This window comes from Thalia democratica, chromosome 4 (genome assembly GCF_965202585.1).
Source record: "Thalia democratica chromosome 4, ktThaDemo2.hap1.1, whole genome shotgun sequence".
In the NCBI taxonomy this organism is placed as follows: domain Eukaryota; kingdom Metazoa; phylum Chordata; class Thaliacea; order Salpida; family Salpidae; genus Thalia; species Thalia democratica.
Genome location: NC_139168.1, coordinates 71,587,249 through 71,659,337, shown reverse-complemented (window position 1 = coordinate 71,659,337; position 72,089 = coordinate 71,587,249). Strand labels below are relative to the sequence as shown.

Below are 72,089 nucleotides of genomic sequence, written 5' to 3'. Positions count from 1 at the left end.
ATATTAATCTGATTTTTTAAAAGCATTACATTTGACAAAAGTTTATTAAAATGATTTTTATAATCTCATTGTTATACTAAAAAAAATATACGTTGTATAAATCACTCAAATAATAAAATAGAAAAAGAAATACCTTTATTTTAGTTTTAAATAAAAGTTATTTTAAAAATTACCTTACGATGCATTTGAAAAATTAAATAAATCTTGAAATGTAAAGCTCTCAGCTTTTTAAAACAAAAACGTCTTTAAGGCAACATCGTAAAATCATAAACCTTTTGTATTAGGAATTTTCTCAAATTAAATCTTATATCTAATTACAATTTAACAGTAATAGTTTTTAATAAACAATAAAAAGAAGAAAGAATAAAGAATTAAGAAGCAACAACAAAAGAAATCCTTATATGATTTATATTTAAATGATGAAGTTGTAAGCATTTTTTTGGAAAATATTTTCCTTTTTGAATTTTCTTTTGAAAGTTTTTTGAATAACAGATATTTTTGTTTTTTTATGCATACTTGTGGTCCATTTTAACAACTTGTGTTGAAACCAGTGAGTATATTTTTTACTGAGAACATACTTAACAATGAAAAACTCTAATAAATAGTTAATTCAAGCGAAAAAAATTAACTGTTTTTAAGCAAACTTTAATCATGTTATAATATAATATTAAGAAAAACTTTACAGAACTACTGTATAATTTTACGTGGTCTCAAGCAGTGTACAAACTAGAAGTTTATAAATATTTAGCGCTGTTTATTAGCAAACTAAATTTTTAGAAGTTTCAGTAGTAAATTTGCATATAAAACGTCAACTTCAAGCTACTTTAAGCGTTTTAAAAAAACTATTTGTATCAAAAGTACAATCTTTAGAGTTACGTTGTGACGACTTTCGTACAGTTAAAGTTATTGTTTGTAATTCAACTCACGAAGTTTTTTACATAAATATCACGGATTTTTTTATGAATTTCGAAGCAGATTATGGAAATAGTAGAGTAGAAGCTTAAGCAATTCAGTAAAAGAAGTTCGAAATTGCAGGTTTATAAAACTATTTAAACTTTTTGATAAATATTTTAGTCTGTATCTTACACTTTTTGTTTAGAACGTTTTTTTAACTTTAGGAATAACAAGAAGTTTTTTATATACCGAAAATTTGTATTACTTATAGCCACTTGTTAGTTAACATTTGTTTTAACTTTACATACTGTTAGAGTTTACTTCGTTGTTATTCCAATAAGTTAGTAATATTAAGTAATTGAGCTCTACCATTCAAGTCACGTACGACATATTAATTTTTATTCACTAAAAATAAAAACAAAACGTAATACATAAGTTGTTGGTTGTTTTAAAGAGAAAAAAGAGAAAAAATCATATAAATAAAATATTTTTAAAAATCAAAACTTACAATTATAATTAAAAAAAAACATTTAACAATTTCAATCATAATACGGTATTATTAAACGTTGTTTAAAAGCAGTATTCAAGAGTTCTTAGCAAAGTATAAACGTAGTTTTAAGAATAAAACTAAAATATTTACTTTTTTTTTTGTTTTGTTGGTGTCATTGTAGCACGTATAAGTTAAAACTTTATTAAGCGAAATTTACGATCTAAACTTTATGTTTAAAGTATATTTCATATAGGGTGTTACAAATTTTTATTTTTTTAAGATTAATAAAACTCTGTAAAGCTAGATAAATAAAAGAGCAATAATAAAATTTAAAAAAAATAATATTTAGTACTGTTCATTTACATGCAAATTTTTGAAAAGTTTAAGTAGCAATTACTTTTAAGTACCGTTTTAATTTGCATAAGACACTGTTAAATAAGAAATTCTTTAAGTGTTTTATGCAAACTAGGTCATTTAAAGCAGTTTGTAAAGCAGTTTTTTTAAGAATTGTGTTATGATAGGTTTCATATAATAAGATTTATTATTCGAAATTCAACTCACGATTTTTTACACCTAATTGAAAACAGCACGACTTTTTATGAATCGTGAAACGGTTTATATGTATAAATACAGTGGAAAGAAATTTAAGCAGTGCACAAAAAGTAATTTGCAGCTTACGAATTAGAAAAGTATATGTTTTAGAGTTTTTGTACTTGTTTAACATTGAACAACTCATTTAGATACAAAACTCAAGTTTCTATTGATGTTAGTTTTAGCGCTTATTTTAAGTAAAAATTTATATGTAATAATGACGATTTTCATATTTTAAAGATGGTTTTGCCAAATTGCAGCTTGTAGTTTTAAAAATTTATGTTTTGAATTTTTTTACTAATTTAACATTGAGCAACCTACTTACTATGAATAAAAAATAAGGTTTTTATTGTTATTTGAAATTGTTATTTTAATTATATGTGTTTTTTAGTATGACAGAAAAGTATATAGTAGGTGTATAGTACTAGAAATAGTAGGAACTATTTTAATTTGAACACTACTTTATGTTTTTGTTTTTAAATGACAAAACTAGTTATAGTTGAAAAAAGATTTTTAAAAAATCTAATGTTAAATCAACGACTTGTTTAATTAGGAAAAAATAAATAAAAAAATTGAAATTAGAAAAACTATTTAATTGCGTTATGCTTTTAAACATAGTTAACGAAGGCGTTTTTATTTTTTTATGTTTAACACGAACAAAAATAATAAACAAACAACCTAAAATTAAGAAATACTAATCTTTTTAAGGCTTTAATTATTAAAAAAAAAAACGTATTTGTAGTAAAAACTATAAAACATATTAGTAATAAAATATGATAAACAGCGTTATAGTACAAACATGTTATTCATTAAAAAGTTAAAATAAGTAGAATAGTTTTTATCTTCTATAAACTTTATTCTACGTTGAAAAACAGCTACATTATTTAAACATAAGTAATTTTTAAACTATCAGTATAGACCTGATGTTTTAAACAAGATGTTTATTTAAACCTTTTCAAGTTAACAAAAATTTGTTTTGGTAGCTATGTACACCACAGAAACAATCAAACTAGAACTTGAATTAAATTAAAATTGTAGTATATTAATAATAAAATTGATTAAACATTTCAAAATTGAAATGTATAAAGTTATATTGAGCAAAAGAAAACTCTTTTTAAAAAAGTATGTAATTTTTTTCAATTAATGTTAGCTAAGTAGTAGCAACTTAAAGTAGCATATGGAAATGTAAACATCATGTTAAAGTAACTTTCTCAAGTAAAATGCTGTATATTTATCTTCTACAGCTGTTTTGTTCTATAAAAATGACCTTAAGTTGTAAAAACATTATAACAAAGAAAGTTCACTAATTAAGTAAACTAAACTTTATCTTAAGGTGTTTTATTTTTGAGTCAGTTCAATAACAACATTCAAACAGTTTGTTGAGTTTTTTAAAAAGCTGTTTGAAAAATTTTTATAAATATAAAAGAAAAAAAGTTTGTTCTAAACTCATTAATATGTTGGTTTAACTAAAAGAGGCGAAAAAAGTAATCTAATAAAATTTTTATTAAAAGTTTTACTTGAACTATATCTTATAGTGTATATCAAGTAGAAGGGTAGTTTTTCAAATTTTTTAACAGTTTAGCTTTTTTTGAACATATATACAATGGTAATAATTTTTTTCTGAAGTCTAAGCTTTGTACGAACTAGATTTTAAATAAACATACTATATTGGTGAGCGTTATATTCTTTAAAGCTATTTGTTTATACAAATAACCTATAAACTTTTTAGCAAAAAAAAAATGTAAGGTTTTATTAGATAAGTTTTTATTGTGGTTCTTTAACCTGAACAAACTCTAACACAGCATATTTTCGTAAATACTCAAAAAAATAAATATTTTAAAAAGATATTTTAAAAAAGGTACTTTTATAAGTACCGAGATAAAAAAGTTTAGTTAAAAAACATGTGTTGTAAACATTCTATGTTTTAAATACTCTGTTTAAGATTTTTTTTATTGGTTACCTTTATTACAATGTTGTACAGAAATTTAAAAAAAGTACCAAAGTTTTTGTTTTTCAAAGTCAAAACGTTTTTTTTTTCGGGCAACGCTTACACTGTGCGCCTCAGAGCACGATTTTTTTACACCTACTTTAAAAAGGGCACGACCGGGCACACGAGCATAACGAATTCGAGTAAAAATTCGAAAAACAAAGCTTCTAACTTCTAAATCGTGAAATTATTTTAGATTGGACTGACGAAGCGAATTATCAATCAGTCGAGCCTTTGTCACGACCTCGTTTTTCAAATGAAAATAAATCTAATATAACTCGGCAAACAAAAACAGTGGTAATTTGTTTTAAACATTATTTTGAGTGTTATCTCGCTCTGTTTCGTGAAGCGATTTGACATGGTGGAGGCTTAAATCGTTGGCAATTTGCTCGAAATCGTTATTCTATTTAATTGTTGCCAGGTCAAGTAGAAAGCACTGCCTATTACCAAATATTACGAGTGAGTTGACTTGAGTTGTATAAATTAACTTACACAACCGTAGTCAATATCATTTTAAGTAAGGCACGATGTGGTAAAGTTTCCGAGCTAGTGCAGTTTTTTGGTTATTTAAAAATCTTGAGTCTTTGTAAAAAGTCATTTTTTGCTAACTGATGCGCACTGGTTTTATTTCGTTTTGATTTTAGACTTCAAGCTGCAATAAAAACTATACTAGCTTAATTTGAATTAGAAGATAATGTATCAAAATCAACAAGTAAGTTACAAAGTTAGCTAAACCTTTGTTTTAGATTTTTTATAGTTTAGAGTTGTTTATTTCACGATGTAAAACTTCGAAATTTTTTATAGTTTATTTTCAGATACATTAAAGTTTTAAGAGATAGCTAAAGCTATTTGCCTAATTAAGTAGTTTTAAAGTTTCGTTGATTATCTCAATTCAAATTAAAATCTACTAAGAGCAGTTTTTTTGCTAGAAAATAGAGTATTTAAAATGGTAACGTCATGGTTTTGAAAAATTGCTTTTCAACATTGAATTTTCCATACTAAATTTCATTATTTAAACATTTTTGAGTACTAAATGTTATAAATACAAAAAAAAAATGTAACCTGTAATAAAACATAAGATGATTTTCAGTGTTTAAAAAGTCCAACAAATTTTAAAGTTGGGATTCACCCAAAAGATTTTCAAGTAATAAGTTATTTTTAAAACTAATTATTAAAAATTTTAGTACAAAAATATATCTTTTAAATCAAAAAGACAAAACAAAGCCGTAAACATTGATATAAATAGTCAAACAGGCGAGGACTTGAAAAATTAAAAACGATTATATGTCACATAAATCTCTATAATCAAACTATTTAGTTACCATTTGATAAAAATTATTCAAATTTTTTTTCGAAAAATTTCAAGGTTGAAAAACAAAATAAAAGGATTTTAGTGAGTTAAGTTTTAATCACGAATTTTTTATCTTGAAAAATTTCAAAATAACTTTATCGTGACATGATTTCTACAAGTTTATTTATATTTTGCAAATTTTATATAAATTATTAAAGGTAAATTGGTAAAGCAACCATTCAAATTTAATCCTATAAAAATTTTTTTTAGTAAAAAAAGTTTTATTTTTTCATAAGTTTACAAAGTCGTGACGTTAAGTTTGTTTTGGTGTTAACTCCTTTTTTCTTTTTTGATTTTATGCAAATGCTAAACTTATACTGCAAAGTCGATTATTCAAATTCAATCCTGTGAAAAGTTTGAGCAAAATAAAACTTTTTTTTTTCGTGAAATTCGTGACATTAGTTATTTTATCGGTGGTGTTAATTTGTCACTAGTCATTGCATGTTTAGTCGTTATCGCCACTTTAAAATAAACCGTTGCGGTGTTCAGATGTCATTTCAACAGTGGTACTGTATTAGGTTGTTAAAAAGTTGACCGAATAAAACATTACTTTTGATTTTTTTTTAGTTCGTGACATTATTTTTCTCTTGTTGGTCGTTTTACTTTCACTATCATACATAAAACGGTTGATTCATTCCACGGTAGTTTGGTGTCTTGACACTTTTAAGTAAACATTGTTTGGTTATTAACTTACGTTTAAGTAGTTGACTGGATTTAGTTGTTCAAATTTAAAGCATTTGATTGTTTACTTGAATGTTAACCTTGAAAAAAGTACTGTTTCAAAAGTCCAAGCCATTATGTATTTGCTATGTAAAGTATATGTTGTAAAATATTGATTTTTAATAAATCAATCGTGACTTAGTTATTATTATTCATGCTAGGCAGTTATACTTTATTAAAATCTTCACGTAGCACAAAGTTATTTACTTACTTTAACCTTGAAGTGTACCTTGTTACCGTGGTTATGAACAATTTTTATTTTAAAACTTCGACCCTGTGTGTAGTTACAAAGTTATTTGTAGTGGTGAAATAGAGGATATTTCAACAGTTAGTTTGTTTTACAGTAGCAATTTATCTATATATAGCTTCCAAAACTTAGTTTTTCATGACCAACTTTTATGATAATATCATTTATCACAATGTTAAGCTGAAAGCCTTAGTGAGAACATTTTAGTAGCTGTAGTTAAAATTTGATTTACTAATTTTATTTTTATAAGACAGCATTATTCTAAAATGTTTTTTTAATATAGTTTAAATAAGCACTTATTTTGTAATCTTTATTCAAAATGTTAGTCTGAATCTACATTGGAAGTAAAAAAACCATTCAAAAGTTATTATTATTTTTTCTTTGTTTAATAAATATTTTGTGTATCTAAGTCTTAAAAGCTTTTAAAAATTGTTATTTATTTAATGTTGTTAAGCTAGCTATAAGTTAAAAGAAAGAAAATTTGATTGTAACTTTTATTTTTTACTAAAATGTTTTAAAGTAGTATAAATCTTGTTTTAAGAAATAGCGAAAGTATTTAAAAAAAAGTTTCAAGCTTGTGTGTGGTAGAAGTTAAAACAACAATATATTGATTGCTATCTAAAAAAAGAGCTAATAAGTCTATTAACGATTCAAAAATAAAGTTAGTTTTGTCACATATTTTAAAATATTAAAGACTGGTTTACTTGAACTTAAAATAAATGGCACAAGAAATAGTACTTAAGCTTAAAAAATATTTTTCATGAGTCAGATTTGCATATTGTAACTAAAAGTAAAAATACATTTTTTTGTCACGTATATCACAAAATTGTTCACATTAAACTCACTAATCATAACCACATAATTTTTATCAACAGATTTACTTCGTAAATTACAATTCATTTTAAAATGGACTTGTTCAACCTTATAATCTTTTCCTTGATGCACATTTCAACCGGTTTAGTGCAAAAATGCCCGATCGGATGCACATGCAACGTTGAAAGCACGGTAAAATGCACTTTTAAAGGCTTCAATTCTCTGAAAAACGCAAATGTTCTACAAAAAGAGGAAAATGTAGATATTCATGTGGGTTGCACAACTTTCGAGGAAAAATCTATAGACCTCTGGTATCTCAGAAGTTTCAGATCTATATCGTTGCAGGTGTGGCCTTGTCAAATAAAAAAACTGACAGGTTTAAGTGACGGGCCTGTCCAATTAAACCGGCTCGACCTTCGATACAACAGTTTCGGCCCTGCATTGAACTGCAACAGCCTTCCCACAATGCCTACGTTGAAGCATTTAAACCTCAAAAGCAACGGAATAAAAACGATTTCTCCAGAAGTTTTTACGAGCCGAAATTTTCCTGAGCTTGAGACTTTAGACTTGAGCTGGAATGCGTTAAACAGGGTTGGAACTGAGTTTGGCTTGCCAAGTTTAAAGGAAGTTTACTTGCAACACAACTCAATCAAAGCTGTTTACAACCAAGCGTTTATAAACAGCCCTTACTTATCTGTAGTCGACTTGCACAACAACAAATTGGACCGTTTTGAGTTCAACCACTTCATCAGCAACGTAGCTGTCGACCTGAGCGAAAATAAAGTTCTTAATGCAGTTTGCAGATGCAGAAAAGATGAAAATGTTGGAGTTAGAAAATCGCTGATGGCAACTTTGTTGGGTAGGTCCATGCCGTCTTGTAACAACCAGAACGGGTGTCTTTGGTGCAAAACGACTGAAAACAACCATATATTGGTGGCGCTGGTTGAACCGAACAGCCTCTACCCCATGAAGTTTGAGAGCATGGGCTATTGTCAGTCTGATGAGGTCAAGCTTGGAAGAATTACGAAGGAAACGAAGCAACTCAAGTTTGCAGACTACAGCAATTTTTTCAGTGATAGTTTCAACACCCTTATTGCTCATTGACTTTTCATAAGCAACCTTTCTTAAGTTTTTTCAAGAGTTTTTACTGATTTTGTTAGAGTAGAAGTTGCTAAACATGTTTTAGACTAGCTTGACGCCTCGAACAAGTATTGAGAACTAACAACAGAGTAAACTAAATATATTAAAATAAACTGCATCAAAATTTAGTTTTTAAGTTTCATAATACTGTAAAACTGCTTGTATTATTTCTAAAATGATTTAATCAAAAAAGCTAATGACAGTTAAAAAATACTATTTATTTTAAAATTTGGTAAAAGATTTTGTATACACTGATGTAAAGTAAGTTTTTACATTTGAAGCGCTTCTATTTAGTTTTAAAAGATTTTATATATACTGGTGTTAAATAAGTCAATACTTTTATAGCACTTCTTCTAGCTCTTAATTTGTATTTTATTAGCTGCAAAGTACAATACCTCAAAGATGTATAAACTTACTTTATTAAAAGTTAATCAGATAAATACTTTGCAAAGAAAACGGTTGTTTATTTATTTTAATTGTTGTTATTAAAAAAAATGTTTTCAAATTTAAACTTAAAGTACTTTATGTTCTATTAAACGATATCATTGATGCCTGTTTGGTTGTAAAGAGTAACAATTTTTTTTTGTGCATATACGTTTTTTTTGCTATATTTTTTACATGATTGAAACTAGCTAGGTAAGTTTAAATCGTGTCTGTATCGGATAGCTTAACTTTTTGATATTGTTTTACGTTTTAAACTATTTAAGTTTTAAGTTTTCCATTTTAGTGTCATTTAGTATAAAATTTTAAAAATCATACAATATGATTTCCTTGAACTTAACAAAATTATACGGGATAAAATTATTTTATTTATTTAAGTTATGTTAATTGTTTAAGTTTAAAACTTTTGAAATTTTTGATAACATTTTTAAACATAATGATATAGTATTAAACTTTTGATGCTAAAACAAAAGTTTCAGTATTTGAAGCTTTTACTTTAAAACTTAAGTTAATGTTGTGTAAATATTTATTAGTGTCTTGTTACTTTCATAATAAAAAAATAACTCAATAAATTATTAAGTAGTGTTATTTCTACTAGAACAATTGTTATATTACGAAATGACTATAATGTTAACTGAGCTTTCATAAAAGTGTTTTTATAAACTTAAGTAACAAAAAGTGTTTTATTTTCATAACTTAAAAGCCTAATTTTATTTCAAAAGAAAGTAAAAATAAATCTAGTCAAATAAACCCCTAGCTATAATTGCTTAATGTAAGACAATCATCTAGTAAAAACTAAAAGTTAGATAGTTATGTTAGATAAAATTTTAACATTAATTATATTAACATACATAAGTTTAAATTATTAATGAATTAAAAGAATTTATATAATCACTTTGTTATTATTAAGTAGTAGCTTAAACAATCGCTTAAAAGCGTTAATAATTTAATTTTTAAATTTTAATTGTATTTTCACACAAAACGTCAAAAAACAAGGAATTAAATACAGTTTAAATGTACACATATTAGCTTTTATTAAGTGTTGTTACAAAACACCAAACAATAGTTTTAATTTTGACTTTTTCTAAGTCTCAAGCCAAAACTTTAAAGCGATCACTCAAAAGTGTTAATTTATTTTTCGGCACGACACCATGCTCTTGTGACGTCACAATGAAATCGAAATCGTGACAAAAGAAAGTCGCCGCTCGTTTGATTGCTTCCGACGGTAAACAAAGTCGTGTGGGTGGCACAAAATATTGTACCGGGTAATTAGGTTTTTCTGTACAAAAATAACTTTTTGCTGAACTTTATTTTCATTTCACTTTATAGCTGCTTAATAGTTACATCAATAAATGTGTAAGGCAAGATTCTTTCAAAAATAATTTAAATATCAAAGTTTTATTTTTTTTTATGAGTTTTTTTAAGAAAATTACCCCTTGGCAAACAAAGTGGGTCGCACAAAAAATATTTAAGAAATTTTTTCATTATTCTTAAATTATGACTTATTGATTCTTAAATTTAAAACATTATGTACACAGTTGAAATTTTTACAACAGAATTTGGTAAACAAAAATATGTCTATTGCACAATATTATTTTAACAGTTAAGTATTTTTTGTATATACTTAAAATTGATACATATTGAAAAAATTGTGTTTACAGATGGAAATTATCTAAAAAAGTTAAGTGTTTTTAAACGAAAGTTATATGTGTGGTACAAAAAACTTTAAAAGAATTAAGTTTTTTCTGTATAGATTATTAATAAACTAATTAATACTGAAATATGAAAATTTTTTGTACAGAGTTGAAGTATATAAAACAAAAATTGTTAAATAAAAATATGTGTACAGCATAATTTATTTTTTATAGCTCTTAATGTTTTTATTTTAGATTAAATTGATACTCGAGCTAATCAAAGTTCGCTTATTTAATGTTTTTTTTTAATTTTAGAAACTATTTGAAATTATTATCTTAGACTTCTGTACAGCAGTTATATTTTTCTGAACTTAAATGTGAAAACATTTTTATAGCTTTGCTTTAAAATAAATTCTTTTGGTATAACAACAACAGAAAGCTTTATTTTAGTTGTTCATAAAAAGCTTCAAACTAATTCTAACAGCTAAAAAATTAATTTCAGATTTAATGCACTTACGGGTTTAAAAGTTTATTAAAGGAAAATAGTGCAACAAAAAAAAAAAAAGTAATCGTAAAAAATTTAGCTTTCATTACTTATAACAATTATTCCTTTAAAATTAACTACAAACGAAATAAAATGAACCTAACTGAACTAAAACATTAAAATAGTTTTAATTGAAGATTAAAACTAATTTTGAAAGTCACTGTTAAACTTTTAAATCCGGCCTAAAAGTTTTTAATTTCACACAAACCAAAATACTCGTACGAGCAGTAATTGTCGTCGAGTGCAAAATCTGGCAAACGATCAAGTCCGAACTGAATACAACCACAGTCCTGCGACTTATCTTTGTCATTAGGTTCCCCTTGAGCCCACTGAAACAGGGTATTACCCTCGGTTGGGGCGAATTCCACGTCATCTGCGACGTATTTCCACTTCCCTTCCTTATTGCGGTCGTCAATTCCAACCCAGACCGTTTGCCCGTGATCATTGATAATGCTGTGGATTTCCCTGCCAGCAAGCATTATGACGTCACAAAAAGGTATTAGTTATGACGTCACAAATTGAGTAGGTTTACAAACGCTATGACGTTTCGAAATTTTACTACAATAAGCTGCTAATTTAAAGTATGTTACTTTTTGATTTAATTAAACTTTTTATTGCTTGCAAAAGCAGAAAAGTACGATTTAATATGTGCTAACACTTGAACAACTTTGTATATATTTAGTGTTGTAATTGGTTTTCAAGAGTTTTAAGAAATCATTGTTATAAAACGTATGTAAAAAGTTAATTTTCTTATATTAAAAAACAAAATAGTACATATGACAAAATTTTTTAACACAAAGATTTTGAAAATAACAAATAATTTTTTATGCATGTGCTTTAATATCTGTTCAGTAAAAAGCGTTGTAAATTTTTATTACAATTCTAGCCAACTAACTCCTTATATTTTTCACTGAACTTTCTCATACTGTAACTTAAAAGGTCTCCACCCATTTCAGCACATTCCTTTCTAGCTTGGTCGAAATTTCCTTTCATAGATGTAACTTGAAAAATGTACTCTGTAAAAAATTGCTGCGATTCGTTCGTGGTAATGTTAAAAACTTTGTTATATAGTTCTAGCTAGTGATGTACCGGACCCGGATCCGGATAGTTTTTTTAAATTAGAATCCGGCCGGATCCCGTTTATAGGTACAAAAAGACCCGGATCTTTTTTCATATCAAGATCCGGAAGCGGATTCTTAATATTCTAAGTTGTTTGTAATGTAAATAGTATAAAAACTACTATGTACGATAATGCAATTTTACATAACTAACTAGTAACTAAGTATATTTGTGTAAAAATTATCTTTTATGTGGTATATCTAACTAAATCCTTTTGAATTTTGAAAAATTACAGTTCAACAAAAATTTAAACAAAAATAATAATGTGCTGCTAAAATAATTAAATAATAAGATAGTTCATGATGTGTTAGTTTATTAAGGTATATTTAAAATTAACAATTAAAAATAGTAGCTGGTACTTTGCTAATTTTCTGAACAATATTTACATTTTCACGAAAATGACTCTTATTAATTTACACATGGTTTGTTTATGAAAAATAAGTTTCTTTTTGGTCTTTTTTTACTAAGTAGATCCGAATCAATTTAAAATAAAGGTTCGATTTTAAAATAAGGTTCGGATCCGGTTCCCGCCGGATATTAACAGAGATCCGGCCGGAACCGGATCCGAATATTTTATTAAAATCAATATCCGGCCGGATCCTGATATCAGACAAAAATGGCAATATCCGGTCGGATCCGGACCCGGATATTGAGTCCGATACATCACTAGTTCTAGCAGACCTTTTTTTTGATAGTTTAAAGTTTTTTTTTTGTAATTTTTGTCGATCTTAAAAAAAAAGAAAGTGTATTCAAGCTTGAACTATAAAGGTTTAATCAATCAAAAGTTTAAGTTGAACTCCTATTTTTGTATTAAAAAAGTATTGCAGACATTAAATATTTTTAAGTTGTGAACTATAAAGGGTAAAAACTGTTTTTTTTAATTAAGACGTTTGCTTTAAAAAGTTTATTTACAAAAATATACAACAAACACTGTTAAAAAAAGATTGCTGCTGTAAATTTATAACAAAATGGCAAAAAAAAATTAAACTAACTTTTTATAGTATGTTTCGGGCAGGTGGGAAATTTTGTCCATTTTCCGTTCAAACAATTTATAGATGATTTGAAAATTAAGTTGAACTCTTCTGCTTCTTTACCATATTTACAAGTGAAATTTAATACACTACCATCAAAGTTTAAACCGGATGTTACGTCATCATAAGTCGCATCCGGTATTTCTGGCGGTGTATCACAGGCTAGAATTGTTATAGTTTTAAACTTTGTTATATATAAATTTCATTGTATTTAATGCAAAACTTAAAAAAAAGTTCTTTAAACTATAACTCCAATTGTACTTTCCATGAAAGTATGAAAACATTAAAAGTTAAAAGTAAGATGATTAGACTATAGTACTTGGTATGTACTGACAATTGTACTTTTTTTTTGACAGTAGTTAACAAAATTTAAAAATCAGTATCACTGAATTTTATGATTAATATGATAATTTTTTATAACTAGTTAGTTACTAGTTTTACTTATAAACTTAAAGGTTTAGAACAACATGTAATGGTAAGTGTAGTACATATTTTGTAGTGTAAAAGTAATTAAATTGAAATTAAACAAGAAAAAAACACCAAAAGTATAATATATAAATTTTAAGCGAACTTCTATAGACTTTATCAAAAGGCCATGTAATTATTAATGTTATAACAAAAACCTAAAGTATAGATACTAGAACAAACCTAATAAGCATTTAGGGTTCAGAACTTGACTGCTCCAATTTCCATTTTGTTGGCAAATGTACTCAGATGTATTAGAAGATAATTTATAACCGTCATCACATTTAAACGTAACATGTGTGCCGGCAACTGACCTAATTCTTTCTGGTTTGTAATTGACAACAACTCTTCCGTTTGATACAAATTCCGGTAATTCTGCACAGCCTGTGAAAATTTAGTATTTGGAATGTTTGCTAAAAAGTTTATTTAGTTTTTAACTTAAACCAAACACGTTTTCACACCACACCTAGCAATATATATTTAAGATCAAATAAAGGTTTCTTACTTATGGTTAAGTAATGTTTATAAGTATTTTTAAGTGTGTAAAAAACCATAAAATTAAAAGCAAAATGAGAAGAAAAAACATTTAAATTAAGTAATTAACGTATATAAAAAAAATCTTTAAATTTCAAAAGAAAAGCATAAGTTTCTTATGAGCATTATTCTATACAAAAGCACATACTATTTAAGCTCATCTACATTTCGGTAACTATTACTTTTAAAATAGTTGAATAAAAAAAATTAAAACAAAAGCTATTGAAACATTGTAAACTTTTTATTAAGTTTTTTAATGTTACATGGCACAAATATTTAAGAGAAAATATCAGCGAAATAAATAAAACAAAAAATAGTTATTGTTTTTTACTAAAAAAAATTTTATTCTGCATAAAAATGTTAAAATACAGATAATGTAAAACTATTTACTTTTACAACCTTTTATTATAGAAAATAAATTGATTAACATGCTACTTTGAAAATTTTTTATGATAATTAAAAAAATAATCTAACTAATATGCTTACTTGTAGAACTTTTACTTTTATTATTTTCAACCAAAATAATAATTATACATATAAAGATAGATGCTAACACTGTCAGAATAAACTTTACAAACTTGTTTTGTTTGCATTTGTCTAATAACATTTGTTTATCCATATGTTTCTCTGTTACTAGCTGTATATACAACTAACTTTAAAAGTTAGAACTTTTAATTTAGCTGTTGATAAGGAAGCAGAAAGTAATAAACTCCCAACTTGAAATTAGCTTTCCAGGAATATTGTGATAATGAATGAGGCTTAAATTATACTTATCAATAAACTGTATAAATCACGTAGAATTTTAAGAGATTAAGTTTAGTAAAAGCACTGAAATACTTTTGTTTTTGTTACATATTTAATAGGTAAAAGATAACTTATTGACATTGGATAAAAAAACTGATGCTTGAAAATAGTTGTTTAGTTTTCAACTTTTAGTTTTATTTTAAACTAATAATAATAACTTTTGTTATTGAAGTATTGGTAACAGGTTTTTAAGAAAACTTTAAATGCAGTACATATTTTCTAAATTCAGTTTCTAGTGTTTGGGTTATTTTTCTAGAAAAAATACATAAAATTATGACACAAAGGTCATATTCAATGACAAGTGTATATTCTATGGACACTTAGTAATAAAATTAAATGGATAATGAAAATTTTCAAATTAACTTTTTTTTGTTCTATCAACAACCGTGTACTAATTCACTATGTACTCATACAATTTTTAAATTAAATTATTTAAATTAATAAGCTATAAACAAAAAAATAGTTCTTTATATGATGAATAAATTTGTTTTTTTTTTTTATATTCGTAATAACAAATTTATTCAAAAGTTTTGTGGAAATATTAAAAATATTTACTTTCCTAAGTTGTAAAGTTTATTGTAATGTAAGCATAGTTGCTTGAACTTGTTTTTTAACTTTTATTAGTCCAGTGACTTATATTGTCATTTATTTAATCTTTAAAGTTTAAACTAAAAGAAGAATAAGTTAAAGCACCACTTCATTTAATAAAACGGTAATTATAACGAATCAGATTTTGGGACCAATAAATCTTTGCCTCGAACTTTGTGTTAAATGTCAATATGTTAGTAGGTATTGTTAAAACTTCCTAAAAATCCTTTCCAGAACACAAATAAGCAAATTGGAACGTAATATTTGTAATATTTGTCTTTTTTTATTCCTTTAGTTGTCGTAGAAGTTCTTCCTATGATATTTATTTTTTAATTTTTTTTATTTTGTCATTTAGAAATTATACTGCATATTTTAGCTATTTTTAACAAGGCTTATAAGTCTTAGTAAACAAAAGTACAAAAAATTGATTAGAATTGCAAAGTATAAAAACATTTAAGATCAGATAAAGAGTAAACTATTGAACTAACGTATAAGCTAACTGGAAAGTATAGTAACGTTATAATGTATACATGGCAATATAACTTCTAATCCAAACACTTAGATTCTAGTCAAACTTAGTTTTTATTTAAGATTCGAACAAATTTATATACCTTTGCAACGTGAGATAGACTTTTGAGTAGTTTTAACAATTAAATAAAAATTAGTAAATTTTACTATAAACCGTTTTAAAGTATGTACAAAATCGATATTTAGTGTTGTTTCGTTCACAAAACCATAAAGTGATAGGTAAATTTAAAGTAATATAAATGGTTAATTATAATAAATTTAATTAACAAAAACTAAAATGTTAACAATTTTAAAGCTACTGACGGTTAAGTTTAGCAATGTCTTTTTTAAAATTTTTCAAGTTCGGAATATTACAGCACAAAGCAGGTATAGCTATGCTTAAATTTTTGTTATGATTAAATATAGGAAGTTATCATTGCAAAACACAAACTAAACTACTACAACAAAATAAAATGTTTAGAAAAGTAGCATAGTAGATTCCGCTTCAGCGCTGTGGCATCTTCTAACGGTTTGAGATAATCTATAAATATAATTATGCTGTAGATTCACATTTTAAGTATTTTAAATCTTAGTTTGTGCCAGTTTTGCACAAAACGTCATTTTTCTACGGCAGAAGGAAACGCTTAACAACTAAAGGTAAAAGGTAACAGTGATAGTAAATACATTAAAAAAAAAATTATAATAATAAATAAAAAACCGATCAAGGGTGAAGGTTAGGTAACAGTGATGATAAAATAAAGACTGAAAACTAAAGTTTTAACCCGTGCAAAAGTTTCAAATCCGTGTAAAAGTGTACTTTAGTGCGTTTCTCACAATTAATGGTAAATTATATGTTTATACATAATAAAATAGAAATTAAGCCAAGTTTAAATCCTTTAACAAATGTATATTAAACAGATACCAGGTACATTCAGACAAATTATATAACAATTAACTTGTTTAAATTTACCATAGACTAAACTAAAGGTTCTTGAAACGACACATTTAATAACTTTAAACGGTAACCACTAAATAAACTTATTACTCAATACAAATTATTTTTTGACGCTTAAAGTCTTTCAATCTTGAAAAGGTGTAGACAGAAAAAAAATGTTTTAATGAATTTTTTTTTAGCAACTTTTTAATATGCTGTTAAACTGTGTTTTTCTAACTAGATTAAGCATAAAACAAAGATAATAAATTATGTAATACATTCTAGTTTAAATGTAATTATTTAAACTTTTAATTTAGTAAGATACATTAACTCAATTGGTAAATATCATAAAGATTTTAGCTCGACTATTAAATAGGTAGATTCAAAAATTTAAACAGATTAGTATGATATTTTTTTGAAGCATTGTTCCAAAATTTGTTCTAGTTTGTATTTGAGAATAAGTTTAATACTATTTAAGTATTCATGAACGAAAACTTTCAAATGTAAATTGAAAAAAATGATTTCGTGTAATTTTTTGTTCTAGTAAACTTCAGGAATGATAGTGATTAGATTAAATTAAACGTTCAATAAAGTCTAAGTTTTTAGGTATCTAATGGTTGTTTTTTTTATTAATATTATTATATTTAATTAGTAAAAAGTTAGCAGTTTTGCAATCTATAAGAGTAAGAAATGTTAAAAAAAAAATTTAATGTATCTATGGATAGCATCTTAAATTTTTTCATAATGGTAAGAATATCAGTCTCGAAACTTTACCCCTTGCAACTATAACAATACTTTGAACCAAATGACTAGAATAGTTGTTTCATATACTAACTTTTTAAAACTAAGAGGAATTTGAAATTGAGCTCATTTTAATACGCATTCGACAAAATTTTTCAATAATAGTTAATTGTAAAGTAAGACTTAAAACTAAAATTGTAATAAATTTGAGAAAACTTTTAATTTAACGAAATAAGATCTGAAAACTTTTATTATAAAAGAGAAGTTTTTATAAACATAATGTTGACTTTGGAAGGTTAAGCCTGCAGTTAAACGATTATTTTGATCACAAATTCAAAATGCTATAAATAAGTAAAGTGTTTTGAAGAAGACTTTTAAGAAAAGTGAACTTTTTCTTATAAACATTATATTAATTTAACTTTAAAAACAAAAGTGTAGATGCTATAATCGAAGTAAAAACAAACATTTTTATGTTAGTTTTATAAAACTTAAAAACTCTCAAAGTGTACTATATCCCAAATTGTATTTATTAAGCTTAAGGTAAAACAAACAAAAGTGTTTTTCAACATAAGAATTAACGAAAATTTATTTAATCAGATTCTTATTACAAATCAATTTTTCGCCGTGTGTTTTTAACATAAGCATAAAAAGTTACAAAAGTCCGTAATGTTTCTCCAAGGTAAAATTTCTTAATTTGTCATTTTTCGATTTTCAATTATGACGTAGCAAAGAAACAACTAAGGCAAAATTGTTTTCGTACAGCTGAAAATTTAAAGTGCAATTGCAGGCAAAGTAGAATTTTACAACAAAGTTTACAGGCTTTTATTGATTACAAAAAATAAAAGCTTTAATATGTGGTAAAGACCCAAGTTTCGTCATCGATTGACTTTTGAATAAAAGTTTCATCCGAAAAGGGAAGTAAGTAAGTTAAATCTCTTTTAATTTTATTCAAAAAACTTTTGTTCTAGCTTAAATTAGTTGTAGTTCAAGTTTTATAATCTTGTTAAAACCTAACCATTTAAAGTTGATATCAATAATGGCTCAAATATCATTAGATGAAAGCATTGAATGTTGATAAACTTGTAAATAAAAATATTATGTAAAACAAGTGCACATGTTTTGTAAGTTGGTTATGTACTTATTAAGTTTGTAATAGCTGTCTATATTTTAGAGTTTATTTTAAGTGGAATCAATTAGATTTTTTACAAGGTAATTTTAGCTTTTATTAGCTTATGAGTCAGTTTGTTGTTTACTTTTTTTTTATTTTGGTATACACCTAATAAAACCACTAGTTTTTTGAAACCACAAAACCAGAAGTTGTGAGTTTCATGAACTTCGTTGTATTTACAATTAATAACCTTAGTTGTTCGTATTTAAGATCAGTTTGTAAATTTTTGGCTGAATACTAGCTGATTCTTTTGTACTGTTAACTATGTTGTATAGGTAATCAATTGATTTTGCGAGTTTAAATCTATAGTTTTAGTTCAGATGTTTCTACTATTATTTCATGTGAAAAAATTTTAATAGAACTAATACAAGATAATTCATTCGTTTCAATGACAAGCAACATCATTACATTTCTCAAAAGCTTTTATACCCTTATGAAGACTTTGATGAATAATCTACGCTATAGTGGTAATAAAATTTAAATTTGTCACAAAAAAAACTTTAAGAACAATGTGATATTTAATTTACTTTCAAACAAAATTTACTTTGTAAAATGAACTATTTGAAAGCATGTTGGTGCAACTTTTATTTTGCTGTTTAGTTTGTTCAAGTATTGATTTAAAAGAATTTTTTTGTAGTAACAATTTTTGTCCGCCTTAGCTAGTTTAAATAAACTTTCTTTTTAAGATAACAACAAATAGTTTACTTAAAAAAATACAAAAATATGATTTTTATTTTTTTACTAATAAAAAATTGTTACTATGTATGAAAATAAAACATCAATATTAACATTTTATATAAACTATTATCAACTTACCAAAGTTAGTACTACAAAATATCGAACTAAACGTTGTATAACTGGCTCACGAAGTATTTCGAAATAACTTTCACATATAAAACTGTTACGCAACATACTATATCCGATAATTTGCCTCTATTTTCGATTTCATTAGTTTTTTTGGCATGTGGTTTTCCTACATGAACATGTTCGATATTATACTTTTTACATAAACCCGTTATGCAATGGTTTTATTTTTTTATTAAAATTGTTTTAAGTTATTTTTCTAAATATTTTTGTTAGTAGGTATAGTGGTTCATAGTCATTTTTGAATGTATACAATATGTATATGGTAACAGTTAAATTAACTATAAATTTATTTAATAAGTAAAAATTTAAAAATTCTATATAATTTCTACAACTTGTTATACAGAGTTAGATCTTCCCATTTATTTTATTTTTCATTGGTTCTCCGTTGGCATGTAAATACATACAAAATACACGTGACGTTTGCGCGCTGCAGTTATAATCATTGCTGCTAGAAAGTTTTAGGTTTTGAAAAGTTTTCAGTCAAAAATCGATGTCTGGTAGTGATTTTGTTTGTTTTTCTAGTTCTTTTTTTTTCTTTTTTCCTTGCTTTTATTTTTCATTTTTTGTGTCTTACATTTATGAATTTCTGCTAAAAAAGTTTTTGTTTTTGAAAAGTTTTCAGCAGCAAGAATCAATGTATAATAAAATTTTAGTTTGTTTAGTACTATATTTTCTGGAAATAACTAAACAGGTTCGTGTCTTTGTTAAATTTACGGTTTAAAAATATTTTTGAAGAAAATTCGTTAGCCGTAACTTCGATTGATTAAGTTATGAAACTTACTCAAGTATATAAATTTGTATTATTTTTTTTTGCCATCGATACTATATCAAAGAATTTGTATTATTGTAACTGTTGTTTGCATAAATAATAAACTTTAACTTTATTTTTTATACGCTTTAATAACTTTTATTAAATTCAGCTTCAGAATTTTTTTTTATATTTATTTATGCTCTTAAAAAATTTAATTTTAATTTTTTCCTTTTGTGCTGTAAACTTTTTATTGTAGATAAAACGTTTTTTAATTGTTCACTTACGTAATAATGAATAAGTTTAAATTATAAACTGAATTTTTATTTCTTTTATAACATTCTAAATTGCATATAACCTTTAGCTGTATAGTTATTATTAGTAAACAACAAATACATAACCGAGTATTTTAAGTAATTATAGTATGTAATTTTGAATCGAAACTTTAAAATAGGTTTAGTTTAAAACTTACTTCCTAATGTGTTTAAATTTATTTTTCATCAAGTCTTTAATCGTTACAGCTGCTATTTTGAGTTATACATTTTTTTACTGTTTCGTTTTAGTTCAAACGTATTAAATTTATTTTTATGCACTAAACGCTTTGAAAGTTGTAGTTATTAAAACTTTGTTTTAAAAGTTTGTACTTCAAAGAAGGAGTTTTGTTTGATTTTTATAGCCTCATAAGACTGAAGGTTTATTTGTTTATACAGTTTTATGTTTTTACTTTTTTATTCTATGAAAATATACTCTCTAACTGTCAGAATTTCGCTATATATATTTATTTTATAAGTTTTCTTTGTTTTGAAGTTGAGTTTTGTAACGATCATAAGTTTACTTGACGTAAATACAAAAATAAAACAAAGTATGTATAAAAAGTTGATAAAAATAAACCATTTGTTTAGAATTGTTTTTTAATACTTTTAGAACTCTAATGTATATATTTATGACGTATTTTTAAAATAAAGCTGTTTGTTTTATGTTTGAAAAACTCATAAGTTTATTTGACGTTTACGTACACAAGGTTGTTTTTCAATGTAAAAAGTCATGTGGTTGAACACTAGCCTTATAAAAGCTGCAAAAAGATTTTTTCTTTATCATTTTAAGAAAATTAGCGGGATAAACGTTCAAAAAAGGATTTTAAAGTATTTTAACTAGATATTTTTTAACTTTTAAGTTTTGAGTAGTTGCTTTAAAAATTAAATGCGTTTTTACTTTAATTAGTTTTAGTAAATTTTGTATACATAAACAATTATTTATTATTTCTATTAATTACTATTGAATTGGTATTTATTAAATTTTGTTTCCTTCTTAATTTTAGTTTCCTTTGTTTTAAATGCGCTAATTTTATTTTTAACTTGTGCTATCTATATATAGAACATTCTTTAATATTAGAACTTAGATTTTGGTTTATACTAGAAAATTTAAAAATTTTGAACAAACTCTCAAGATAGTGCTTTTTAAACTTTGATTACAGATGATAATTAATTTTAATATCTAAGCTTATTTAGATTTTTGTAACCTTAAGTTCTGCATAAATCTAACAAAAAACTAAGTTTATTTATTTAATAAATGTTTATGATTCATTATTTTAATTAGTGTTTTCCTATTTCTGGTATTAAAGTTTTTTTTGTAGTCTTTAAATTCAACTATAACCATTAATAATGTTTTACAATATGTTTTGTGATAAACTTATGCAAAATTTAAGGTTACACATTATTAAACAAACTTACTTATTAAGTTAAGTTATTATCTTGTAATTACAGTAAAATATACTTGTATAAAGTTTTGTAGTTGTTATATTGTTCTAAACAAAAACTATAAGCTTAAAATTTGAAGTAAATTTAATTGCAATAACTTAATTTCAACTAATTTTAGCCTTTTTTTCATATCCAATAAAGTATAATAAAAAGGTAATACACTTTATCAAATGTGCTTAAGTAATTTAATTTCCCTTATACTAAATCTTTAGCAGTTATTCAATAATTTAACACCATATAAATATTTGTTTTGCTATTTTTTGTCTAAATTTTATTTAAAGTGTTACTTCTTGACTTTGTTACGTTAAAGTTTCGTTTAATTTGAGTGCAAAACAGCTATTTTAACTTATATTTTAAATTAACTTATATAGTTTTGTTTTACTTTTTGTCCTATTTTAATTTATCAACTACATTTTTGTTGTTTTGATACTTGAGACTTAGACATCCGTAACTAACAAAGATTTGAAATTTAAATTGGTATAGTAACTACAAATTACATTACAGTATAGTAAAATACTTTGTATTTATTGTATAAATGCGATTTTTTAAGTACTTTGTATCAATTTACAGTTGTTTTTATCCAAACTTTACATTCAATAGTACAAAAAGTCTTTTTTAAGTTGCGGATATATAAATCTGATTGATTGATAAATTGTAAATTTCGCAAGTTTTCAATACTTTAGCAACATTGAGTTGATTGTTTCGACATTACTGAAGTTTTAAGAATCTTGAAAACCAATTCAAACCCGAATATTTTCATTATGTTACGTAAAAACTTACGGCAATAAAATTCAATCCATACACCAACCAATAAAAAATCGGAAACGCGATTAAATTTTTGTACAAAACAAAAACCACCACCAAAAACTTTTTGCCGCAGAAAACGAGAGAAACATAAAAAAGAAGTTCTCTCGAAATGTTTAAGTCTTCTTGCATGAGTGCGTTTTAGGCGCTACGTAGTAGATACTTGAGAAATTTTCTGCTGCCGTTCTTAAAACGTCGATATTTCGCTGCAACTTTTTCCTTCTTTTCAACTTTTTGTTCTTACTTGAGCTTTTTGTGCTGACAAGCGAAGTTGGACTTTGAACACATTTGAAATTTATTAGATTATGTTTTACTATTTTATTTAATTGTTCAAAAATAAACATGATTATTGAATTCTTTTGTTGAAGTTGTGTTAGTTAGACTTTGAACATAAAATTAAAAAAAAAGGAATTGTGACAAATTAGTTATTTGTAAGCAACTATATGTTATTAGATTTTTTTTTTTATGTTAAGTCAGTTTAATTCTTAAAAGCTTGTTTTGAATTTAAATTAAAAAATAATTAGAACATACTCACAAATAATATAAGTGTTTATTATAGTATTTTTTGTAACCATAAATAGTACTTTTAGGTATGTTTATTGTAGTTTTCTTTCTTTAGCTCTTAGTACAGGTCGTGGTCTTGATAAATGTAAATGATTAAACTAGTTCTTTAGTATAATTTATTTTTTTTAAATAAGCACAAGCTTAATAAATTTGTAAATGTTCTCAGTTGTTTATAAAATATTTAACTTTTTTTTATCATGGCCATGTAATAGTTTTACATTTGACTATAGTTTTCTACTATTTGATTTGCACAAAACACCATTAGATTATATTAAAGGCTTTAATTTTTTATCGAGTTTTTTATTTGTACGATTACACTACTATTTGTTTTTGGTGTCATTTTTTATTGTCAGAAAAGAATAAAACAACCATTTTTTGTCTTATTCTTGAAATGGCTGAGAGTTTTACAGCCTTAAATTAAAACATTAAACAAATTTCAAGAAGATGCAATCTATGACAATTACATATAAATATTTTCCATTTCAAATAACTAATGCAGAATTTTGAGCTGTCTAGTGTATTTGAAAAGTTTACTTAAAAAATATTTTACTAAAAACCAACACGCTTTACCATGAAATCTATATACGAAATAGTATAATTCTTTGTGTATAATTCTCGAAAGGGCATAAGATTTTATAGCCTCCAATTAAAACATTTATAAACTTTTCAAGAAGATTCAATGTATGATAATTGCATATAATTATTTCCATTTCAACTAACAACTGTAAAATATTAAGCTGTATGGTGTATTTGAAGAGCCTTAAATTAATACATTGAAATAAATTTTTCTTTAAATGATCTGAATAGTAATTGCATATAGTCTTTAATATAATAATTCCAAGTCTTAAATAAAAATTTCACATCCATAAGCTGTCTAGTGTATTTAAAGAGCTTAAATATTTTCTTTAAAACCAATACGTTTCACTATGAATACTAAATACGTGGGCTAAAACTCTTTATATTTTTAAGTTTTATACAATTCATTTGAAGTTGTATAGTAATTATTAAAGTTGTTCTTTTTTTAATTATCTAAAACTTAATAAGCTCTACGTTAGTTCAGTTTATAAAAGTACAATGCTTTAATTTTTTGTGTTTAATACACTTTTGTTTATTTGATGTATTATGTGAATTTTTTTAAATGTAAGTAGAATTGTTTGCTTTTATAAGACTAGAAATAATGTCTATACAAATACAAACATTAAGTTATTAGTGGTTGTTAAAAAAAAGCAGTAATATTTTTACAAATCCAATCTAAAACAATTTTATTAGTTACTTTATTTTGTTAGTTATTCTTCTCCCAGCTATAATGTAATTAAAGTTATACCATATTTTCAATACAGCAAAATTTTTTTTATCAGCATAAAAAAACAACAAATGAACAAGATTTAACCTTAATAAACGTTGTTTTTTAATATTTTTGTAATCTTTTTTGAGTTTTAATATTGAGTCAAGTTAGTTTATGAATTAGCCCTTTTAAATGAACTAAAATTTGTATTTTAATATAAAACATTAATTTCTGAAAATATAGAAAAAACATACTAGAATGACAATATGAATGAGTATTTTTTTTAATAATTTTGTAACACTTTAATGCTACTTACTAGACATTTAAAACATAATAATGGACACAAATGTAACTTATACTTCTTTTAATTATTGTTTGGAGCAAAAAGTTTATTATGATTTGTATTTAAAAAAAATTATAAATTAATTTTATTACAGATACTGTACATAAATATTAATTACAAATAACATGGAAACAAAGTACTTATTATACGTTACAACAAGTTTCTTGTGGTTCGTTTTATTCAAACTTGTTCTACTACCAAAAGCCTGGTCGCTCACTAAAATTTACAGAAACATTCCTGACGATAAGAAAATGCAGTGGTGTATGAGGTAATAATTAATTATTACTTTAAACTAGTACAGCTTTTAATTATTACTTAAACAATACTTTATGGTTTCTTCTACATTTAACTGTTTTAATAATATTTACATATTATTCATTTTTTGGTTTTATTATTTTTGATTTGTTTAGTACAATAAGGTTTACGTTTTCACAGTGAATTTTTTGGTATATAAATGTTCAAATTATTCTGTTTAATACTTCTACACTTTTCAAATAAGTGTTTTTGCTAACTATTATACAAAATAAAAGATTAAAGATTATTTAACATTAGACTCAAAATTGACTACACTATAAAATTAAGAAGTTAATAAGCAACAGTCGCAAACAAAGTTGTTTGTTTATTAAACAAAACTATTATAACACTTGTTTGGTTACAAGTCTTTAAGATCGCGAATTTCTTTAAAAATAAAGATAAAATTCATAATTTAGCAGTTTTATGAGTAGAAATTGTAATTTTATAAGTATAAAAAGTGATATACATATGAAATAATAATTTTTAAAGTTGCAACTAACTTTAGGCCAACTTTAAGCAAAGTTTTCAAAATTTTTAAGTATAGTTTTTAATGCGTTTAAATTAATACTTAATACAACAAACTTTAGTATTTACAAGCTTAGATTGCTTATATTTTCAACCCCTTTTTAATCCAACACAGTGCTCAATGCAATATTCAACCCGTTAATGTATAAAAACAAACAACTACTAAGGGTACTAAAATATTAGCACCAAGTATTTGTTTACTTATTTTTCCTAAAAATGTAAAAAATATTTAAGAAATCATTTAGCTCTTATATTACGTGTGCATTCAATATTTTCAATCCAACATACTTTTTCATGCAATATTCATAACTTTTGCCGCGTAAAACTAAATACGTCATATCTCTGGTGTGTAAGTTGCTAGTTAAAAGTAACTAAGTAAAAAATTAATAATTAATGAAAGTTTTACTATGTTGTGTATAATCTTGTAGTACATATGTTTATACAAAAAAAGTTTGAAAAGAGTTAGTAGATTAAACTTTTTAGAAGTTGATTAATTTATTTCTATTATTTAAAAAAATAATTTTAATCAAATTAAAAAGGTAAGCTATTTAACTATGACAACGCTCTTTTATATATTAAAGTTGCTAGTTGTAAATAACGAAATTAAAAAACTAATAATTAATAAGAGTCTCGCTGTGTTATGTGGAATCTAATGGTATTATCTTAATATGTGCATTCAGAAAATGCTTAAAACTAGCTACTTTTGTTCAGTATATATTCCGTGCCCATAGTGTTTTCCTTCGATAACATTAAAAGTGTAGTTTTTGTTTGGATTTTCTACATACTTCAAACAATCTACTTGAGTAAAAACATAAAAGCTAAACTACTTTAAAATAATACTTTTCTACATAAAAGTAACTAGGAACTCATTTTATGGAAATTAAAGCTTTTAAAATTAGAAAAACCATGGAAGTATATAATTTTTAATTTCAGTAGGATAATCATGATCGATAGCATTTCAATTTGAAGGTGTCTTGCTCGAAAAATAACACAGACCTTTTTACATTATGAGACTAAAAGCTCTTAAGATTAATGTGGCACTTATAAAGTTTTACAAATTGAATTGTAATAACACTGTAATTAGGCACATTACATTTTAATAAAAAACTATTAAACAACGTAATATTTTTTTTGTCAAACAATGTTTAATTAGAAGTGAGATATTAAAGTTTGTCATTAAACGGCTTTAATCGCTTTACTAATTAAAACTATGAAATTTAAGTCCTTAACATTGAAAACCGTACGTTTATACTATTTCGAAGTTAAGTAACACATAAGTTTAAAAGTACTAGTACAATCATGTATATAACAAAAAAGTGTTTAAGCTATATTAACACATGCTTTGTATGCTTTGGGTTTGATATTTCAAAAGTAGTTTATAATGTTAATTTATTTTAAATGTAATTAATGTTACAGTTGTGAATCCATTTTCTACGATTCCATAGTAAATAAACGTTTATGTAGTTTCTTGAGAATAGTATGATTGGAAAAAATTATAAAACAAACAAATTAAAAAGTATAAAATAACAACTACTTATTAACTCTACAGTTGTGCATCAAGTTTTCACGCGTCCATTGTAACTGCTGCTGCAATTTATTTTGTCTGGTTTGAATGTGCTGGAGTATCAGATTTACTATGGTCAGTTTACTCATTATTTTAGTATAATTATTTTGTTTATATATTTATTGCAATTTATTTTGTGTGGTTAAAATGTGCTAGAGTATCAGATCTACTATGGTTAGTTATTATATTTTTTTGTTTTTATAAAATTTTGTTTATTTATTTGTTGCAGTTTGTTTTATTTTCTTCGAATGTGCAGGTTATCAGTACTTCTTTGGTAAAATAATTAAAGTTTATTTTAAATTTTCTGACCTGCTAACTTCACATTTATAAAAAAACACATTTAATTGTTAAATGTTTTAAAATGTATAAGCTAAACAGCTAACTTATTTTAAAAAATTAACAATTTCAAAGTGCTGGAGTCAGTGATCTTTTATGGCTAGTTTATTAACTATTTTTATTTAATTATTTTATTTATTTAACTGTTGGTATTTATTTTATTTGGTTTAAATGTGCAGGTTATCAGCACTTCTTTTGTGATTTAGTTAAATTTTATTTTAAGTTTTTTAACCCGCTAACTTCACATTTATGAGAGTAAACAACATTAAGTTATCAAATATTTTAAAATGTATAAGCTAAACAAGTCACTTATGTTAACAACTTAGGATTTTAAAGTTTTCAGAGATACGTAATAATATAAAAGTATGGCTAAAATGTTATCAACTTATTTTATAAAAAAGTAAAACTCTTCTAGGTTGTACTTTTGATTAATGCTTCTTCGCCAACTAGAAATTTTGTTCGTACTTTTGTCTTATTAAATATTCATGTTGTGTTTACTACGTCTAAAGTTCATTCAAACTTCTTTAAAGTTCAAATGGTTTCACAGTTTAATTCAATAAAAATGTTGTGAGTCTGTATGTTTTGTAAAACTTGGTGTTGTGGCTTTTAATTTTGAACTTTATAATGTTTTGAAAATATTTTGATTGTAAAAACTAATAAAACATGCACTTAAAGTTTAAAAAATTTCATGCCATATTTTAATGGAAAACTTTGAAAAAAATTAGTAACATCTGTAATAGAAATATATAGAGTTCAAATGAATGCAAAATTATATTAACTTATTCTTCAATTCGAGAATAGTTAATGTAGGTCTGTTAATTTGGTGACATTTGCCATTTTCTTTCAAGATTTAATTTAAGTTCAAAATTTACTGCAGACCAAGTAAATTTATTGTTTTAAACTAGAATAAAAAATTCAAGCGTGTTATAAGCAAATGTCTGACTATCAACTTACTCTGTTTCATCTTTGATATTTTATTGTAATTTTATATGCAATAAAATATTTGTTTTGTTTAGAATCTTAAGTAATGTTTAACTAAAAGTTAAACAAAATTATAAAAAAAAATTTGTCACATGTTTTTGATAAAACAAGTTTTCGTTGTTAGGTTTGTTAAAAAAAAGTTTATTTTATTTTATTATTTATTTATTTTATTATTTATTTATTTTATTTATTATTTTAAAGGTATTTAGCTTGTTTACATAGTTTGCTCAAATGTTTTAAAAGCATGTGACATTAACACATTTAAAGTTTTGACAGATGTTCTTTAGCATATGTTTAACGTTTGTACAGGGTTTTAAATAAATAATATATTATAAGCAAACTTTTAAATAAAATATCTTTATTCATATCATTAAGTTTAGTTAATGTTTTTTTAAATTTTTTTGTTTTTACTTCTGGTAGTAACCATCGTTTTTGTCAGTGAAATCAAAATTACTCAAATTGTAAGCCTAAACTGATACCATGTTGTATATTTCATCTTTTTAGATGTTATAATTTCTAAAGCCGACTTCTATAATTCTTTGTTTTCATTTTAAAATAAATGTTTTTAAATTCTACACCATTTTCATATAGTATTTTCCACTTAAAACGCTCGATTATGACTCACTGTAAAAACATTTAAAGTCAAACATATTTCAATGTGAGCGCTTAAAATGTTGTTTAGTTTGTTTAAAACATTTTTTTAAATATTTTGTTTAGTTAAATCTCCAATGAGCTTTCGGTCTAGGTTTTACATTTAAGAAAGTAGTACAATTTTTTTAATTATAAAGTAGTGTTTTTCAAAGATTGAACCACAAATTCATTGCTAGCTACAATTCTTTTTTAAGCTTAAATTTGTTTAAAGTAAATTCGCTGAAATTGAATCTATCAAGGAATTCAAAAACTTATATATTATAAGTGTTATATACTTGTTTTGGCATTTAATACATTAAGACTAGACAAATATCGATCCAAGTATAAAAATCAAGTGGTTTTCAAGCAGCTAGATCGACAAAAACTAAAATTATGCCAAATGTGATGCACACATTAAAGTTGCATCTAAAGCTCAGTTAAAACTTTAAGTATATTTTTATCCAAACCATTGTTTTAACAAACTGGAATTTTTTTCTTGCCAAACTAGACTTAGCTGATTTTCTCTTACAATTTTATTATTTAGTAAATATTAATTATTCACACTTACTTTAACGACAATTCAAACCAAGTTTTCCCAGATAGCCGGCGTTGTGTAACGTCAATTGTTTAACTTTAACAAGTTCAAGCCTACTTGAAAAATTTAAATAAAAGAATTCAATCATTTGAACACTGTTTGAATAATCGATCATGTTATAAAACATTTGTTGAGTACTTTCAGTCCTGAAACAAAATCTACACTTTGTCGAGCTAACTTTTTGAGTATTTTAATCTTCTGTAGTCGAATAGTTTAAATATATTATACAAATGATTTAATTTTTTTTTTTTTTTAACTGTAAGTGTTTAAGTAAATGTTTTATTGATTTTTTACTTCTACAATATAACTTGAATTTCTCTTATTTTAACACTTTTTCAAAAATCAATCTATTCGTAAATCAGTGCTTTAAGGCCATAGGGGGGGGGTCCACTTTGTTTTTTACAACTTGATCTTATTTTGTAGAATTCTGAGCTATCAGACACTTTTAACCGCTTAAAAAAACTCAAAGTAACTTTTGAGATATAAGCGATCAAAGAAAGGGCATTTAATAGGTTCCTTATGGAAGGCGAAAACTAAAAATGCGAAAAAAGACTATTTCACTAAAAATCTATCTCCTCCTTCATTTTTTGAGTAATCTTTCTCAAATTTTTACAGAATGTGTATCATTAAACTTTAAAGAGATCTATTGTAGGATTTTTTTTCATTTTGAGTAAAAAAAAAATTATTGTCAAAAAACTACCCTTTTTTTTAGTTTTTTGTGGATAAAATTTTTATTTTTCAAAATTTCAAAAATTCTAACATTATGATTCTTCAAAATATTAAAAGGAACATTTCCTGAAAATTTGAAGTCTCTAGGTCAAAAAATGAAGGAGGAGATAGGTTTTTAGTGCGTTTTAAAATTTCCGAGAAAATTGACCACGAAAAATTTGCGGTCCATACATTTATATTGAAAAATTTTTACAAAAAATTAAATATCTCAAAAGTTAAATGATATTTTTGAATTCTATAAAAACTGGTTTGTAGTTTGTACTTAAAGCTTTCATATAAAAGCCTAAGTTAATTTTTGTAAAAAAAAATGTTGGACCACCCCCTATGGCCTTAATGAATGTTTAAATTTGTTTTTTATTTAAATATAAAAACGTTATCTTATCTAACTAAATATTTGTTATATTAAATGTAAATAAAATTTAAGCTTGTGTTAGAGTTTATTTTTTATTGTCAACTTTACATGATTTATTACAGAATGCTTTGTAAAATATTTGTTACACTTTTCAATTAAACTTGTTCTTTTCAGGGTTAAAAGCACAACTTCTGATTTGAATATCTGCTTCACTCTTGGATTCATGTTGTCAGGTTATTTTTAAACGATAAGTAGTTCAATGAATAAAAAAACTCATTTCATTCATTTTTAGAGTTTATATTATTACTGATATATTCATAGAAATTTAACATATAATGCAGTACACATATCAACTCATGTATTGATTATGTCTGTATAGAACGACAAAGTTTATAAATATTTAATGTGACATGTATGTTAATGCAGTGCATTAGTACATATATTTTAAACAAACATACTAAACGAACTCTATGTTAAAAATAGTATGCTTAATTTGCAAGCTTGAATTATTTTTTTTTCATTTATATTTATACGTAATATTTTTTTGTAACAAATCTATATTTTAAAAGTTTTTGGTATAAGATATCGTTGAACTAAAATTTGGTTTTTGTAAACTTTTTGCGACCGTTTTATAAACTGTATTATATAAAATTCTTTATTTTAATAAACTTATTTGTAATTGTTTTATCAATAAGCATTGCAACAACTAATTTACAATATTTTTTTAGATGACAGATGTAGTAATGAAGTTTACGTTTGAAATTAAAACAACGTTTTAAAAAGCAGATTTGTCTATAATGTCAATACATATGTGTAAGGTTAAAATTAGCCTTTAAACATGTCCTTGGAAAGTTTTTATACGCAAGGTCTGTCATTACATGAACATTTTTAGAAATGGATTTTTTTACGACGAAGATTTTAGTATAGCTAAACAATGTATTGATAAGCGAACACTTTATTCACTCATATACTGCAGATTTATACACTTAAAATGTTAACAGTTTTATATCTTCACAGATATTTTAATAACGTCAATATACAAAAAATAAGTTGGTAATGATAATAATGTAAACAGGTATTTTAATGATGTGCTTATTTAAGAAATAAAATCTTGTAATAGATATTCAAACAACTAATTAATAAGCAAATATTTAAGTTACTCATAAACTACAGATTCTACATTAAAAAAAAATTTTTTTTTTTTATATTTCCACAGATATTTTAATGATGTCAATATACAAGGAACAAGTAGGTAGTGATCTCATGTTCTTCATTCATCATTCAGTGTCAATTATCGGTTACCTTATTTGCCTGGTTAGTTTAATGTACTTTGTATAAAAACTCGATAGTTTCAACACTAGTCTTACAGAATATCATACGCTTGATTAGTTTCAAACTTTATATATTTCGTGTTTATTTTTAACTTGCTATATTAGATGTTGTATTTTGGTTAACTGTATTCGTTAGGTTTTATATTAATATGTATTGAATAAATATTAATTAACTGTTACAAAATATTAATAAATATTAATTTAATAGTAAATATCAAATTTCATGGGTATATTAGTTATTTCATAATTTTTCTAAGCTAAATAAGTTAGTACAATTTAAGTAGGTATTTGCTAACTTTTATACTAACCATTTTGAATCTCATTCACTTTGCTAGTTCAACAAATTATAAACAAAATTAAAGTGTTAATTAATTCTAATACAAACAATTATTATTATTTTTATATAATTACCAGTTGTTTCTATTCGTTTTTATTAAATTTAATAATTAATTTTGATACTTTTTAATTTGATCTTTTTTTAAACATAAGATGTAAAATCTGATTGTCTAAAATTGTTTATCTAAAATATAAATTCTGATAAATTTAAACAAAACTTGAGTATATATGTAGTGTAGCCAAAATCAAGCGAAATGCTGTTTTTACAAATTTAAATTCTACAAGAACAAATGTCAGCATACTATTTTCTTAATACTTTCATCGCTTGTAATAAACATTTTTTGTGGTGTTCTCGGCAAAAACACGTCATATTTTGCAAAAATACATGTCTTATGTCACGTGCTAAACAATTTTGCAAAAAACAAAAAAATATTTTTGTCATCCAGGAAGTAAAAAAAAGAAACTAAATAAAAAACAACTTATATAACATAGTTATATAGATACAAGGTTTTGCACTAAATCAGTTTAAAAACTTTACTAACAAAGCAAATAGAAAACAATGCAATGATTAATTTGATTTTTCAGCTAAAAGGCTACCTTATAACTTGTTAACTTAACTAATTTTATATATATATATATAAATATTTTAGGCATCATTAACACAATTATATATTATTATATTCAGGTGAACTGATATTTTATATTTTACGTTTTCAAATATAAAACACTGAATAACATAGTTTTGTAAATTGATATAAATAAAAGTTAAGTAAACGGATATCTTGTATTTCATAAAATTTAATTCATTAGTGTTTTTACTTAGTTTAAAAAATTAACACAAATAAAATTTTTAGGTGAACGGATATCTCATATTTCAATGCATGTTCCGACTTATGTCTGAATTTTCCACTACTTTTGTCAATATCAGGTAACTTGTCAATTATTTAAAGAAAAAATTATAAAATTTTGTTTTATTTTCAATGTTTTTGTTACCAATTCTTTTTATAGCATCGTACAAAAATTATGTGTTTGATTTAATTAAGGTAAATACAATTTTTTTTTATTTTAGAATGGCTTTAACAAATCCACATTACTGTTGGTTATTTATAAACGTTTTTACACTACTGGTGTATGTTTTAATTATAGTTTTATTTGTTATTTTAAATATTGTGCTGCTAATTTTTAATTTTTTAGGGGTTGATAGGTTCTTTAAGCATTGACTACAGTTAAAAACTTATACGGAACTCTAATATATTATTTTTACTGAGCGAGAAAAATTTCCAAATTCACAATTTTAACCTTTTTTAAAAATTTCAAACCCCTTGAGACTGATTTCGAATATTAAAAACCTCAATAAAATCAATTTATTTCATTGCATCTTAAAATGCTTTATACGTTCAAAAATAGTTTTTTCAAGCTAATAGTAATTAAAAATTAAATTTAAATATATTTTATAAACTAATTAGACGCTCAAATTTTATTCATACCTGTTTACAGTGCATTTTAAGAAAAATTATTTTATTATATATTTCTAACATTGATACTCTCCACACAAGCGAATTTCCGAAACAATAAGATTAGATAACAAACAGCTTTCCTATCAATTTTTTATTTTATTCTACTGATTATTTAATTGATGCTTTGATCTTTGACATTGAAAAAACTTTAGCCAATTAAAAAGGTTAAACTTTATGATTAAGATATATTGTTTTTAAATTGGTTTAATCGGTCAGTTTTTTGCTACGGACGTTGCTTGCTAAAATTAGTATTGTTATACATAGTAGTTATTTAATAAGTATTTATATTTTCAAAAATGCTAGCTTGATAACATTTAGATTTTTAGACAAGTTAAAGGGTTAATTTTTATGATTACTTTCTACTTTTACGCAATTGTATTCACTCGTTTACTGCTGTAACAGTTTACGGTAATTTTAATTCAATTATTTTAATTGGTCAACATGAAAGGATGTCTGCATTTACAAAAGTATCCCTTTTGTCTTGAAACAAAATATTTCAATTTTCAACTACTTAATTAAACTGTTCTTTCTACCCTACAAACTTAGTTTTTTAAACTTTTAATGAGTAACATTTTATTTCTCGTAGTTTTTTTTAACTTAATTGCTTTAATCGGTCAATTGTTTGCTGCCATACTTAATTGCTAGCCGCATTAATGAATTTAAGTTTTATGTTTAATAAAAACTAACCTTATATGTTCTATTTAAACTTGTTTTACTTTAGTTTATATACAAAAAATCAAATATGTTTAGTTCGAATCAAAATAATAAATATTAAAGTTAACAAAAAATTCTACAAACAAGGTGTTTTAAAGCTCAAATTTAAATATAAGTTAATGTTAATAGTAGTTGTTTCTCTTGTAAGTTATTTTAATTTTCAATTATATAATTTTCTGTTGTTTTAAATTTTATTCTTTATCAATATCTCACAAAACTTGAATTTTCAATAAGTAAGTAAAAAAAAATATTTTTTATAACTAGATAGTTGTTTTAAAACATTTTGTACTAATCATGTATCACTAAACCTCGGTTTAAATTTAAAATTTTTGAATAATGTTACTTAACGGTAGCAAAATTCGAACTTAAACAAAGTCTATTTATACTTCAATATAAATATGTTTTAAACTCAATAATATTTACGAATCTAAATGGGTTCTTGTTTAAAAAAAAATTATGAATTAAATTTTTTCGAAACGAAACCTAAACTTTTTAAATATTTTGCATTTTACTCATCAAGATTACAAGCTCGACGATATTAGAGGAAAAAAATATAAAACTCGCAAAGTAAATTTTTGACAACTCTGAGAGTATATTCAAGTTAACATATTGTTGATTACAAATAACTTAAGTAGAAACTATTTTTCAATAACTTAAAAATAACTCTTTAAAACTTACTTTTTGACTTAATGTTAATTAAAATTACCTACAATTAAAGGCTAAAACAATAAGAAATCATATGCATTGCACATAACTGTTTGTACTTTAAAAAGTATTTTTTAAACTTTAAAGTACTTTTTATCCGAATGTAACCCTATTTTATAAGCCACTAAGCCACATACTTTTTGTTACCACAACTTTAAATATTTGCAAAAACTAATTTAACTTGTAAATAATTCAATGATAAATGCGTGCGAATGATACTACCCATTGTATTATATAACTAGCCTACTCAAAGTTATTAAACTTAATTTAGTTATTTTTTTAATAGGGATAGGCATAGTTTTGTATGATTTGAAAAATCTAATTAACTCCATTTTTTGTATAATTTACTTTTTTTTTTAAACTAATTACCTCCATTGTTTTGTGTGATTTGCATACTTACAAAAGTATCAGTCTTATTGCACAAATTACATTTTAAGTAGTTGTTTGTTTATGAGTATTTATAGTAATCGGTATTAACTTGTACTAAACTTCTTTCAAGAAAAAAAAATAATACGAGGAATATTGGTATAAGCACTAGCTAATTAAATTCTATACATTTTAAAAACAAAGTCTACATATTTCAAAAAATATATAAAATTATATTTTGAATAATATATAATATTAATAAGCTTAATTCATGTTGCTCAATTCAACTTAACACATATTTTAGGCTATTAATAAAGATTTGTTTTATAGTTCCTATGAAACTTATTACAACATTTTAAATTTTTGGTTTCTGAAATTTAAATCAATTTATTCTACACTGTAAAAAAATTTAAAATTTAAGCAAAGACGTCTTCCTTAAACTTTTTCATTAAGGTTTAAGCAACATACCAGCACAAATTAGTCTAATAGTTTATATATTTTGCGCAAACATTATAATTTTTTCAACTGTTTACTTGATTTTTTTTAATATTAAAGTCTTACATTTTCTATTTTTTACAGTTCTGTGAAAACACTCTACTAAGGTTGAATTTTCCACAACAAAAATATTATTTTTTCCTTTTCAAACTTCATTTTAACTATCCCTTTTTTATAACCAAAACGGGATAGGTCATTAAAATTCTCAAGTATAACCAAAACTGTGGTTTTAGTTAAAAAATAAGAATTGCAAACTAAATATGTAATCTATATCAAGAATAAAGTATTTAAAAGTGCAAAATAAACTTTTGACAATAGTAAAACATATCAGTTTTTTTCTTACTTTTAACTTTAGAAAATCAAATAATAATCAACAAGTTTAAAATATTAATTATGATCCAGATTAAATATTTGTTTAATTAAATAGTTTTCACGTAAAATTTTGTTGTTTATAGTATTGTAAGCTTGTGTTGAACAATGTAAAGCAAATTGTACTATTTAATCAAAATAGTTATCTTTATCTAAATAAAATTAGTTATTAATCAATGAACGAAGAACTACTGTTTACTTTCATTACAATTTTTTATTTTAATAAAGATTTTAGAAGTCAAGATAAAGCAAATCTTTTAAAATAGAGTCTAAATGATTTACCAAATTTTATGTTAATCAGCCAGAAAATACCAAATGCACTAAAAACGCAAAGTTTCGGAAGCTTTAAGTTGAGCTCGTGCGTTCTCAGTAACGTGCTGACGTAACATTATATTTTGTTGATGTGAACTAAAAAAAAAATTTATATCTGATCGGAAGGCTTTAAATTTACACCTCTGTCTTTAGTTGTTAATATATATCGAATTTTTTTTGCAGTCGGATGACTGTCTTTGTGACTTGAACAAAAAAAATAATCTTGAATGTACAAATGTAAGTTTTGAAGTTTAGTTACGAAAACCGGACTAAGTATTTAGTTTAAATAAAATTTAAAATATAGCATCTTTAGAAAATTCAATTGAAAAAGTTTGATGCCTGCAAATAGTTATATATGTAATAAATTACCAAGTGACTAATGTTCTATATTGTAGTGTGAATAGTCAAAACAAATCTTTAAGAATAATCAGGTATGCTTAACAAAGATAAACCTAACCAGTTAATAGTTTTTCATCAAGAAATCAATATGTTTTAAAACATTGAGTTGTAACTAAAAGCGTAGAAGTTGTTCAGACTCGTTCTTGCCTTCTGAAAAACGCAGTGGCGTAATACTTTTTTTGGAGAATTTAGCTACAGAAAACTTATAAATACCAGCGGGAACAGTTAATAGTATTAGAAATTATTATTGAAAAATTCTATTTCAATTTTTTAACAGTTCTACGACTGTTTATTGTCATCGTTTAGTATTTAAACTAGTTTAAAGATTAATGCAGACATGTTGGTTAAAAAGATAGTTTTATAACAAATGTTTGAAAAAGGAATAAGCTGTTATATGGTATTCAAATAGAGATTTTTAAACTTTTAAGAGCAACTAAACTTAGAAAACTAAAAGTACAGCATATAGTGTTATTTGTTATTTGAGATAGAAATTGTATAAATTATTCGGATTATTTCCACTCTTTAAAAGAAGCGTACAAAACTTTATTATGTAGAAACAAAACAATTAAAATAATAACTTCTACATCAAAGCTATATCTTACTTGAGACTTTGGTAATACTTGATTAGTTAAGTTTATATAATATCTAGATGGATGCTATCAGCTTGCGAAGTGAAACACACAAAACTTTATTTTTGGAAAATAATTTCTGTATACTACTAAACTTTTACATTCTATATTACAGATGGATGCTCTCAGCTTGCGAAATGAAGCACACAAAACTTTATTTTTGGAACGGATTCACAATGATGTCCTCGTTTTTCCTATGCAGAATTTTGCTGGCCCCCATATTTTGGCTGAGGGCGTATCAGATGATAAATACAGAAATTTATAAAATAACGTGAGTTTTATGAACAAATTTACAAAAATAGAAGATTCTATATTTAATTTTTTTTTAAGTTATTATTTTAAGATAAACATAGATGTATATAAAATAACGTTAGCTTCTGTTATTTTGTTATTAAAATAGATTATATAATGGTTAATATATTTAAAAGTTTATTATTTATATTAATTTAATTTATTCTTTAAATTAATACATTTAAAAATAAATTATATAATGGCATATAAGATAGTTAATTTTATTAGATGATAGATACAAAATATTTATAATATAAAGTTGGTTTATAAATTATCTAAACCAAATATAGTTTTAAATGTTAATTACAAACTAATGAGCTGATTAACTTCTAGAAACAATAATATCAGATAATTAACATCAAAAGATATAAAATTACAAAAGTTTATAATGTTTGTAACTAATTTATCTACAAATCTATTAAACACCAAGTTTAAGTTAATTTTTTTACGTATTGATCAGATGTTTAACACTAAAAAGTTTAATTTATCTTATTTTCAACTAACATAATTGAAAACTAACTATTGCTGGAAATAGTATACATTTATTGTAATTATTTAATTAATATCTGACTGTAAAAAATAATTTAAATTAATCTTCGCTTTCAAGTATAAGTTAATGAGTTTTAAATGCAAATTTTGTTCAAAGCTTGGCTGGGTAAAAATTATTTTTCTTTTGAGAAGATTAAACTTGTTGTACCTTTAGAAGTTAAACTGGGTTTAAAAATAGCTTTTTAGAAAAACAGTTTAACCGCATAAACGTTGCCAAATAGGACTTAAAATAGTTTTATCTCTTTTGAAAAAAGCAAGCTGTACACATTTATCACAAGTTTTACTGCCGATGAGACGTTACACGACAAAAACTGCTTGTTTTGAAAAATGTAGTGAAGCAAATTGTTTAAAACAAATTTCAAACGAAAATTTAATATCCAAAAAAAATTTGTTTAGGTTCTAACAAAATAATAATTAAACAGTGTCGGCTAAATACTGTAATAGTAACTGGATAAAAATATGCTAGCATTATTTAAGTTTGAATTATTTTTTCTTAGTTCTTAAAGTTGAAACTGCATGTTCATAAGTTATTCTTTTACTATACTATCATTACTTTTAACTATTTACTCTAATCACTGTATTATGACATGCTTATTGATCTTCTTAACTTTGTTTTACTAAAATTTCTAGTCTAAAATTAATTCTTTTAAGAAATATCTTATATCTGACAATGACAGACACCTCTCAAATTTATACAACTTATTATTATATAAAAGTAAAATATTAAACTTGTCACTTTCTAACCAGCATTGGTCCTGTTATGCACTGGACATATGTTTCAATCTGCCTCATATTACTCATAATTAGATATTTTTTCTTTTTAAAGTTATATAATTCCACTACTTTGATAAATATATTTCAGTTATGTTATATATCTAGCAATCTATTCAATTATTAACACTATCTTTTTTTTCCAGCATTGGTCCTGTCATGCATTGGACGTGGATCTCAATCTGCCTCACACTGGACACCTTTAACTGTTTTTGGATGCTGAAAATGCTCAAGTACGTCATAACGCAGTCGATGAGCAAGAAGAAAGTTTGAAAAAAAAAAACAGAGATAAAAATTGGTGAAACTTCGTAGAAGGAGAGCGGATTTGTTTTAAGTGTTTCCTTTGTGCAGCTTTTTAAATATCTTCTGATTGTTTTTAGTACTAAACTTTTGGTTTTAACTTGAATTAAATGTGAGTTTATAAAAAAACAGTTGCATTAAAAACAAATTTTTAAAATTTTAAAGAAAAAAACTTGGTGTTAATGAAGGAACTCAGTTAGCTGTTGTTTTGTTTTTTTTATTAAGTTTAAACATCTTTCGATTCATTATAAACATCTTTAAAAATATTTTGATTGTTTTAAGTACCAGAGTTTTAGTTTAAACTTAAAGTAAATATGAGTTTAAAAAAAATAAATTGTGTAAAAAATAGTTTGTAAAAACTATAAAGAATTTTTTTTTGTGATATTTCGTTGAAGATGAGTTTAGATATTCAATTTAATTAAGATGTTTTAATTTAAAGACTTGAAATTGTTTTCTAACTAGCTCAGTAATGATACCTACGATTTTTTTAAACTAATTAATGAAAAAATACTAACTGTTCAAAAGATTAAAAAACAAGAAATAATTTAATGAAACTTTGTATAAGAGAGTTGACGTTTTAAAAATTTATTAAAGTATATACAATAAAAAATATTAGCGACATTTCGTCATAGGACGGTAGAAAAACTCGATTTATTTCACAAACAACTTTTATAGCTTTAAAGGCTTTATGATTTAAATGTCAGAGTTTGGGATTTATTTCAAAGTTGTTGTGAGTTTGAAAATACCAAATTGAATAAAACAAGAATGTGAATGTTTTGATTTCAACAGGGACAAATTGTTGTTTTTTGATCGTGTCTGAAAGTTTAACTTGTTTATTTTTCAACAATTTTTTATAGCTTTCTTACTTATTTGGATTTTTTTTTACTTTGTAAATAAATTTAAAAACAAAAAATAAATATAGGAGATAAAAACACTGCATTTTTTAGATTAAAATCAAAAAGTAAGTTATCTACTTGAAAAATATCTTACCATAAAGAAAAGTTTCTGGTGATATTTTATAAGTATGAGTAACACATTTATATTGTTTTAAACTTTATTTTATCGCCTTCACTCAGTTTTTAGGTTTTATGTTTTTTTCAGTGTAATTTAAATAAAAAATATTCTACGGTAGAAAGATTAAACGTTAACTTAAAATAATAAAAAAACATTAAGTTTTAAAAATTTGAAGGAAAAATTGATTAGTAAATGTTTTAAACATTAATGGATTTTAGATATTTTCAGTGGAAAAATGTTTTAATCATAAATATATTTAAGTTTATATTTTTTAAATCTTTACACGTAGATTATCATTTAAATTCCTGAACTTTCCACTCTGGCTTGAATTCAATTAAGTTTATCGTGTTTTCAAGCTACTTTCTGTAAAAGATGTTTTTATAACGAAACTTAACTACTGTATGTTTTAATTTTAACTTTACTAACAGTTTTGTAAATTTCTTTTAGAAATACCATACAAATTTAAATTATAACTAAACGACTTTTTTCATAGATTTACAAAATTTTATTTTTTATTTCACTTTATTCTTTATATTGTTATTTTTTGTGTAAAGTTTTAACACATTCCATGACAAATAATTTATTTTTCAAACACTGGCTTTACACAGCTTTCTTTCAAATTATTATTTTTTATATACTTTTTTAAAAAGCTCGCTTTAAGTACGCTGGTTATTTTTCTTTCTTTTTTATAGACTTTAATGAAATATTAAAATTTTTGTAGTATGTGTGTTTTCTTTTTTTATTCTTTATTTTTCTAATATAAATTTACAGACTTAGTTATCCTTTTTAAACTCTATAACTGTATAATATTTTTTTTTTTACATATGTTACCTATTTATAGTGTTTTTTAATTAGGTTCTATTCATTGTTTTTTTAGTTTTTCGAAGTATAAATGATATAAAGATAAAAAACTATATAGTAAACGAATACACTGTTTGAGTTACAAAGATAAACGGTTAATAAAAACAGTATTACTAATATTATTAATTTGTTTTACTGTCGTATATATTAATAAAAAGTCTCACATTATGCTATGTTTTGTACTTTTGTTAAACGAAATGTTTTAATTAAATATTAAGTACAGTAAGGACATCGGTAACACTTTAAGAGGTACGCGCCTGCAAATGATGGACTAAATCTCGAATTTAGATGATTATATGAAGTATTCAAATATTTTTTGTTTAAGTAAAAAAGAGTTTATACTGCTTTATTTGTTTCATACTGGTTTTGTTTTAAAAAAAGATTTAGTTTTAAAATACCTATAGTTTCTTACAACTTCCTGAAATCTACATCAGTGTCATTTATTTTTTTTTTAATAATTACTTTATCAACTAAAACATCAAATATTCTTGAATTTTCAAGCTTACTGCTTTTTAATGGTTAGAAAAGCTTTTTTTTGTGTACTTGATTGAAACTATGAGTTATTTTTCAAATAGTTTGTTAGTTTTTATGAAAACATTTTCTTAGTATTCGGCTTAATCTGCTTAACATAAAATCTTTAAAGTCGTAGTTCAATGGAAAAGTGACAAAGGGGAAAGTTGAAAAAATGTCAACTTAATTTATTTTTTAAAGCAATTGCAAACGGTAAAAAACATCAAGGAATCATTTGCTGTTTCAGCGATAAGCGCATCACCAAAAATTACTCGAGCGTGTCATTAAAAGTTAAAAAAACTTTTATTTAGTAATTAGATCTTATTAAGTCTTTTTTCAATACTTTTTTTCAACTAGAACAGTTTCATGTTAACTCTTTACACTTTCAAAGCACAAATGATTTAAAGTAAAACGTTTTCTTATTGATGCTTATTATGTTAATAAAGAGCAGAGACTTTAAAAATCAAAAAATGTTTTACGCTTGATAGTTTGTTCAAAAGTGGTAAAACACAACACTATCTAAATTTTGGTTTTATAACTGTTTATGAGAGTGAAAAGAAAACATAAGGATTAGATTTATACTTTTAAGCAAACGATCATTAATATACAGACAGGATTTAGTTAATAATTAGGTATTTTAAAGCAATGAACGAAATTAAGATAAAAATGAGTTACAGTAACCTCTCACTTATTTAAGCACATTGTGTCCACAGAAAAAGTGCGTAAAGATATGAAAGATCGTAAAGATATGAGAGGTACCAGATATACAGAGTAAAACGGCTGTTTTTTGATATTGCTTCTAGTTAAAAGCAGACTGGGGACTTTAACACTTTTTAAAATTTGTTTAATTTATTTATGAATATGAAAAAAAGATAAAACTATACATATGTTTAAAAAAAAGGATTCAAATTTATATAAAATAATAGTACTTCTAGAAAAATTTTCTAATTTTAATATTAAGTAGATGTTACCTTTATTTATATGTAACTTATTTGATATGTAACATTTATATACTATTCTACTTAGCAAGTTTAATTCATAATTAAGAATTTGTTTTATGTGTAAGCTCTATATTATTAAATATCACTGCTACTTTTTGCTAGGAAGTTTCATTAGATTTCTTTTTTAGATGATTGTTCACACATAGGGCAAGAGTGCTGTATTATTTGTTTGTGTTTTAAACTCTTATTATTTTTTATACTTTCATTATTTAACACAGTCATATTTCTTTCAGAATTTTAACTTAAACTTTTATTGTTAACAAAATTTCTAATAAATTGAGGTATAATTAATTGTTTGTCATTTAGTAGAAAAACATAAGTTTACAAAGTCTGAAGATATAGAGAAAGGTGAGTTAGCATTTAAAAACACATTTTAAATAAAAATATAAAATAAACCTAATTTGTGTAAAAATTAAAAAAATAGAAATTTTTATTCTAAATTTTTTAGAAGTCTAAAATGCGTAACTAAACGAGAGTGCGTAAACTTACGAGTGCGTAAAGATGCAAGAGGTTACTGTATTAGCTTTTATTATGAATAAATCTAAAGCTACAAGTTAGTCCTTCTAAGACATGATACAACATTGTTGACATTTTTATTTTATATTTTTTATTAGTATTATTACATGAAATGAATAAAGTATTAAAATCTTTACTGTTGTAGCAAATTGCAACCGTGGAGAATAGAGAAACCTTAAAACTATATGAACCAAATTACTTTTTAACAACGTTTACTTAGTTTTAGAAACATTTTTTTAATAAACGAAAATTTTAAAACATTGTTTTGTTCCAGCACAAAAATTCCAATACATTATTAGCTTGTAACAATGTTATTAAGTTGATCAAAAATGTTTTAAAACATTGTTTTGTTCCAGCACAAAAGTTCTAATACATTAATAACTTGTCACAATGTTATTAAGTTGATCAAAAATTTTTTAAAACATTGTTTTTTTCCAGCACAAAAATTCCAATACATTATTAACTTGTCACAATGTTATCAAGTTGATCAAAAGTGTTTATTGTTTATTTAATGCTACAGTCACCTCTCGCAAGTCTACACACTCGTTTGGTTGCGCACTTGAGAAGTCTAAAATATACAAAAATATTAATAAACAAAAATATTGTAAACTTATTGTACTATTGTTGAACTAAGGGTATAGTTAGTTCAAAGTTCAAACTCTAGACAAAATTTGAAATATATATTTTGAAAAACATAGGAGGACATAGACTTTTGTTAAAACTAAGATTTCTGTATGTTAAGTTTGTGCCTTTCACAAAAAACCTGTTGTACTTTTTAGGTAACTTCTTTTAATTTTAGATGTCTTGTTCCCCCTTTATATTTTTAAATCAAACAAGGTACAATGTTCCATTTTTCAAATTTTTTACAGGACAAAGTTTCAATTCGGCCCATTAAATCTCTTATAATTAGCTAATTTGTTTCTCGTCTACCTAAGGTTATACTTATCTTAGTTGGTCAAGGAACATAGTAGAAAAAAAAAAACTTTGTAAGGACATAAAGAATTTATATTGAAAGTGTTTCACACGTGTGTACAGTTATTTTACTATTGACTTTTTTTTACATCTTTCTATTTATTTTTTAAAAATGTTACAAATATAATTTTTTTCAGGCACTTTTATTCTTAGTCAATTTTAAACAATAAGTACTACGCTAAAAAAAATCAAAATTTTTAAATAAATGTAATAAGTGTTTGACATTAATTAAAACATAAAAAAAATTCAGTTGTAATTAGTATTTACTTTATCAATAGTAGCGTAAAAAAGATTTTTCTTACCATCAACTATTTTATACATTTACCAAAGATATTTACACTTATAATTCAGCCAAACAAGGTAAAAACTTTAGGTGCTTTCAAAAATTTTAATTACTAAGGAATTAATTAAAACTAAAAAAATAAAGTTTAAGTTAAAAACTAGTAAGTTATGAAAATATTTTTAAGCTAAAATAAATAACATTCATTTCAAAATAAAACTTTAAACTTACAAATATCATTACAAGATTCTGGAAACTCAGGTTTATCAGGATACTCAGGTTTATCAGGAGACTCGGGTTTATCAGGATCCTCAGAACTCACAGGATACTCTGGTTTATCAGGAAACTCAGAACTCACATAGTACTCCGGTTTATCAGTATACTCATATCCAGTACAAGTTGTGTAAATAAACAATAGGTTCAACAGGAACAAGACCTTCATTTCAACACAGTGATTTTAAAAGTGATAATTTCTGCGAAACAATCCAGCGTATATAAACCAAAACAAAAAAAAATATAAGAAATTTTAAATTTTCACTAAGCTGCAACGTTTAACAGCTGCCCACACTTTGAATATTTCCTGTGTTGCAAATTTCAAGCTAGCTTGTTGGTTGGAGCTTGAACAAAGCTTTACAGTGTATAAATTGTAAACAGTATTTCTTTTTCAACAACAATATATGATGGCTTACGTTATCAAGTTAATTAAAATATAATTGAAACATTTTAAAAACAAAATATGGTAATGGTCGTGATTAGTACAGATAAAGCCAAAAATTTTGTAACTTTAAAATTTTTCAGTCTCAGTTTGTCCTTTTTAAGCTTTTCTAAAGAAAAAAACAAAAATATTTAGTAACACAAAACAAAATTTTACAACAAGTATAAAACTTTATAACCAATAAAGTTTTGGAAATTTATTCAAAAATTCTATTAAATCTGAAAATGGAAATACTGTGCTAGCGTTGTTAAAAATTTGATCATAAAACTAATTGAAAAAGATTTAGTTTTACTAAAAAAACTATTTTCTTTAATAAGTAAGTTTTTGAATTTGCGGTAAATATTTAAATGTATTTTGTGAGTTTTATTTTCACAGTATAATTTTCTTTATAGCTTTGTAAAGTTGTTCAACTATTAAGTTTAAGTTAACTTTTTTATCACGTCTTCAACTAAACATGCGTCAGACATACTACTACTAAAAATTACATCTGTTTGGCAGAATTAAATAGTTACTAAAAAGTTTATTTAGTATAACAACATCGACAGGTTATGGAATAATTTTAATACATTTATTTTTATACTTTATACGCTGACTTCACCAAAAAAACTAATGAATTTTAATTAACAAAAAATAGACAACCTAAAAAATGTACATAAAGTCGTATTTATGCTTTATACCGTAGTTTGTATGTTTTTTCGTTGAATGATACTTGAAAATAAAACAATAAACTGAAATATGTTTTTTCTATTACCACTACTAAAACTTTTATATTGCTAGTGTTATTTAACTCCTTAAATTACGTTTTCTTTACTCTCTGGTACAATACGTTGGGAACTGTAACACTTCTTAGTCATGTGTGTTTTTGAGCAACTTTGTTGTTTGTGTTTTAGATTTCACTCAAATTTGTTGTTATATACAACACTCAGAAGCCGCAGGATTTCATATTTTTAAACTTAGCTATTTATAATACAAATGATGGTTTTTTTTACTTAAAAATTATAACAAAAATATTATATCTACAATGAAACTTTATTAAATAAAAAAAATAATTAGATGTTTATCTGCAAACTCGCTTATTCTTAAAAATCTGTTTTGAAAATACTAACTATGTCGGCTACTGGGGAAAATGCTTAATATGCACTAAGGGTCACTTTTGCACGAAGACACTTTTGCACGGGTTAATAATAATTGTTAAATTTTGATTTTATCTATATTTTTTCACGCAATTGTATATTTTATTATTGATTTTTATGCTTGCTACCATTGTTACTTCTTGGCTCTTACCCTCACCTTTGGTCGGTGACTTTTTTTTTTAATTTTTTGTCTTTTATCAAACATGATTTGTATTAGTTATGTTTTCCTTTCAATTTTTAATATCACTATTAAACTTAACTCTTACCCTCTTTTAGTAACTTCTTTTTATTTTTTTATTAGTTTATCTTTTTTTGTTTTTAAATTACTTTCAAGCAAAATTTACCCTATTGCAAAAGTGTCCCTTGTGCATATTTGACTTGTTTCCAAGCACCTTAATTAACTATAGCAAGAAACTTTAAGGGCTTATTCTTTTGCTGGACAATACTTTAAAAAATAAAGTATTCAATCGTATCGCGACTCGATAACCAACAGTTTTTTTTACACCACGTTCTATGACCAAATGATTTTAGCGCTTTTTTGTCCTTGAATAATCAACTTGTGTTAGTTTATAATTAAAAATATCACTTCAATAAAAAAAATTTGCAAGCAATTGTATATTTTTTACTTTTTTTTTATTAACATGCTAGTGTTATTCTTTGGAACGAATAATCTTAGTTTTGATAGAAATAAGTTGAAAATTGTAAATAATAAGTATTGAAGTTGATACTTTAACAAAAAAAAATACTGTATTAACTTTTTCAACTCGATTTAATTTAAAAGTGTAATAAATATCTGGTATGATATCCAAATATTCTCAAAAAGTTTTTTTAAACAACCTATCTTGTTATATTATCTTTAATAGTGCGAAACTGCTATTTGCCAATATGAACAAACACAGCAAATAGTTGTTGGTAAACATGTTAACAAGGAAATAATTTACAAGTTATTTGAGCAAGCAATCTAAGTAAAAAAGTTATTTTATTAACCCTTTAACGTTTTGCTTGCTTTTTAAGTTAATTTTGTACCAAATTGTTAAAAATACCAGAAGGAAAAAGACATTTCAAATAAGTTTGAAAAGTTGTTTTAAATTTTAGTATCTGTATTTGACATAAACTTTCTCAAACAAGCTACAATTATTTTTCAAACTTATAACGTATATTATGAATTAATGTTTTTTACATTGCTACTTTACCATTTTTTTAAGTTGAGTATTCAAGCTTTGTTGTTTAAAGTTTGAAATAAAAGAGATTTAATTGTGATTCTTTCCACAACAGAGTATAGCTTTTAAATTAAGTTATTGGGAACAGGGTCACTTTTGCACTGTGTCACATTTAAAAAAGTAAGAAATTTTTTTTTTTATTAAATTAAAAAATACACCATCAATAATTAAAAATGACTAATTAATAAACAAAAGATAAGGCTACCAACAAAGGGTAAGGGTTAGTGGTAAGAGTGATAATAAAATAAATAGTAAAATATAAAATATACAACATGAAATAAAATTTAGACAAAAAAAAACATAAACAACAAAAAAAGGAAATTTACAGACCAAAAGTAAGGATTAAGGGTTGTTGTGAAAGTAAAAAAACATATTAAAGTTAATAAATAAAAAAAAAAAATAATTTAACTTGTGCAAAGTGTCTTTATGCAAAAGAGACACAGTGCAAAAGTGTCCCCTTGTGAAAAAATGACGCTTGTGCAAAAGTGGTGCTTTTGCACAAGGGGAATAAGTGACTTTTGTGCAGAAGTGACACCCACCCAAGTTATAAGTTATATAGTTTTTTGTTAAACATTGGAACTTAAAAATGATATCGCAGTAAAAATTCTATATCAGCCATGGAAGTGTTTAAAAATATTTTGTAAAAAGTAACCAAAAATCTTTTTATGATTAGTTTCATATAGCCTTAAGGGCATAGGGAGAAAGATGAAAGGCAATTTTTTACATGCTGGTTTTATTATAATGGTCTTTAACTAACTAGCAGCTGCTTTTTACTGTTTTGAGATACTCAAATTAGTGTTTGAGATATGAGGGTACAAAGTCAGAAAACTCAATAGGTTCCTTATGGAAGGAATAAATAAAAAGGCAAAAAAAAAACTTTTTCATTAAAAAAGCTATCTTCTCCTCAAGTTTTTAATCAATCTCTCTGAAACTTTCTCAGTTTAATCTTAACGAAATAATATACATCCCTTTTGTATAATTTTTTATAAGTTATTGAGTAAAAATGTTTCACATAAATTAAAAAAATTTCTAATGGTGTTGTACTTGGACATGGTGGTAACAAAAATTTGATTATTGATTAGCATATTTTTAATTTGATTTTTTAAAAATAAACTTTTAAAAGTTTTGAATATTATTATAACTTAAACATATTAAATTCAAAAAATTTTTAAGTAAAAATAATAAACAAATGAGTTAATGAAATGTTTTTAAATTTTTATTATTTTAAATAACAGGTTTTCTATCTAACTATTTAAAATCTTGTATATAGATTATTTTTAAATATTCAAATGGTTGAACATTGTGGTGGGCACCATATGAAATATAATGCCAAATTAATAGTATTCTATATAAAACAACAATAAAACAAAACTTTTAATCAAAGTAATGTAAAAAAAAATACTGACTCTTCTTTTGAATATTCAAATGGTTTTGTACCTGAACATTGTGGTGGGCACCATATGAAATATAATGCTACACTTAATAGTTTTCTATATCAATTAGAAATAAATCAAAACTTTCTTACAGATTATTTGTTAATATTCAAATGGTGTTGTACCTGAACATTGTGGTGGGCCAGCGAGTTGTGGTCAGACTTGATGGCAAGTTGATAAATGCAATTGTCAGGTTTAAAACTTTAAACATTTTTTTACTGTGTATTATTAAGTAACATCAAGTTATCAAGGCCATAGGGGTGTAACCCATGTTTTTTACAAACTGATCTTATTTTATTGAGTTTTTTCTAAGCTTCAAGATGCTTTTTGTCGTTTTTAGAAATTCAAATCATTTTTTGAGATATGACCAGTCAAAGTTGGGCCGCATAATAGGTTCCCTATGGGAAGGGAAAACTAAAACAGCAAAAAAAGACTATTTCATTTAAAATCTATCTCCTACATTTTTCAAGCAATCTTCTTCAAACTTTCACAGTTTATTCTTTATACAATAACAAAAAAACATTACTTTAGAATTAAAAAATTAAAAAGAAAAAAAATTTATTAAAACAAAAAAACACTTTTTTTTTTAATTTTTGTGATAAAACTTTTATTTTAATGTAACATTTCCTGAAATTTTGAAAAAGATTGCTTGAAAAATGAAGGAGGAAATAGATTTTTAGTGAATTTTAAAATTTCCGAGAAAATTGACCTTAAAAAATTTGCGTCTATACGTTTAAATTGGAAAGTTTTTACAAAAAATTAAATATCTCCAAAGTTAAATGATATTTTTGAATTCTACAAAAACTGGTTTGTATTTAAACCTTTCATATAAAAGCCAAAGTTAATTTTTGTAATAAAATGTTGGACTTATGGCCTTAAAGGTAGTTCTCAGATTCAAAATATTTTTTTTTTTACTGTATATTTTTATTTAACATTTAGTTAATGAATGCTGTTGTAAGCTTCAAGATATTTTTGTTTTACTGTATATTATCATGTAACATCTGGTTAATAAACACTATTGTAAGCTTTAAGATATATCTTTACTACATATTTTTATTTTGCATCTAGTTAATGAACACTATTGTAAGCTTCAAGATATTTCTTTACTGTATATATTTATTTAACATCTGGTTAATAAATGCTATTGTAAGCTTCAAGATATTTTTGTTTTACTGTATATTGTCATGTAACATCTGGTTAATAAACACTATTGTAAGCTTTAAGATATATCTTTACTGCATATTTTTATTTTGCATCTAGTTAATAAACACTATTGTAAGCTTCAAGATATTTCAATACTGTATATATTTATTTAACATCTGGTTAATAAATGCTATTGTCAGGTACAATATATTTTTATACTGCATATTTTTATTTTGCATTTAGTCAATAAATGCTATTGTAAGCTTCAAGATATATTTTTTACTGTATATTATCATGTAACATCTGGTTAATAAACACTATTGTAAGCTTCAAGATATTTCTTTACTGTATACTTATATTCAACATCTAGTTAATGAATTGTCAGGTTCAAAGGCACACTGAACGGTCAGCCTGGAAGGTGGGTGGGTGTTGAACTGGAGCAACCGCTAGGTTAATTTGATTTTTGTTTTCTAAATGAGTTTTCAAAATGTTATTTGTTAAGTACACTAAATGAATTAAATGTTTTAATTGGCACTTTGTTTTTATGACTAGTTAATCTAGGATTTATTAATTATTTTTATTTGTATTTTTCTTTTACATTTACTACTTAGTAAGTTTAGTTGTTTCTTTGAACTTAAAATTTGTTCTAAATACCTTATAACTAGTATAGTTTACTCTAAATAATAAATTGTATCTGTCAATATGAGAAAGATTACTTAAACCTAATTGACATAGCTCCTTTAAAAAATATCTTATTAATAAGGCACTCACAATGGATTGTGGAAGGGCAACCAATACTTCAAGTGTCCCAACAAGCACGGCTTGTTCACCCATGCCTGCAATATTGGCTTCAGTGGCATCATCAGAAAGACTAGAAACTCTTACAAGACCAAGGCTGATACTGGTAAGTATCCATGTATAAATAAAACACTCTTACATGTTTTTAATTGTTTCATATTTTTTGTAGTGGTGATAATATAGTTTCCTTCAGAAACCTACTTTTGGCAACTAAAAAAACAAAAGCACATATTAGTACCATAAGGATAAATTTTATTTTTTATGCGCTGACAAGTTTACAACAACTTAATTTTTTTATAGGTGAAGTTGACGAGCAGCTCTTTGGACCAGTGAAATCCTCTCTGCCTCCAAGGAGCGCTGTAATCACCAAAGATTACTTGGATCTTGTCAGGTTTGTAGAGTAATCTAGCTAAATTGTACTGTTATCTAATATTTTCTTTCATCGAAAGTTCATTTTTAAAAACTGAATTAACTTAAAAATTAAGAAAGGAGTTATTTTTTTAAAATTTAGTAAAATTGTATATTAAATGAGAAGTTATTTTTCAGGTCATATGCCAAGGAAGGAGGTAACAGAGGTTACAAATGGACAAAAGATCCTACATTCAACCGCTCCCACTCAGTTGGCGGCAAAATCCCGTGTGCAACGATCAGCAAGGAGCCTGAAATTGCAAAGAAGCCAAAGAAGAGACCAGATTACTTTCTCAGTCTCAACGGCAGCATCCCTCACTACAGGTTTGTATCAGACTCTTTTGATATTTGTTTATTTTTTTAAATATTTCTTTAAACTTTTTGGTGTATCGTTGGCAAACTGGTGCATTTGAAAAAAATAGTTTGTGAAATTCTTTATTATACTCAGCGGTTTATATAATTTGTTTTATTGATACCTTATAAAACAGGGTGATTTTATATGTTTTGATGTATTTCCACTAAACTGTTTATTTGAAAATGCTAATGTTTTTATATGTTTCAGTTTTAATAATTTCATATTAATACCTCAATTCACACTAAAGAATGTATAAAATGCAGTTGTATTTTTGAACATTTATATAACTGTTTTAATCAGATTTTGTTTTAATTGCACAGGATGCCCCACGAGACCCAATTGGATCATCTGAGGAAGGGAAGATTTGATGATAAGGAGTTCAAGCAGCCCAGGTTCCTGTCTGTTTAATTTTCAGAAGTGGGAGTTTCCCTAATTCTAAATGTTGGACTGACTAATGGGAAATGCCAACCTTTTTTGTTCATTGCTCTTCTAATATTTCTGTCTGTATAAATCTGTTTTAGAGGGACAATATCGGGCAGAAACCATTGATGTGGAACCATGTTCTAATACAATGTGTCTTGTTTCCCTAAATTATCAATATTGCTTCCAAACATTTTTAAATATTTTTATTAACCAACACCAACGATGTCTTTGGACAGATTTTTCCCGAACTGAATTTTATCATGTACAATAGTATATATAAATATATATATATATAAAATTATTTCCTTATATGTTTGATATTTTTATACTGTCAACTGTATTGTTTTAATTAACCATCATTATTTTAATTTACTATATTACAACTAAATAAAGTAGCTTTAAAAATCATTGTATAAACTAAATTTATCAATTTTCATTTGTATTTTAAATCTTATTAGCTTTTTTACAAAAAACTGCATAATTATATAATAATTGCATAGTTGTTTGTACACCTTTCAAAATTAGTTTATTTTGTATTTTGTAGATATCTTTTAGTGATTTTATACACTTTAAATATTTTCTTAATTATTTAAAGTGTTTTTTTTTTGGTTTTGTTTTACTTATTACCATTAAAGTTCAAACTTATTTTAACCTATCAAATTTAAACTGAATTTTGTGGGTTGATCTGTTTCTGTTGATTTTTTATGTAAGTTGTATTTGGTATAATTGTCAAACATTTAAATAAAGATTGTCTATATTACTCTTAAAAGTATGTTTATTTCAAATTGATATTAGTACAATATTTCAAATTAGTGAGTTAACCCATTTTTGTATATATATTTTTATAGTTTTTTTGTAAAAACATAAATTTGTCTTGTAATTTATATACTATTTAACACTTTGTAAAAACAAACCTGTATTTGTAATTTTAAATTTACTATATGGTATAGTGGTACATTTTTTGTAAAAAGTTATTTTTATCAAACTTTTTGTAGTTTAGCTTGTAGCATGTTTATTTTATCTCACCAGTGTATATTTGTATAGCATCATGTAATTAAATTTTTACCTAACTTTTAACGAAGCCATTCAAACTTTACTTTTTATTCAAAAATCCTCTTCAAATTTTGTGTCATCATTTAACTTTCCCACTGTGGTATAGAACGTGAACTAAGACTTGTTTTAAGATTTTAAATTTTTGCACTACCTTTAACATTAATTTTTTTTGTAGACTTATATTGTTTTTTTTTTTCAAAAGTTTTACTATTATTTGAACATATTTTGTACAAAAACATTTCCCATTAACAAATGTATTATTTTGCACTGTTTTGAAATATGTTTAAAGTCAATTATCATGTTTATTATATTAAATTATACTATTTTTTACAATAGTTAATTTCTTTGAATCTTTTTTCTTATCTTATTAAATCGTATTGTAATTGAAATAATCAAAAATTAAAATTAATCAACTTTTAGGTTAAACTAACTTATTTTATAGTTTTTAAAACTAATTTTATTTGTACATACAAACAGTTTAAACATTTTTTATATTAGCATATAAAATATATATAGTAAATATGCCCGGAGGTAGCTCTAATCCCAACGATACACCAGATCTTTGCTCGCTCTTCGTTGGACTGTATCCCTGTTTGAATGAGGTTTGTAATTTAAATAAAATATAATGTTAGAATTAATCTATATTTTCCTCTTTGTTGAGTTGTATTGTAAAATAACATTAAGAGTTTTCAGTGAAATTAAAAAAAAAAACATTAAAAAACCATGTTTGAACGAGGTTTGTTATTTAAATGATTCATAAAGTTTAATATAATGTTTATATTCACCTATATTATCTTAGTTAAATTAATAAAGTTAAATTATTATTTAGTTTAAAAAACAACATTGAGAGTTTTATAGTAAAAAAATCTTGTTATCAATTTTTTTAGCATTCAGATATAAATACTTTTGTTTGTTGGATTTGCATCCCTGTTTGAACGAGGTTTGATAGCATATAAAAATAATAAAAACTTAAAAAAATTAAAAGTTTCATAGTAAAACTAAAAAAAAGTGTTATGAAAATATATAAATCATTATTTTATATTTTATAATGTTTACAATTATATACTTTTTTTTTGAACTATATCCCTATGTTTTAACGTGGTATGTAGTTTAAATGATTAATATAATGTTTTAACAATAGAAAAACATTAAGAAGTTTTTAACAAAATTTTAAATCAAAAGCATTAAAGCTTGTTAGTTGAATTGTAAACCTTTTTTAAAAATGTTTGATAATCTTGATAAAATTTTAATGTTGATAATTTTATGTTTTTTGTTTTTAAAATAGAGTAAAGATCACTAAATTTATTTACAGAAAGCAAGCTTTTTATTATGAACAATGGATAATAATATTCAGGTTTTTACAAACTTACACATTTTTAATAAATTAGAGCAACTTTTATTTTACAGCTGAAGTCAAAAGAGGACACTGCAAACGTTAACAACCTGAAAGAAATGTTCATTGAGGTTTTTTAAATTATACATATATATTTTTTTCTAAACGAAGCCTTTAGGCTATATTGGGGTCCACCTTTTTATTACAAGTCAGTATTATTTAGTTAAGTTTTCTAAGGTTACTTTAATAAGTTTAATATAAATGTATTGTACAATACCTCAATAATTTAGCTCAAATGTATCTCATAAAAAATTCAATAAATGTAAATTTTTAATTATTGTCAATAAAAACATATACAAACATCTTTCAACTAAAGCATTATATATTCCAATTTAACTAAATACATTTTGAATAGCTTTGTACAGTAGGGTGCATCCGTTACCTGACCTTGGAGTTATGCTTAGTTTAACTTTTGAAGTTTTTTTTATAATGTAAGGAACATTTCCTAAAAATTTGATGAAAATTGCTTGAAAAATGAAGGAGGAGATAGATTTTTAGTGATTTTTAAAATTTCCGAGAAAATTGAACCTAAAAATTTTGCGGTCCATACATTTGTATTGGAAACTTTTTACAAAAAAAAAAAAAATTCAAAAGTTAAATGATATTTTTGAATTCTATAAAAATAGCTTATAGTTTGTAATTAAAGCTTTCATATAAAAGCCTATGTTAGTAAAAAAAAGTGTTTTACCCCCCATATGGCCTTAATATACTAATTTAACCTATATTCAAAATAAGTTTAAATTCCTTAAGCAAGTTCTATTATTTAGTAATAATTTTTTGTTTAACATTTAATAAAAGTTTGTTACATTAAGAGATAGAGAGATTAGTACTTTTACTGAGCTATTGCTTTAAATCATAACTAAACTTTTGTTTAGTACCCTAAAGTTATAATTAAATAAAAATAAATTTACAGACAGAGAGAATAGTTCCTGGTTTCACAGAGGAATTACTGAAAGGAGTGCTTCAGAAAGAATCCAAACAAGATGTTAATTATGCCAAGAGTTTGCTTAAAATGGCCAGTGATAGTAGCACTAGTAAGTTTAATAATAAGTTGTAAAAAAGTTAAAAATTAATAATTATATACAAGCAATATGTTATATTTACAAAAAGTTCGCTTAAAATGGCGGTGATAGTAGCAATAGTAAGTGTAATAACAATAAATTTACTAATAATAATAATATACAACAAAATAACAACAAAAATATTTCTATAATCATTATCATTAACAAATCTGCTAACTAAACTAAAAGTTACTTAAGATGGTCAGTGATAACAGTTCTATTAAGTTTGATAATATCACTATTTAGTTAAAAGTAAGCTAATAACCCAACTTCTTTTTTTAACTCTTTATACTTAAGTTTTTGACAAATTTAAGTTATAATTTTTTATTTAGATCAATATATTAATACGTGTAAAAATACAGAAAGCAACAAAAAATTACTAGCTAAGTTTTTATGAATTTTTTTGAACACAGTAAAAATTCGTCCTTGAAAAACAAAATGCTTAAAAGAAATACAAAAACTCGCATTATTAAGACGTTATTCCTGAAATATTATTATTTTCGTCAAATAAACTTACTATTAAAGGTAAATCGAAAGAGTTTAAAGCTTCATGTTGATTTAGCCTGTTATAGCAGTACAACTTTTAAAGTTTATTATAGATTATAGAGAAAAAAAAGTTCTTGTTGTATTGTGTATATTACATAATAAATAATTACAAACAAAAGGTGAACTAGATATATTATATAGATATAATTATATATATTAGTTTTTTATATACATTATATATTGGAGACTAGCGAAAAAAGTTACTAAATATAGATACAAATTAGATGTTGTCTGTTAATTTACACACATTAAATATTTACAGACTTGCAAATAAAAAGCGATCAAGTAGAAATACAGAGGTTGGCAGCGCAGGCAAATAAACTGAAGGAAATATTATCGAGAATTCCCGATGAGATTGTGAACAGGCCAAAATTTCTACAGACTATCAAGTCAGTTTTAAAATAAAAATAAAAAATAAGTTCCTTCACACTATTAAGTTAGTTTTTAAAAATATATAGGTTTTTAAGTTTTATAGAAATATCAAATTTAAATTTATTTTAGTCAAATTAAAAAGTAATGAGGTTTTACTGCATATGACAAATAAAACATAAAATATATTATTTATGTGAGTTACTTTTTGTTTATCTGAATTATATTGAAGTTACGATAAGATAAGATAAAAAAGTGTTTTATTTTACCAAAGAAAATTACACTACTTGAGAACAGACAAATGAGAAAGTTTTCTTTTTAATTTCGTTTTTCACTTGTTTTAATGTAAAGTCATATAAATTTTGTTGTATTTTAAATTAAACATTTTTTCATAAATTACCTATTTATACTCACATGACTTGTTTTTCAAAATATTAACTTAATTTTTATATTATTAATTTACTTCCTGTTTATATATATGTAGTAGTAAATATATTAATTTGATTAAAGTTGAACTTAGCGGTTTTATATTTCACGTGATTAAACAAAACTTTTACTTCCTTTATAAAAAATATAGAAGTTTAATTAAACAAATGTAACAAATTTTAGAAAAATTATGTCATGCTTTTGATTTTAAAATATTTTTATCAAAAAACAAACATATCACATGAGTTTATTATTTACATAAAATATTTTATTTCAAATACGAACATATCCACATGATATTTATTTTTAAAGTATTATTTTTACTTCCTTTTTGTAACAGCTAGTAAAGTAATTTTTAAGTTGTTTGTGTTTGACCTCATTATGAACCACATGACTAAAATAATATCGACTTCCTTTGGGAGGTAAATAAAAGTTTGTTTTAAGCAAATTATGTTTGTTTTCAAAATAATATTTTAACACTTGTATACATGACTTCTAAGAAATTATTTTTATTTGATTTTAATTCGTTATTGTGTTAGTTAGATAAACTTATTTTACTTACTTATTTTTAGCTTTTACGAGAGATAGTTTTCGTATTACAATGCAATATACAAATATCAATTTTTCAATTAAATACATTTATAAATGATAACAGTATATATTATTTTGTATTAATTTAAGTTTCATTTTATTTGTTTTTAAGATTAAAAATATGATCAACTTAAAATAAGTTATTTTTTTTAGTTTTACATACATGTAACTTTCTAAATGTAGTACAATTTCTGATTTTAATGTAACAAAAATTTTATATACTTTAAATCTTTGTATTTAATTTGAATAATTGTTTATACAAGCGTAAATTTGTAATATTTTAAATTTTTGTACAACGAATAATATATTTGAATCTTTGAAATAAGTTAAATACTTATTCAAGTGCAAAAATGTTTTAAGACTTTCTGCAAAAATAACAATTACCACTTAAAATATTTTAACACAGGGACATAGCGCAGGCCATTAAGAATCTATTGAGCAAAGTCAACGAGTCTTTGAAAAAATGCTCGGTCAGGGAATATAAGAAAGTTAGTTTTATTTTATCTGTTGTTTTGTTTTATTTTTAGTTTTTGCCAAACTTGTTCAAATTAAAAAGAAGGAACTTGTTTTGGAAATGTGGATATAAAAATAGCTTAGTTAGCTTGTTTTTAGGTTTATTTTGACGTCAACATTTTTGGGGTGTATTAAGAAACTTAAAATATCACAATTGTGGTACTCTTTTATTTAAATTTTAATAATTTTTTTAGTTCTTAAAATAGAAACATAGCCACAAACAAGTTGCCATCATAAAAACTACTAAAACTTTAAACTTTATGATCATATAGTACAAACACATAAGTTAAAATAAACTTGAAAATCATAACTTTTTGTTTTTAAAGCATTCTAATAATTTTCTGATAACTAATCAACTTGCCTTTTCAGCAGTTACAAACTAATTTAAATGTTATAAGTTAAAATCAACATTATTTTTATCAAAAGACTAAATTTTACACATAAAGTACATTATACAGTTTTTACTTATTAATATTTTCAGTTATGTGACCAGCAAAAGAAACAATTTGTCAGAGATTCTAAAACTTTCAGCGACACCTTGAAACAATACTTCAAAGACTTCAAGTTTGTTTCGTTAATATTTTTTTTAGTATTCAAATAATTTTGAGTTTTTCTTAGGTTAAATATTTCACAGGTTTCAAGTTTGTTGTTTTATGAATATCAATTAGTTTAATTACTAAGTTAGTAAGTTAGATATTTGATACGTTTAAAGTATCCAAAGTTGTTAAAAGAAATAAAAAGTTCGTTTATATTGATAAAAATACTACAAGTATACCAAGTTAGTTTTTATATTATTAATTTTAATTTTAATTTGTAACCTTGAGCATTGTTAGCAACATAAAAATAAAGTCTTAATTGTTTATCAATTAAAAACTCGTACAATAGTGTGAATTTAATAGTTGTTGTTATAATTTTGTTTAGTTTTCTATCTAAAAATTATCAACAAAAAATTTCTGTCCGCAAGTTTACATCAAAAAACATATTACAAAAATGATTATATTTCAAAATATAATTAAAACTTTATACTATTAATATTTAGTTTATAGTTTGTACCTTTAGTTTAAATATAAAGTTTATCATACTTTCAAAAAAATTGCCTTAACTCTATATGCTTACAAATTGTTAAGTTTTGTTTTTAATGAGCCAGTTGAACTTTTGATTGATAATTTCCCCTTGTTTTTGTTATGTTAAATTAAAAAGTAATTATCCGACTATTTGGAGTGCATAATGGCAATTAAACTTGAAGTGATTTGTTTTGATCAAGTAATTGTTGTTCAACTATAATGAGAAAAGCAACTAAAACATTATTTAATTATGTAAGGTTTTTAAACAAGTTAAAGTATATTTTTCTTATTTTTATGGTAAAACAGTAAGGTAAAATGACATTGTGGAATTTTATAACAAACATTTATAAAACTTGTAAATTTTTAAAAGTTATTATGTATAATTACACATCAATTAAACATAAAAAGCTCTTGAATAATTTTATCCCTTATAATTTAAAAAAAACGTGGTTTAGATTTAATTTTTAGTTAATTAGCTTTTTTACTACAGTTAATTGAATTTGTGTCATTTTAGATATAAATTTAATGTTTTTCGAAAGTTTTAAACCTTTTAAACAGGAAGTAAAATTTTTATTTCCTTCTTAAAAACATCAACTTTTCTAAATTGCAATCATGACAGAATATTGTTTTGATTAAATAATTTTATTACAAAATTGATGAGTTAGAAAAGAGTCTCGGTAGTATTATTATGGTATTGTATAATTTTTTTTTGTATTTTTTTATAAATAAATTAAAACGTAAATTCATCAATAAAAAATTAGTGTAAAAAATGATAAAACAAGTTTAATTGAGACAATTTAGCTGTTTTTAAAATTTTAAAGTAGTTGACAAAGATAACCTTAACAATTTAGTTTAAAAACTTCAATTTTACACAAAAGTTGTTGTATACAAAAATAAAAACTACCAATCGAATTATATATAAGTATGTTTCAATTAAAAAAGTTAGTATTGCTATTATACAGTGTTTAAATAAACTGCTGAGACAAATAATGGCTAGTGTAATAGTTTTTTGTAACTATAGAATTATGAGTCATTTGTAGTAAATTAATTTCATGAATCATTGATTGCTAACTTTGATAAGTAGGTTATGTTTTATTAGTATACTATTCTAAAATTAGTGTTTGTGTTTACGACATAACAATACTTATGAAGTTTCTTTAAAATGTGTACATTTTGATTTTTTATTTGTGTTTGTTGTTTAATTTTTCATATTTACAATTTTATAGATTAAAAAAAAATCAAACAAAATATAATTCACATAGTTTTAAAATTCCTTTACATATTTTATAAAAATGATTATAACATTTTGTTAAATTTTTTTTAATCAAAGTTTTTTAGTAATACTATAGTCTGAATTGAATGTATATACAGTTCAAATATACTGATGGATAGTTCCGGTATTAGAATAACTAAAAAAGTACTAATGTTAAATATCAGCTATGAATATTCTATGAAAATATAAATAAAAAAATGTTTGTTTTTTTATTTTTCTACAGCGATTGGAATGTATATACTAATGCGAACGAATTGATCAGTTTTAAAATATTTTTTATATTTAAGTAAATATTGACAAAGTAAAAATAAATTTATTAAATGTTATTTAATTATTTCCACAGTGAGTTGAATGTGTACACAAGCGCTAACAAATTGATCAGTCAGGCCAATTCCCTCATCACAGTTTTTGATAATTCTACTGCACAGCGTACATCACTGAAAATGTAAACATTTTTATATAAAATGATTTTTTTTCACAGCTAATAGTTGTGAATTTATGAAAGTTCAGTTTTATTTGATTGGAAATTACTGTGTTTCATCATTCTAAACATCTTAATTATAGCAAATTTTAAAGCTGTAAAAATTGTTTATGTTTAGATTTGTTTAATTTTAAAAGTGTATACAAATACTAACATTAAAATACTACTTTGATAGTTTATTTTGTTCAAAAAATTAAAACATTAAAAAATTAGATTTGTTTAGTAATTAATATTTGAATTATTTATGTTTCCAGTTTAGATGATAATATGATGGATTTATAATTTTTTTCACAAATAAATTGTACTGTTTCTCTTTAAAGCTCGTATCGGAACTAATTTAAACTAATAAAAACAATTTGTTAAAAGTTTATATTTTAAATGAAATGTAAAAGAATATTCCATATACTTCTAGTTTTGATATATCGAAATTTTTTTGCAGTTTTTTAAATGTTTTTTTAACTTGAATTATGAAACGATTGGACAATTAGAAATCTATGTACTAAATATTTTTACAGTTTAAGTTGTTGGTTTTTGATAATATGCTCTATGAATTTTACTTAAAAAAATTCTCTTTTAGAAAATTTTCAATATGAAAAATGAAAAATTACTATTATTTTCAATACTTTACTCAGAAACTATTTTAATAAAAACTATACTTTCTATATATAAATAATATTTAGCTATACTATATTTAGCTATTTAGCAAACCTATACAGAGTTAAGTTAAGATAATTTTTAAAGTTTATATTGTTTTTCAGTTTGAAACTGTATTTGCTGTGTTTTTATTTTATATTTTAATTAATTTTTTTTGTAGAATAATTAAATTTGATTATTAATTCTTGAAGTAGTTTGTTTTGTTTTATAATAAATTGATAAATGTTAAATATGATTTTTAAACTTTTAGTTATATACATTTAAAAATTAACACAGTATAGTAAACTTAATTGTTACTAGTAAATTATAGTACATATAGCTTCAATCATTTAAATAATTTTCACAAAATGTCTGTATTTAAATATTTTTAATTACAAAGTTTAAGATTGATCGTAGATAAATATGTCAGTTTTGCACATGAAAGAAACTAAAAGCTGCTTCAATTTAAAAGAAAAAAACACTGAATAATAGTTTTATTATACATTATGGTTTTTACTTGTAAATGACACTAAAAAGTATTTGATGAGCGTTTGTTAAATTTTTATTAGTATTACTGATTAAAAATGTATTTTTAGAGATTTTATGTACAAAAAGTAGTTCAAAAGTTAATTTTAAATGCTTTTTAACTGGCTATTTAACTTAATCATAATTATTAATAACTTTATAGATATTCAAGCCTTAATTTTGTTTTAGTTGAGCAAAAACTAAAACATTTTTACAGTTCTTAATGACTTTTTTTTAAGTTCTAGGATCAGATTACAGATATTTATACCTTCAACTATAAGAATTTCATAAACTTATAAAAACAGTTAAAATGTAAAAAGTCAACATTTTGATGACTTACAAACAAGTTTATATTTTTATTTCAATTTTTTTAATTTATTCTACAAAAGAAATAAACATTTGCGGTTGCCATACATTTACTTCGCAAGACAGCTATATGAACATAAAATTTAAACTGTAAAAAGAAACGTTGCTTGAATCATCTTTTTTTTCATTCGTAATCTTTCAAATAAAAACTTTGAAACAAGGATGACAATTAATTGTACTTAGTCATTAAAACATCTTCACAAATGTCAACACTGATTTCTATTTATTTGTTAGTTAATGTCGAAAAAAATACTCAAAACATTTGTCCTGGTACCTGGTGCACTCAGAACATTTCGGTTATCAAGTTGCACTTGGACACCTTTTAACGTTTTTTCCAGGACTAAATTACTTTTGGGTATCTCCAGATAGTTTTTTAAGAATTTGAATTGTCGGAATTTGAGTTGTCCGAATTTGAATTATCATGTAACCTGTGTTACCAATTTGAAGTTAATTAAAAAAACACAAACGCTCGTTTACACAAAAATACTTAGATGCAAATTCACATATCATCCTCAAGGTTCAGCATTACTATAATTTATTAGTAAATAAAACGTTAACGAGTATTTTATGAAATAAGATTGTAAACTATACTGAGTTTGGTGATCGATATACTTTAAAAGCTCAGTTAATACAAGTTTGTTCAACAAAATGTGCGAAACTAACTCTTTTACAACAAAATAGTTTCATCGGATTTTATACCTGACATAAAGAAAAACGAGTTACAAATATATATCTGAGGAAATTAACAACCACATAAAAAACGTAATCACTAATTATTAACGAATTTCTTAACTAGTGAATTTTTTTAATAATAAGTTTTAATTAAGTGTGATAAAGTTTTATTTTATTTTGCTACCCATTATTAATAATAAACTAAAATTTTACATCGGTTTGTCAATTATTATAGTAAGTTCACTTAAGTAATACAGTAAAACTTAAAAGATTAAATGAAAAATAAAAAGTTTTTAAGGAAAGGCTACTGAAGCTTGAAAAGAAATGCGTAAGATCCAAGTATAACTCCAATAAGAATTCAAAAAAACTAAAAAAATCTGAAAATATTTACTTGTCATCACAATTTAGAACTTTATTGATATCCACCAAAGAAGAAAAAGAGATTGTACCCACTTAAAAAAATCATCTATCACTAAACCAAGAATAAATAATGATCTTTTTGACAAATTAGGACGAAACCGGTCGCAGGTTGTCTCAGATGCTGTTGTTGTTGGTCGTGTGAAGTTCGTTATTTATTGTTGGTGGCACGAACGTCTCAACTTTGTTGATGAAATAACTACTGGTTAAAACTAAACCAAGAAGTAAGGGTTTGCTTAACACATTTAGTTGTACAGCTATAAAGGAAGTAGCGTACTTCGCAATAACAGAAAAACACAAACATTCTGCATTGTGTGGCAACAAAAGCAGTCACAAAAACAAGGTGTATGAAAAAAAAAACATAAAAACAGATGAAAACAGAATACTAGACATGAAATCAAAATTTTCATGTGCAAGTTATGAAATATATTCTGCTCAATGATCTTGATGCAAAAAGATGTATGCAGGCCAGAATAAAAACAGTTTTAATGTAAAATGGAACGCACATAGACAATTTCAAAGAAATTTTAGCTGTATTGGTAAAGGAGACAAATCTGCCTTATTTAAATCCTACTTTGAGAATCATCATGCTGTTGTTGATAACATATGAATGAAAAGTGCTTACAAGATAATAATTTTAAAACAACCTGAGTTAAAAAGTTTAGACTACAAAGAATTATGGATAAAAAGATTAAATGCAGAGAAATTAACTTAAGTTAAACAATTTATGAAGATTTAATATTTTAGATGTTGGTGACAACTGTGAAAAGAGAATTTTTGCACATGATGTTTTAGCTTGTTACTTTTATGCATTTTTGAGTTGTTAGATGTCAAATCTTAGTTTTTTAAATTTATTTGTATTCATGTAACTGTTTGTTTATTATGAAATAAATGTATTTAGTTTTTTTAGATAGTCCAAAAAAATTAATTTTTGACTTTAATTTTTTTTTAATTTATAATCATGTTACAATTAATTGTATATATTTTGAGCAGTTTTCCTTTTGAAAACGTTTTAAATAAAATGAAAGTGCTTGAGGAATAAAAAGCTTGCATTTGTTCAAGTCCAAGACAGTAGAAGCAATGCTGGTTTTTACAATAGTCTTTTCTTAAAAAATATTTTAATAAGTTCACTGTCTGAACATAGAAGTTAGCATTGTCTAGGACACCTGAGGTACAAAACAGTTTGAATTGATTTATTGCTTATTGAACGATAAAAAAAGCGCTCAAAACGTTTGATCTAACGACCTGGTGTGTAAATAAAACCTTTCGGTTATCGAGTCGTACACCACATGCTTATAAAGTTTCTTACGAGCTTTTACATATAGTTTTTTATATCATTTAAATATTTAGTAATGAACAATCAATTAAACGAAAACAAAAATAAAAGAAAACTAAACGAAGATTAACTGAATTTTTTGTTTAATAATGTACTATGAATCTTATTTAGTAACATATAAACTAAAAAAAATATATACAACTTTTTAAAAATAGATAAACAACACAAACAATAAACGTGTAAGTAATTTAATTACAGGTTACAATTTCTTTAAGTAAAGTAAAGTGTAATACGCTTGTTATTATTATTATTATCATATTGTTTATTGTGCAATGTTGGACTCAGGCATCAAAACCTGAGCCACTTAAACAGGACACACAAAAAGAGAAAAAGAAAATAAACTTATATTCAAAACTTTAAGATAAATTATATATATATAAACATAATTTAGATAAAAACACAAAGTTAAACACAATATGATATACAAATGAACTAAATTAAAAATTCAATTCAAAAAATTCAAACTTATATATTACTTAGTGCACACAATAAAGAAGTTTGTCTAAATCATCGCTTATAAAACAAAATTCATAGTTACAAAATAAATAAGTAAACTAAAAGTTTGTAGGGGGGAGGCGTAGGGAAATGAATATTTTTTCATTTGTTTATAATGGAAAATTAGAGAATTTTACTAGTATTTATTGTATTTAAATCAAATCTTTTAGCTTTAAACGAAATTGTTCTACCCTCTCACAAGATACTATATTCTGAGGTAGTCTGTTCCACATAGCTTTTGCTCTGTGAAAAAATGCGCCTTGCCACTGACTGTTTTTAAAATTATGTTTACACTTTATTTTCAAATTATTTCCTCTTAGTTGATATTTATTTTGGGAAAAATTAAAACACTGGTTAAAAACATTTATATTTGCCAATAATAATTTTGTAAAGAGTTAATAAATCAAATTCCCATCTTCTATATTCCAGTGATTTCAAGCCAAATTTAATTATTCTATCATTATATGATGTGTAAGATATGTTGCAACGACAACAAATATGACGGGTAAAACTCCTTTGCACAGATTCAATTTTGTTAATATCCTTTTTTAAATGGGGTGACAAAATTTGGGTACTAAACTCAAGTTTAGGGCGAACGTATGTTTTATATAGTTTTTTCAGGATTGAAGCAGAATTAGTTTTAAAACTTTTTAATATTTAATAACAATCTTATATAAATAGTTGGTATGTTCATTCCATTTCAAATCTTTGAAAATATAAATTCCCAAATCTTTAAAAACTTTAATATCTGGTAAATTGATGTTATTGATTAAGAGGTCAGTTGGAGAAGATTCTTTTTTGTTAATGGTTAGAATTTTACATTTGCTAGGATTTAAGTTTAATTTTCTTGTTTTTAACCATATGTAAATATTATCTAAAGATAGTTGTAATGAAGTATTTGACTGACTAAAGATTTTCGCATCATCCGCAAATAAGCTTAACTCACTTTTAATATCAATGTTTGAACAAATATCATTAATGTAAATTAAAAAGAGAAGGGGACCAACTACACCACCTTGTGGTACTCTACTGTAGATTCTTAAAGAGTCAGAAAGCGTATTATTGATGAGTACTCTTTGTGATCTGTTATTTAAAATGTTATCAAACCAATCAATCAAGCTTCCATGTAGACCATACTGATTAAAAATTTTTAATAATCTTTTGTGTGATACTGTATCAAAGGTTTTTTGAATATCCGTATAAACTACTTTAGTAAATTCATTTTTGAGATAAGGAACTAACCAAGAATGGAAGCATGTTAACAGTTAAATGGTTGATGAGCGGTTTGGGACAAAGCCAAACTGTTTGTTAGTTAATAATTTGTTATCAAAGAGGTGATTGAGAATTTTTACAGATACAATATGTTCATAAATTCTTGAGAAGCCACTTGTTAGACATATTGGTCTGTAATTTAACGCATCGTGTATATTACCTTTCTTGTGCACAGGAATGATAAAAGATGTTTTCTGTTGTTTAGGAACATCATATAGTTCTAGAAAGCAATTAAATATTAATGATAGTGGAAAAATTATTGATTGGATAACATGCTTGATGTAAAAGGGTGGAATGTTTTCAGGCGTTCTTATGATTTTATCTTTTAAGTGGTTAACTGAACTTATAATGTCTTCATAGGTTATGAAAAAATTTTGCATTTTACTACAATTCTTTTGGGGTAGCTTAAAAGACTGGTAACTCTCGTCTTTTTTAAAAACTTTTTGAAAAATTATGTTAAAAAGTGTGGCTTATTCAAAATCTAAGGTTACTGTTTTGTTTTTATTATTATCATATTATCATATCATATAAGAGATGTATGGAATTATTTAACTTAAGTTTAGATTTCACGTAGCTGTAAACTTTTTTAAATTTGGGTTTTTGCAGATTTTTTTTCATATTCAAAGTTGTATTTTTTAACAGCTAATTGATATTCTTTAGACTTGTTTTTGTATTTAATCAAAATTGATTTATTTGTCTTACTTTTTTTGTATAGATTCGCTTTTTCTTTTAATAATATTTTAATAGGAGATGGATAATTTTTACTTGTGTTATTTTTAGAATAAATTGGAACAAAACGTTTAATTGAGATTTGGATTAAGCTAATGAATTTATCATAGAAATGCTGGAGACTTTCTGAATTTTTAAATAAAGAGGTCCAATTACTTTTTGACAGGAAATTATTGATGCTTTCAAAATCTCCTTTTTTATAGTCATATGCGACTTTTTTAGGAATAGGTACTATTTTATTTTCAATTTTAACTTTTAGTGAAAGCAAGTTATGGTACACAAGTGTTGTTTAATGGAAAATTAGTTGAGTGTGATATGATTCTATCTAGACCAAAATTATTGCAAATTATGAGGTCGAGAATGTTACCATTCTTATGGGTTGGACTTTCAATTACTTGGGTTAAAAAATTGTCTGTACAAAAGTTAAGAAAACACTCATGGGGTTTATTGAAATCTGTGCTAGGAATCCTCCAATCTATATTTGGCATATTAAAATCACCAAGAACATAAAAAGAACACTCCTTTGGAAAAACCATTTTAATCATCTTAGTTACATTTTGAACAGTCAGTGTACATCTCGCAGACTGTGGAGGAAGGTAGACACAACATAATCGTAATTTTATCTTTTTTAAAATTACATCTACACATAGGTATTCAAAATTGATGTTGCTAGTAGAGATAGAATCGTTTTCAACTTTAATAACTTTAAGCGAATTTTTGAAAAGGATAGCAACACCTCAACCCCTACTAGACCTATAACTTCGGTAAATGTTATAGTTAAAAGGACACACTGTGGCATCGTTGACCTTATAAGTCAACCATGTTTCAGTCAAAAAAAATCAACGTTATTCAATCTTATATAGTTCTCTAAAATATAAGATTTATTTAAAACAGATCTTAAATTAGTGTAACAAACTTTTAAATAGTTGTTGTTACAATTTATATAGGAAAACTTGTTAGTGTTAAAATTAATCCTATAACTTAATAAATTTATACCCGTTGACTCACGATTTTCTCCACTAATCCTAGATGTACTGGGAGCGGTAACGAAAGGGCTGTCTTGTCAGTTAAACTATCTTGTTGTTCCTTATAACATATTTTATGTTCAATTTTTTCTCATCAGCGATGGCTTGCTTTATTTTAACTTCTTTTCTCAATGTTCTGAAAGCTTCAATTTCCAAGAAAGTTCTGTCAGGGTTGATGAAGATTTTTGATTCAATTTCACCATTTTTAAATCTCTCAGTCTTAACAGTCTGTGTTTGGATGCTAAATTGTTTATTTTGACTAAAATTGGTCTAATTTTGTTATCTGCCATTTTACCAACTCGATAAAGTGACTTAAACTCTTCTTTTTTCATTTTATTTTCTCTTAACACTTGTTGAAAAATTTTGAGATCATTTTTGCAACTTTCTAGTGCATTATGAGTTGGATTTTTACTTTCTGGAATGTTAAATATTATTACATTTAAGGCCTTTTTTCTTTCAGTTTTTGTTCATTTTCAGCCTTTATTTTTTTGCTACTAAATTTAATTTGGTACTAATGTTTGTGATAACTTCTGTTGGTTCACTTTTCTGCATAGCATCAGCATATTTGGAGAACTTAGTTTCAAACTTGTTAAATTTAGAAGAAAATTCAGATTTAAATTCTGAAAAATTTTTTTGTAATTCTGTAATTCTATTTTCTATATTGTCTATTCTCTTACTGCTGAATTCTTCTTTTTGAATCTGATCAATGTTATTTTCAATAATTCTACTTTTTTCATTATAATCTTCCTTCAATTTAAGCATCTCAGCTTGAAAACAACTAAATTTATTGTCCTTCTTATTTCCAATGGCTATCAGTTTTTCCTTAAGCTGTTTTCCATTTTTGGAGGACTCAACCAGTGCTTTGATTTCAGCTTCAACAGACATTTAATTTTTTATATTACAAAACCTTATTCAATATGTGAATATTTTTTGTAATATATATATATATGTAATATATTTGTTAAAAAGGTAATTTTTATTTTGTTTAATAATTTGACTTGAACAGTAAAAACAATTTTACATTTGAATAATTAAACAACTATTGTATTTTTTTTAAGAACTTTAAACAAGTGAATTTTACAATTAATGAACTTAACTTTTATAAAATATTAAGATAAATACTGTAAAACTTGTGTTTTTAATAAGAAAAAAATATAATATTTTTAAAATAATGATAAATAAAAATGATAAAATTTAACAACAACAAATTTCCTTCTTTTTAAAAATATTCTTTTTCTTTTTTTATTTTTGAATACATGTCCAAGTCTAAAACTGCAATAAAAGAAAGCAAGCAAAACATTCAAAGATAAAAAGAATATTTTTTTCTTGAATTTCCTAAAAAAAATAAACTTAAGTTTGCATGGAACAGTTATCTTAGTTTACTTTTTAATACTTTATTTTCTGCTAATGTAAAAACATCTATAAATACTTTTTTACATTTGTATACTAAAAAAGAAAAAAATTGTAAGCATAAAAAAAAAATTTCAAGTATCCTAAACTTAATTAAAATAGTAATTTTAAAGAATAATTTTAAAATATAACCAAATAGAAAATGTTAAAACCTAAACTAAACCAATGTTAATGTAAGCAAACAAATCAACTTTCAAACTAAAAAACAAGAGTATAGAAAAATAAATAAAATTTTGGATATTAAAGACAAAGTAAACAGACGAAGAGGAATGATCAATAATGAACTCGAGAATCACTATTTAAAAGATAATTTTAAGTATCTTATACTTTTTAGATATAATGGTAGCTTAATCCATAATTTACTTCCTTGGTAGGATAGCGATTTATGACCTATTTTGCTGTTGGATCTAGGTAGGAAAAAATTTGTTGCTGAAGACCTCGTATGATAATTATGGACATTTTTTACACTTTTATAGTAATTTTTAAAGTTATCTGGTAACAAGTTATTGTTAAACTTAAACATAAACAGACCTATTTAACATAGATACAAACTTTTAACATCTAATATTTTTTTCCGAGTTTTTAATTCTCTTACACTATCATCATATTTCTTATAATGTATGCATCTAAGAGCTCTTATTATGAGAACATTGATATCATTTATACTTTTTTTATTTGCTCTTCCCCTACACAACAAGCCATATCTAACATTGCTGATAAATAAAGAATTAAAGATTAAACGTAATGCTTTTTAATTTAAGAAATTTCTTGTTTTGAATAAAACACCCAATAAGTAAACTCTTTAATTTTGTAAACAATTAAAGAACGTTTGATATTAATCAAGTACTATGGTTTGAAAATCTTAAAAAAAGTAGAAAGTTACTTAATAAGTTTTCAAATATAAACAAGTTTAGAGTCTACAAATTGATTAACAAAATAACAGAGTTTGACCACAGTTTAATAGCTAAAATAAAACAAAAATTTTAAGTTTTCTCTGGTATACACTTTTGATTTTTTGTTTTTACGTCATTAAGAAATTAACTTCAGATAATGTTTCAAAAATAAATGAAATTTTTACTAGAAGTTTTACTTAGTCTTTGGCGTTAAGTTTTAAGAAAGTCAAATATACTGATTGAAAAAAATTTTGGTTCCTAACTAAAATCTAAAAATTAAGCTAAAGCTTGTTAATATAACGAACTTAATAATCAAAAAAATTTAAGACCAAAAAAAAGTTTTTTGTTTTGTTTTATTCTTGCACAAAATACTTTCTTTATGCTGATTGTAACACATTTCATAGCGTACAAAATGATAAAAAATTCTAAACTTTGAGAAAACAAACAAAGTTGTAAACAAGATATTTAGAAACGAAACAAGCTATTGATAAGGAAATTAGTTTTACTTTAAAAGTAGTGCTTAATAAAGTTATAACTAAAAAAAGATAATTTCATTTGCAATA

General features: G+C 24.4%; 3 protein-coding genes across 3 annotated transcripts; all 3 read left to right on the top strand.

Moving 5' to 3' along the window:
• Window positions 1–25,209: 25,209 nt before the first annotated feature.
• Window positions 25,210–41,901, top strand: LOC145834043 (TLC domain-containing protein 4-like). The gene is made up of 7 exons (XM_082941370.1): window positions 25,210–25,379; window positions 27,480–27,569; window positions 31,292–31,350; window positions 32,334–32,431; window positions 33,639–33,712; window positions 38,406–38,561; window positions 40,048–41,901. The coding sequence occupies exons 1-7, from the start codon at window positions 25,237–25,239 to the stop codon at window positions 40,172–40,174; spliced, it is 747 nt and encodes a 248-aa protein (XP_082797496.1). The 5' UTR covers window positions 25,210–25,236; the 3' UTR covers window positions 40,175–41,901.
• Window positions 41,902–49,954: 8,053 nt separating this feature from the next.
• Window positions 49,955–53,665, top strand: LOC145834694 (CAP-Gly domain-containing linker protein 4-like). The gene is made up of 6 exons (XM_082942190.1): window positions 49,955–50,049; window positions 51,385–51,449; window positions 51,763–51,903; window positions 52,098–52,188; window positions 52,344–52,529; window positions 52,881–53,665. Exons 1-6 carry the CDS (start codon window positions 49,970–49,972, stop codon window positions 52,966–52,968), a joined length of 651 nt encoding a protein of 216 aa, XP_082798316.1. The 5' UTR covers window positions 49,955–49,969; the 3' UTR covers window positions 52,969–53,665.
• An 853-nt stretch (window positions 53,666–54,518) lies between these two features.
• On the top strand, window positions 54,519–62,072 carry LOC145834561 (programmed cell death protein 10-like). Its single transcript, XM_082942013.1, has 7 exons — window positions 54,519–54,638; window positions 55,444–55,500; window positions 56,343–56,463; window positions 57,299–57,425; window positions 58,829–58,910; window positions 59,417–59,499; window positions 61,616–62,072. The coding sequence occupies exons 1-7, from the start codon at window positions 54,558–54,560 to the stop codon at window positions 61,719–61,721; spliced, it is 657 nt and encodes a 218-aa protein (XP_082798139.1). The 5' UTR covers window positions 54,519–54,557; the 3' UTR covers window positions 61,722–62,072.
• The last annotated feature ends 10,017 nt before the right edge of the window (window positions 62,073–72,089 follow it).

Coding starts and splice junctions, on each gene's coding strand:
- LOC145834043 (XM_082941370.1), top strand. CDS start 25,237: ATGGAAACAAAGTACTTATTATACGTTACAACAAGTTTCTTGTGGTTC. Junction 27,570..31,291: donor GGAGTATCAGATTTACTATG/GTCAGTTTACTC, acceptor TGTTCTTTTCAG/GGTTAAAAGCACAACTTCTG. Junction 33,713..38,405: donor ACTACTTTTGTCAATATCAG/GTAACTTGTCAA, acceptor TCTATATTACAG/ATGGATGCTCTCAGCTTGCG.
- LOC145834694 (XM_082942190.1), top strand. CDS start 49,970: ATGGTGTTGTACCTGAACATTGTGGTGGGCCAGCGAGTTGTGGTCAGA. Junction 51,904..52,097: donor CAAGACCAAGGCTGATACTG/GTAAGTATCCAT, acceptor ATTTTTTTATAG/GTGAAGTTGACGAGCAGCTC. Junction 52,189..52,343: donor GATTACTTGGATCTTGTCAG/GTTTGTAGAGTA, acceptor GTTATTTTTCAG/GTCATATGCCAAGGAAGGAG.
- LOC145834561 (XM_082942013.1), top strand. CDS start 54,558: ATGCCCGGAGGTAGCTCTAATCCCAACGATACACCAGATCTTTGCTCG. Junction 54,639..55,443: donor TGTATCCCTGTTTGAATGAG/GTTTGTAATTTA, acceptor TTTATTTTACAG/CTGAAGTCAAAAGAGGACAC. Junction 55,501..56,342: donor TGAAAGAAATGTTCATTGAG/GTTTTTTAAATT, acceptor ATAAATTTACAG/ACAGAGAGAATAGTTCCTGG.